General features: G+C 52.4%; 2 protein-coding genes across 2 annotated transcripts; one reads left to right on the top strand and one right to left on the bottom strand.

Annotated features, from left to right (window-relative positions):
- The first annotated feature begins 10,442 nt into the window (after positions 1-10,442).
- Positions 10,443-12,588, top strand: LOC138786523 (serine/arginine repetitive matrix protein 1-like). The gene is made up of 2 exons (XM_069963506.1): positions 10,443-10,581; positions 10,730-12,588. Exons 1-2 carry the CDS (start codon positions 10,443-10,445, stop codon positions 12,586-12,588), a joined length of 1,998 nt encoding a protein of 665 aa, XP_069819607.1.
- Positions 12,589-31,431: 18,843 nt separating this feature from the next.
- On the bottom strand, positions 31,432-70,282 carry LOC138772670 (sodium/potassium-transporting ATPase subunit beta-2-like). Its single transcript, XM_069953268.1, has 8 exons — positions 70,171-70,282; positions 54,400-54,528; positions 53,990-54,097; positions 53,709-53,914; positions 38,780-38,851; positions 38,671-38,697; positions 32,469-32,582; positions 31,432-32,110 (listed from the first exon to the last, which is right to left on the bottom strand). Exons 1-8 carry the CDS (start codon positions 70,280-70,282, stop codon positions 31,949-31,951), a joined length of 930 nt encoding a protein of 309 aa, XP_069809369.1. The 3' UTR covers positions 31,432-31,948.
- Between the last annotated feature and the right edge of the window lie 1,807 nt (positions 70,283-72,089).

Here is a 72,089-nt window from a genome sequence, read left to right as displayed (position 1 = left end):
AGGCCTCGTCACACCCCCCTTCTCCACATACGAGGCCTCGTCACACCCCCCTCCCCACATACGAGGCCTCGTCACACCCCCCTCCCCACATACGAGGCCTCGTCACACCCCCCTCCCCACATACGAGGCCTCGTCACACCCCCCTCCCCACATACGAGGCCTCGTCACACCCCCCTCCCCCATATGAGGCCTTGTCACACCCCCCTTCTCCACATACGAGGCCTCGTCACACCCCCCTCCCCACATACGAGGCCTCGTCACACCCCCCTCCCCACATATGAGGCCTCGTCACCCCCCCCTTCTCCACATACGAGGCCTCGTCACACCCCCCTCCCCCATATGAGGCCTTGTCACACCCCCCTTCTTCACATACGAGGCCTCGTCACACCCCCCTCCCCACATACGAGGCCTCGTCACACCCCCCTCCCCACATACGAGGCCTCGTCACACCCCCCTCCCCACATACGAGGCCTCGTCACACCCCCCTCCCCACATACGAGGCCTCGTCACACCCCCCTCCCCACATACGAGGCCTCGTCACACCCCCCCTCCCCACATACGAGGCCTCGTCACACCCCTCTTCTCCACATACGAGGCCTCGTCACACCCCTCTTCTCCACATACGAGGCCTCGTCACACCCCCCCTCCCCACATACGAGGCCTCGTCACACCCCCCTCCCCACATACGAGGCCTCGTCACACCCCCCCTCCCCACATACGAGGCCTCGTCACACACCCCCCTCCCCACATACGAGGCCTCGTCACCCCCCCCCTCCCCACATACGAGGCCTCGTCACACCCCCCTCCCCACATACAAGGCCTTGTCACACCCCCTTCTCCACATACGAGGCCTCGTCACACACCCCTTCTCCACATACAAGGCCTTGTCACACCCCCCTTCTCCACATACGAGGCCTCGTCACACCCCCCTCCCCACATACAAGGCCTCGTCACACCCCCCTCCCCACATACGAGGCCTCGTCACACACCCCCTCCCCACATACGAGGCCTCGTCACACCCCCCTCCCCACATACGAGGCCTCGTCACACCCCCCTCCCCACATACGAGGCCTCGTCACACACCCCTCCCCACATACGAGGCCTCGTCACACACCCCTTCTCCACATACGAGGCCTCGTCACACCCCCTTCTCCACATACGAGGCCTCGTCACACCCCGTTCTCCACATACGAGGCCTCGTCACATCCCCCTCCCCACATACGAGGCCTCGTCACACCCCCCTTCTTCACATACGAGGCCTCGTCACACCCCTCTTCTCCACATACGAGGCCTCGTCACACCCCTCTTCTCCACATACGAGGCCTCGTCACACCCCCCCTCCCCACATACGAGGCCTCGTCACAAACACCCCCCTCACCCACATACGAGGCCTCGTCACACCCCCCTCCCCACATACGAGGCCTCGTCACACCCCCCTCCCCACATACGAGGCCTCGTCACCCCCCCCCCCCCTCCCCACATACGAGGCCTCGTCACACCCCCCTCCCCACATACAAGGCCTGGTCACACCCCCTTCTCCACATACGAGGCCTCGTCACACACCCCCTTCCTCCACATACAAGGCCTTGTCACACCCCCCTTCTCCACATACGAGTGCCTCGTCACACCCCCCCTCCCCACATCCGAGGCCTCGTCACACCCCCCTCCCCACATACGAGGCCTCGTCACACCCCCCCTCCCCACATACGAGGCCTCGTCACACCCCCCTCCCCACATACGAGGCCTCGTCACACCCCCCTCCCCACATACGAGGCCTCGTCACACACCCCCTCCCCCACATACGAGGCCTCGTCACACACCCCTTCTCCACATACGAGGCCTCGTCACACCCCCTTCTCCACATACGAGGCCTCGTCACAACCCCGTTCTCCACATACGAGGCCTCGTCACATCCCCCTCCCCACATACGAGGCCTCGTCACACCCCCCTTCTTCACATACGAGGCCTCGTCACACCCCTCTTCTCCACATAAGAGGCCTCGTCACACACCCCTCCCCACATATGTGGAGGAGAGTATGACGAGGCCTCATATGTGGGGAGGGGTGTGTGACGAGGCCTCGTATGTGGGGAGGGGGGTGTGACGAGGTCTCGTATGTGGGTAGGGGGTGTGACGAGGCCTCGTATGTGGGGAGGGGGGTGTGACGAGGCCTCGTATGTGGGGAGGGGGGTGTGACAAGGCCTCGTATGTGGGGAGGGGGGTGTGACGAGGCCTCGTATGTCGGGAGGGGGGTGTGACGAGGCCTCATATGGGGGAGGGGGGGTTACGAGGCCTCCTATGTGGGGAGGGGGGTGTGACGAGGCCTCTTATGTGGACAAGGGTGTGTGACGAGGCCTCTTATGTGGAGAACGGGGTGTGACAAGACCTCGTATGTGGAGAAGGGGGGTGTGACAAGGCCTCTTATGTGGAGGAGAGTATGACGAGGCCTCATAAGAGGCCTCGTCACACCCCCTCCCCACATACGAGGCCTCGTCACACCCCCTTGTCCACATAAGAGGCCTCTTCACACCCCCTTGTCCACATAAGAGGCCTCGTCACACCCCCCCTCCCCACATATGAGGCCTCGTCACACCCCCCTTCTCCACATACAAGGCCTCGTCACACCCCCCTCCCCATATGAGGCCTCGTCACACCCCCCTCCCCACATATGAGGCCTCGTCACACCCCCCTTCTCCACATACAAGGCCTCGTCACACCCCCCTCCCCCATATGAGGCCTCGTCACACCTCCCTCCCCACATACAAGGCCTCGTCACACACCCCTTCACATACGAGGCCTCGTCACACCCCCCTCCCCACATACGAGGCCTTGTCATACTCTCCTCCACATACGAGGCCTCGTCACACCCCCCTCCCCACATACGAGGCCTCGTCACACCCCCCTCCCCACATACGAGGCCTCGTCACACCCCCCTCCCCACATACGAGGCCTCGTCACACCCCCCTCCCCACATACGAGGCCTCGTCATACTCTCCTCCACATACGAGGCCTCTTCACACACCCCTTCTCCACATACGAGGCCTCGTCACACCCCCCTCCCCACATACGAGGCCTTGTCATAGTCTCCTCCACATACGAGGCCTCGTCACACCCCCCTCCCCACATACGAGGCCTCGTCACACCCCCCTCCCCACATACGAGGCCTCGTCATACTCTCCTCCACAGACGAGGCCTCTTCACACACCCCTTCTCCACATACGAGGCCTCGTCACACCCCCCTCCCCACATACGAGGCCTTGTCATACTCTCCTCCACATACGAGGCCTCGTCACACCCCCCTCCCCACATACGAGGCCTCGTCACACCCCCCTCCCCACATACGAGGCTTTGTCACACCCCCCTCCCCACATACGAGGTCTCGTCACACCCCCCTCCCCACATACGAGGCCTCGTCACACCCCTTCTCTACATACAAGGTCTTGTCACACACCCCTCCCCACATACGAGGCCTCGTCACACCCCCCTCCCCACATACGAGGCCTCGTCATACTCTCCTCCACATACGAGGCCTCTTCACACCCCCCTCCCCACATACGAGGCCTCGTCACACCCCCCTCCCCACATACGAGGCCTCGTCATACTCTCCTCCACATACGAGGCCTCTTCACACACCCCTCCCCACATACGAGGCCTCGTCATACCCCCTTCTCCACATATGAGGCCTCGTCACACCCCCCTCCCCACATACGAGGCCTCGTCACACCCCCCTCCCCACATACGAGGCCTCGTCACACCCCCCTCCCCACATACGAGGCCTCGTCACACCCCCCTCCCCACATACGAGGCCTTGTCACACCCCGTTCTCTACATAAGTGGCCTTGTCACACCCCCTTGTCCACATAAGAGGCCTCGTCACACCCCCTTGTCCACATAAGAGGCCTCGTCACACCCCCTTCTCCACATATGAGGCCTCGTCACACCCCCCTCCCCACATACGAGGCCTCGTCACACCCCCCTTCCCCACATACGAGGCCTCGTCACACCCCCCTTCTTCACATACGAGGCCTCGTCACACCCCCCCTCCCCACATAAGAGGCCTCGTCACACCCCCTCTCCCCACATACAAGGCCTCGTCACACCCCCCTTCTTCACATACGAGGCCTCGTCACACCCCCTTCTCCACATACGAGGCCTCGTCACCCCCCCCTCCCCACATACGAGGCCTCGTCACACCCCCTTCTCCACATACGAGGCCTCGTCACACCCCCCCTCCCCACATACGAGGCCTCGTCACACCCCCCTTCTCCACATACGAGGCCTCGTCACACCCCCCTTCTTCACATACGAGGCCTCGTCACACCCCCTTCTCCACATACGAGGCCTCGTCACACCCCTCTCCCCACATACGAGGCCTCGTCACACCCCTCTCCCCACATACGAGGCCTCGTCACACCCCCTTCTCCACATACGAGGCCTCGTCACACCCCCCTCCCCACATAAGAGGCCTCGTCACACCCCCCTTCTCCACATACGAGGCCTCGTCACACCCCCCTTCTTCACATACGAGGCCTCGTCACACCCCCTTCTCCACATACGAGGCCTCGTCACACCCCCCTTCTCCACATACGAGGCCTTGTCACACCCCCTTCTCCACATACGAGGCCTCGTCACACCCCCTTCTCCACATACGAGGCCTCGTCATACTCTCCTCCACATACGAGGCCTCATCACACCCCCCTCCCCACATATGAGGCCTCGTCACACCCCCCTCCCCACATACGAGGCCTCGTCACACCCCCCTCCCCACATACGAGGCCTCGTCACACCCCCCTCCCCACATACGAGGCCTCGTCACACCCCCCTTCTACACATACGAGGCCTCGTCACACCCCCTTCTCCACATACGAGGCCTCGTCACACCCCCTTCTCCACATACGAGGCCTCGTCACACCCCCCTTCTACACATACGAGGCCTCGTCACACCCCCCTTCTTCACATACGAGGCCTCGTCACACCCCCCTTCTCCACATAAGAGGCCTCGTCATGTCCCCCACCCACATATAAAACCTCCTCATTAGTGTTGATTGAACTGCTCGAGAAAAGTTGAGTTCAAGTGGAACATCTCGATTTTCTCTAACTCAATCTCAAACAAACAGTAAAATGTTCAGTCCAGTTCAAGTTTGAGCGCCTTTCTGCCATCCAATCAGTGCTGTCTGCCTGCATACACTATTTAGCTTATTTAGGTAGTTAGTGGGGTGTTTAGCAGACTTGGGGACAAGCTCAGGGACTTGGATAGCATTTTCCTCTCCATAGACAGTAATACTTGGGTTTGGTAAAGCTGGGTGACCGCCATTATTTGCTAGTTCACACTTGGTGCCCAAAAGTCCATTTTCCAAGTCCGTTTTCATTGCTGAATAATAGAATTTTAAAAAAGTCTTCCCATCTGTCATACCAATCAATCAATCAATCAATCAATCGTACATAGGAGTTGCTAAGGGTGCGTTTACACAGACAGATTTATCTGACCGTTCAAATATACTGTGTGTTATTGTCATACAGATACATGTCCAGGAATAGAGTTCTCTCTGTTGCTAAATCTTTCTCAATGGTGAAAAGTGTAATTTTCACAGGGGTATCCCCTTAAAAATCATTTTTACATTAGTAAATAGCCCCCCCATAGCTTTCCATCTTTCCAATATCAAAGCTGGGTGACCTCCATTATACTGACTACAAGATGCTGGGAAAGCTGGGTGACCTCCATTATACTGACTACAAGATGCTGGGAAAGCTGGGTAACCTCTATTATACTGACTACTATACAAGATGCTAGGAAAGCTGGGTGACCTACATTATACTGACTACTAAACAAGATGTTAGGAAAGCTGGGTGACCTACATTATACTGACTACTAAACAAGATGTTAGGAAAGCTGGGTGACCTCCATTATACTGACTACTATAAAAGATGCTGGGAAAGCTGGGTGACCTCCATTATACTGACTACTAAACAAGATGTTAGGAAAGCTGGGTGACCTCCATTATACTGACTACTATAAAAGATGCTGGGAAAGCTGGGTGACCTCCATTATACTGACTACTATACAAGATGCTGGGAAAGCTGGGTGACCTCCATTATACTGACTACTACACAAGATGCTGGGAAAGCTGGGTGTCCTACATTATGCAAGATGCTGAGAAAGCTGGGTGACCTCCATTATACTGACTACTATACAAGATGCTAGGAAAGCTGAGTGACCTACAACTGGCAGTGATATAGTTACCATCCTTCCTGCTGTACAGCCTCTTTCTCCTCCTCAGGCTAATCTTTCACCCGCGGTCGGAACCGAGGGGCAGAGCTTGTCAGGATGGGGGTGGGGCTTACCAGGACATATTCCCAGGGCTTAAATTGGCCGGTAAAAACTGCGAGGGAAGGGGAGACTGTGGCAACACTTCATGGGTGTCCAGTGGCCCTGCATTTCGGGGCAAGCAAGTGCCGGGGTGGGCACCCTTGAGGCTCTGTGGGCCCTAGCACTTGACTAAGTAAGCCAGGTGCTGATGGCGGCCCTGACTATATGGCACTGTCACCCTCTCTGAAAGCAGCCCCCCTGACTGCCCCCCACCCTGTAACTCACCCGTGGCCGCCCACAGCCCCACCTGACTGACCCTTACGTCACCCATGGCTCCGAGGCACTCCTCTCAATAACCCCCTGACCCCCTGCCTTAACTCTGCTGCGTCACTACCTTACTTCCTCAACTCTGCTACCTCAGTTATCCATTAAAAGGAATAAAGTATTTTACCCTCTTAATTTTTTCCAGTCATTCTTAGAGCCAAATTTTCTTCACATGGCCGCACCAGAGCCGTGCAGAAGGATTGTAACAAAGGTCCCAAGAAGAATGTGAGCTTACCCAACGGCCCTGGAGGATAATGGTTCAGGAAACGCGTCGGGCCAGTGCAATATAAAGTGAAGCACTTCTGATACCTACTACGGGAGAAATAAAAGGGAAGTAAATAAACTCTTCACTTGTTTACATTGACTCAATTAGAGTGTACAAAATAATTGCTCACAAAAAGTAAGCTAAAGGGACAATAAACACAAAAATATTGTGCTAACATTAACTACGTGCAAATATAATTAAGTGCAATATAAAAAAGAAATATGCACATTGTGTTACAGAACATTTTTATGAACTTTGATATTTGTGGAGGAGAAAGTCTATACATATGCACAAGAGGAGGGTGATGGCTGCGTTGTACAATTCTCTTTCTTTTTGAATATTTTTTGAATTATCATGAAACCTTTTTAAAAGAGTAATAAAAGTTATATTTTAATAAATTTTCCTTCTTGGTCAATGAATAATACAATGAGGAGTACAGTCTTGCTGACCGAGTACCGTGTTGAGAGATACAAAGAACCAGAGTAGCAGAGAGGAGGATGTCGTGAGAGTCCCAACCCAAGTAGTACTGTGCTCTGCCGGGATGTTGGAGGATGAGGTAGAAGAATACTTAAGAAAAAGATGAGAATACTTGTGCCTGTGTATTGACCTTTGGGTCTTCGCACCACCTAATGCCCTACCAGTGTTGGGGGACCCGTCCTAGAGGGTGGCACAAGGCCTTGTTACCTGGGACGAGCAAAATGCTGAGGATTTCCTGCAGACAACTGCGCTGCGAGATAGAGTTCCTAGGCTCTTAGCAACTTGCTGTATCCGGATCGGTTTCTAGCTTACTGCTGTCTGTGGATACTGTCCTGCACTGTGACTCTCCTAGTCCACGACGTGGGTTAAGATGATCTCAGACTTGTCCTCTCCTGTAGGAGTTTAACACTGCATAGTGTTGTGTAGAGTAAACTGAGAAGAAACTGTTAGCTGTGTCTTGTCTTGGTCAGGGGATCTGACTAAGACTGAACTCTTGAGAGTAGGAGACCTGGCAGAGGGCCAGGGCCCAGAGCTTTTTAGCTTGTGTCCTTCATCTACAATGTCCAACACAAAAGACTCATACACTTTCTCTACCCACGTGACTTCCTTCCTCAGCGTATCTAAGGTGCGCTGTGAGTGGGTGAAGAGTGCTTTAGAAGAAGTAAAGAGAAAGATGATAGGAGAGAAGAAGAAAAGATAGGTTCACAGATTCATGTGACACACAAACAAACAATAACCCTTTACACACTTTAGCCGTGTAGCATCTAAGTACATATACCTAATACAGTGACATCTAGTGGTGAAACTTCATCACTACCTTCATCACCACTTGTGTACAATAAGTACAGGCTTTTACGAAGGGTGTAACCAATAGCAACACCAGTGGTGGGACACCACACCCCCTCTCCACATAGGAGGTCTTGTCATATCCACATGCCCACATAAGGCCTCGTCATTCCATGTGCCAACATACGAGGCCTAGTTAAATATCCCCGCCCCATATATAAGGCCTTGTCACATCCCCCTCCCTACATATGAGATCTGAGGCCTCTTCATCCCCCCCCCCCCCCCCGCCCACATATGAGGCCTGGCCATAGCCCTCCTTCCCACATATGGGGCCTCGTCATACCCTCCTTCCCACATATGGGGCCTCGTCATGCCCTCCTTCCAACATATGAGGCCTCGTCATACCCTCCTTCCCACATATGAGGCCTGGTCATACCCTCCTTCCCACATATGGGGCCTCGTCATACCCTCCTTCCCACATATGGGGCCTTGTCATACCCTCCTTCCCACATATGAGGCCTCGTCATACCCTCCTTCCCACATATGGGGCCTCGTCATACCCTCCTTCCCACATATGGGGCCTCGTCATACCCTCCTTCCCACATATGGGGCCTCGTTATACCCTCCTTCCCACATATGGGGCCTTGTCATACCCTCCTTCCCACATATGAGTCCTCGTCATCCCTCCTTCCCACATATGAGTCCTCGTCATCCCTCCTTCCCACATATGGGGCCTCGTCATACCCTCCTTCCCACATATGAGGCCTCGTCATACCCTCCTTCCCACATATGAGGCCTCGTCATCCCCTCCTTCCCACATATGAGGCCTGGTCATACCCTCCTTCCCACATATGAGGCCTGGTCATAGCCCTCCTTCCCACATATGGGGCCTCGTCATCCCCCCCCCCTGCCCACATATGGGGCCTCGTCATACCCTCCTTCCCACATATGGGGCCTCGTCATACCCTCCTTCCCACATATGGGGCCTCGTCATACCCTCCTTCCCACATATGGGGCCTCGTCATACCCTCCTTCCCACATATGAGGCCTCGTCATCCCCCCCCCTGCCCACATATGAGGCCTCGTCATACCCTCCTTCCCACATATGGGGCCTCGTCATACCCTCCTTCCCACATATGAGGCCTGGTCATACCCTCCTTCCCACATATGGGGCCTCGTCATACCCTCCTTCCCACATATGAGGCCTCATCATACCCTCCTTCCCACATATGGGGCCTCGTCATACCCTCCTTCCCACATATGGGGCCTCGTCATACCCTCCTTCCCACATATGAGGCCTCGTCATACCCTCCTTCCCACATATGAGGCCTGGTCATAGCCTCCTTCCCACATATGGGGCCTCGTCATACCCTCCTTCCCACATATGAGGCCTGGTCATACCCTCCTTCCCACATATGGGGCCTCGTCATCCCCCCCCCCTGCCCACATATGGGGCCTCGTCATACCCTCCTTCCCACATATGAGGCCTGGTCATAGCCTCCTTCCCACATATGAGGCCTCGTCATCCCCCCCTGCCCACATATGAGGCCTCGTCATACCCTCCTTCCCACATATGAGGCCTCGTCATCCCCCCCCCTGCCCACATATGAGGCCTCGTCATCCCCCCCCTGCCCACATATGGGGCCTCGTCATCCCCCCCCTGCCCACATATGAGGCCTCGTCATACCCTCCTTCCCACATATGAGGCCTCGTCATCCCCCCCCCCTGCCCACATATGAGGCCTCGTCATACCCTCCTTCCCACATATGAGGCCTCGTCATACCCTCCTTCCCACATATGAGGCCTCGTCATACCCTCCTTCCCACATATGAGGCCTCGTCATACCCTCCTTCCCACATATGAGGCCTCGTCATACCCTCCTTCCCACATATGAGGCCTCGTCATCCCCCCCCTGCCCACATATGAGGCCTCGTCATACCCTCCTTCCCACATATGAGGCCTGGTCATAGCCCTCCCCACATGAGGCCTCGTCATCCCCCCCTGCCCACATATGAGGCCTGGTCATAGCCCTCCCCACATGAGGCCTCGTCATCCCCCCCTGCCCACATATGAGGCCTCGTCAAATTCCCACAATGTGAATGGTGGACTATACACTAACAGCAATGACCCATTACGTATCTCTTCTCCTCCCCAGTCAGCCATATGTCCTGGGTGACCAGCAGGAGCAGTGATGCTAATCCGGCTCAGCTCTGCTCAGTAATCCCATAACCATCTGTAGTGCTGAAGATTAACCCCTGGGCTTCTACTCCAGCTCCGCAACCCTTATGTCTAACAGGACACGACATGATGTCGGGGACTTTCAAGCCAGCATATCCTTCATCTCTTTCTTTTGTGGCTGTGACATTTACAGCTCTGAGCTTGACTGTTCCTTCTCCTTCATTATAAGTGTATCCGTACCCCAAAGTAATACCAACATGTAGTGCCCAGCCCAGAAAATACCACCGTAGTATTTACCCGAGCAGCACCAGGATATAGTACTTACCTATATAGGGTCACTAGTCCCATCATAACCTAACCAACCAGCCCAGAAAGTGGAGTGCTGTTCTCCCAGTGCAGGGCCGTGCCCACGAGCAGCACCAGTGCAGGGCCGTGCCCACCGAGCAGCACCAGTGCAGGGCCGTGCCCACCGAGCAACGCCAGTGCAGGTCTGTGCCCACCGAGCAACGCCAGTGCAGGTCTGTGCCCACCGAGCAACGCCAGTGCAGGGCCGTGCCCACCGAGCAACGCCAGTGCAGGGCCGTGCCCACCGAGCAACGCCAGTGCAGGGCTGTGCCCACCGAGCAACGCCAGTGCAGGTCTGTGCCCACCGAGCAACGCCAGTGCAGGGCTGTGCCCACCGAGCAACGCCAGTGCAGGGCTGTGCCCACCGAGCAACGCCAGTGCAGGGCTGTGCCCACCGAGCAACACCAGTGCAGGGCTGTGCCCACCGAGCAACGCCAGTGCAGGGCTGTGCCCACCGAGCAGCGCCAGTGCAGGGCTGTGCCCACCGAGCAACGCCAGTGCAGGGCTGTACCCACCGAGCAACGCCAGTGCAGGGCTGTGCTCACCGAGCAACGCCAGTGCAGGGCTGTGCCCACCGAGCAATGCCAGTGCAGGTCCGTGCCCACCGAGCAACAACAGTGCAGGTCTGTGCCCACCGAGCAACGCCAGTGCAGAGCTGTACCCACCGAGCAACGCCAGTGCAGGGCTGTGCTCACCGAGCAACGCCAGTGCAGGGCCGTGCCCACCGAGCAACGCCAGTGCAGGTCTGTGCCCACCGAGCAACGCCAGTGCAGGGCTGTGCCCAGCGAGCAACGCCAGTGCAGGGCTGTGCCCACCGAGCAACGCCAGTGCAGGGCCGTGCCCACCGAGCAACGCCAGTGCAGGGCCGTGCCCACCGAGCAACGCCAGTGCAGGGCTGTGCCCACCGAGCAACGCCAGTGCAGGTCTGTGCCCACCGAGCAATGCCAGTGCAGGGCTGTGCCCACCGAGCAACGCCAGTGCAGGGCTGTGCCCACCGAGCAACGCCAGTGCAGGGCTGTGCCCACCGAGCAACACCAGTGCAGGGCTGTGCCCACCGAGCAATGCCAGTGCAGGGCTGTGCCCACCGAGCAGCGCCAGTGCAGGGCTGTGCCCACCGAGCAACGCCAGTGCAGGGCTGTACCCACCGAGCAACGCCAGTGCAGGGCTGTGCTCACCGAGCAACGCCAGTGCAGGGCTGTGCCCACCGAGCAACGCCAGTGCAGGTCCGTGCCCACCGAGCAACAACAGTGCAGGTCTGTGCCCACCGAGCAACGCCAGTGCAGAGCTGTACCCACCGAGCAACGCCAGTGCAGGGCTGTGCTCACCGAGCAACGCCAGTGCAGGGCCGTGCCCACCGAGCAACGCCAGTGCAGGTCTGTGCCCACCGAGCAACGCCAGTGCAGGTCTGTGCCCACCGAGCAACGCCAGTGCAGGTCTGTGCCCACCGAGCAACGCCAGTGCAGGTCTGTGCCCACCGAGCAACGCCAGTGCAGGTCTGTGCCCACCGAGCAACAACAGTGCAGGGCCGTGCCCACCGAGCAACGCCAGTGCAGGTCTGTGCCCACCGAGCAACAACAGTGCAGGTCTGTGCCCACCGAGCAACAACAGTGCAGGTCTGTGCCCATCGAGCAGCGCCAGTGCAGGTCTGTGCCCACCGAGCAACGCCAGTGCAGGGCTGTGCCCACCGAGCAACGCCAGTGCAGGGCTGTGCCCACCGAGCAGCGCCAGTGCAGGGCTGTGCCCACTGAGCAGCGCCAGTGCAGGGCTGTGCCCACCGAGCAACGCCAGTGCAGGGCTGTGCCCACCGAGCAACACCAGTGCAGGTCTGTGCCCACCGAGCAACGCCAGTGCAGGTCTGTGCCCACCGAGCAACGCCAGTGCAGAGCTGTACCCACCGAGCAGCACTAGAGCCGAGCTGTGCCCCACCAAGTGGCACCAGTGCCGAGCCGTACCCGCCAAGTGGCACCAGTGCAGAGCTGGGTAGTAATATACAGGAAAAAGTTATACCCTGCTGCACACTCCGTTCCATCCTAAGCCAACCACACTGGAGCCCAGAAAAGACCCCTATAGTGCCCACCTCCAACATTTACCATACACTTACTAAGGAGGCAGGGGGCAAGAGGAAGGAAGCAGGGGAGGAGATAGAGGGGGGGGGGGTAGAGAGGGAGAAGAGGGGAGTGAAGAAGTGGGGTGTAGTGTCCCGATCCCCATAGTATAGCTGCTGAATGGGATGAATATTGGGGGGGCAGCTAATCTGCACCTTTTTTTATATCTTTATTGTATTGGGGAACCATATAATCTTGTTGTCTATTCACTGACTGCAAGCATACACTCTGCTCTGTCTATGCAAATGTTACGTTCTTTTCTGCTTAGTTATGCAGCACTGAAGGAATAATTATTATTGGATATTCTGGGGCTGGGGGTGGTTTACTGTCTTTTGACCACTAGGTGTCTCTCTGCATGTTCTTTCATTGTAAAGCACCGTTAAAGGATGGATAAACCATTACTGGCCTATCCCTGCGGAGATTACACCAAAGTCCCACCTCTCTGCTGCAGCCTATGAGAGATCAGACTCCCTGTCTCCCCATGCTCTCTCTACCAATCAGCGAGGGCCCTAAAGTCTATATGTAGTGGCAGAGCGGGGCATGGGTGTGGTCTAGGCTAGTTCTGTAGTAGTCAGAGAAAAAGCTGGTTACTGCTGAGAGACTTTCCAGGCAACCAATGCCCCATGTTGGGCACCACAGAGAGTGTATTCAGATCCTGTTCCTGTATACTAGCCATACTGAGCTAATAAACCTCTGGTGAGGCCATCAAAGAGCCTTCAACCTCCTTTTCCCACTGAGGGGCTATCCTTCTTTCTATCATCAGGAGCTTAGATTAGTCAGCAGCCTGGAAAGAGCAACTAAAGCTCTGCTGCAACTTGCTAGAACCCAAACAGTTAGCTTTCCCTTAAGGGGGGCCTGTGTTCCTGGATGGTGTCGCTTGGTGCCCTCCAACAGCATTAGCTGGATCAGTTATAGCCGTGAGCAGTGTTCCCCTTAAGCTGCGTGGCACATTTATTAAAGTGAAGCCCCACGCACTGCTGCCAGCCACCCACTCAGCCCGGAATCTCTGGCAAAGCCCCATGTAGCGGCATCCTCTTCCAGACACAGATACAGTTAAGTAGTATGGCAGAGCAGGCGCAGTTATTGCCATTCATTCTCATAGACTCAAGCCTATGAGAAGCAGGTAAACAATTCCACTGTATTGGCCAGCAAAACGATATGGCGTTATCATGCTTGCCCAAGGATCCCTTCCCTACAGCCAGATTGTAGAGTTCCAAAATGTGCTTTGTGGGAGCAATGTGTCAGGTGAGTACTGTTTTTTGTTTTTGTTTTAATTATTATTGTCATTGGGCCTACATAGAGGAGGCCTATACTATATAGGGGGAGACTTCACAGAGGATGCCTATGCTTTCCTCTACGTCTGCGGCAGCACATATGGGTCCTCAGATCCCCTCGATCCCCTACCAGGACCGCCCACCTAGATCTACTTTACATAAAAAAAAAGAGATTAGAGAGCACCAATAGGAGGCCAGGATAGGCCTTAACCCTTTGAGGACCAGGCCCAAAATGACCCAGTGGACCGCGCAAATTTTGATCTTAGTGTTTCCGTTTTTCCCTCCTCCCCTTCTAAGAGCTCCAGCACTCTCAGTTTTCTATCTACACGGCCATGTAAGTGCTGGTTTGTTACAGGAATAGTTGTACTGTGTAATGGCGTCATTCATTTTACCATAACATGTATGATGGAACCCCAAGTATATTATGTATGATGGAACCCCAACTATATTATGTATGATGGAACCCCAACTATATTATGTATGATAGAACCCCAAGTATATTATGTATGATAGAACCCCAAGTATATTATGTATGATGGAACCCCAACTATATTATGTATGATGGAATTCCAAATATATTATGTATGACGGAACCCCAAATATATTATGTATGATGGAATTCCAAATATATTATGTATGACGGAACCCCAAATATATTATGTATGATGGAACCCCAACTATATTATGTATGATGGAATCCCAACTATATTATGTATGATGGAATTCCAAATATATTATGTATGACGGAACCCCAAATATATTATGTATGATGGAACCCCAACTATATTATGTATGATGGAATCCCAACTATATTATGTATGATGGAATCCCAAATATATTATTTATGAAGATATAAATTGGTGAAATCGTAAGAAAGAATGCAATATGGTAACGTTTGGGGGGTTCCTGTGTCTACGTAATGTACTATATGGTAAAAGCGACATGACACTATTATTCTATAGGTCTGAACACAACCATATGCAGGTTACACAGATTCTCTAATGTTATATATATTTTTTTAAATGAAATCCTTTTTTTTGGCAATTAATTATAAATAAAATGGGCCTATTGTGACGCTTATAACGGTTTTATTTTTTCACCTATGGGGCTGTATGGGGTGTCATTTTTTCCGCCATGATCTCTAGTTTTTATTAATACCATATTTGTGAAGATCGGACGTTTTGATCACTTTTTATTAATTTTTTTTATATATAAGGTAACATAAAATCGGTAATCCGCGCACTTTTTTCCCTCTTTTCGTGTACGCCGTTTACCGTTCGCAATGACGCTTGTTATATTTTAATAGATCGGACAATTACGCACGCTACGGTATATTATATGTTTATTTGTTTATTTATTTTTATATGTTTTATTTATATAATGGGAAAGGGGGGTGATTTAGACTTTTATTGGGGGAGGGGTTTTGGGGTAGTGTGTTAGTGTTTTTAACTTTTTTTTTTTTACACATTTGAAGTCCCTTTGGGGGACTTTTACATAGATTAGTTTGATTTCTACACTGATCATTGCTATGCCATAGGCCTAGCATTGATCAGTGTTATCGGCGCTCTGCTCATTGAGCCTGCCTGTGCAGGCTTAGTGTAGCAGATCGCCGATCGGACCGCATGGAGGCAGGTGAGAGACCTCCGGCAGTCCGTTTTACCGATCGGGACCCCCGCAGTCACACTGCGGGGGTCCCGATCGGTAAGTGACAGGGGACTCCCCCTGTCACTTACACTTAAACGCCGCGGTCGCGCCGCGATCGCGGCGTCTAAGGAGTTAATGACACGCGGCAGCGCGATCGCTGCAGCGTGTCATTGCCGGTGAGGTCCCGGCTGCTGATTGCAGCCGGCCCCTACCTGCTATGAAGCGCGCTCCGCTCCGGAGCGCGCTTCATAGCGGGAGAAACACCCAGGGCGTACAGTTACGCCCTAGGTCGTCTGGGGACAGAATTCCATGGCGTAACTATACGCCCTGGGTCGTCTAGGGGTTAAATATCGACACTTGGCATTCCATACTTGTGTTTTTTTCAGTCCTCCTTTCCCTTCAGGTGCTATGCACCACCAGGTAGCCCACCTCCAGTTTGTTCAGGTATGTGTCCTTTATTGTTTTCTTGTTGTTTTTAGGTAGAGCCGATACGGAGTCCTGGCAGTGAAGCTATGTTTTATAGGGAACTTTGAGTACTGATTTTTATTCATCATATGAGCTTCTGTCTTACAGGTGCGGAGTCCCAGTGCTTTTTATCAGCTCAGTGCGCTAATCTCCACATTAGCCAGTGCGGGGTCCTGGCAGAAGTGTTAAAAATTATGATTTTACCGGTGCGGGGTCCCGGTCTATATTGTTGCCTGTCCGGTGCGGGGTCCCGGCGGCAGTCAAATTATGCGCAGTTGCAGACGCTTGAGTTGGTGCGGGGTCCCAGCTATGATGTGTGTGCCGCTTTACATTCCGGTGCGATGTCCCGGTGTTGTCTATATGATAAGTACTCCTTATCCCTGTCTGATATTGCTGGTCGCGGTATAGCGCGCTGGTACCGGCGTTCTTACTCCTTACCCTTGTGCTTCCGGTCCGGCGCGTTGTTCCTCCTCCAGCAGTACTCTTCCGGTGGCTTCACCTCTCTCCATGCCAAGGGGCGAGCTTCCGGTGGTGACGCGCGTCCGTTCTCTAACGTCTGACGCACTTCCGGTTTGGGCTGCGTCCTCAAGCGTGTGACGCTTTTCCAGAAGTGACGTAACTTCCGGCCCAGAACCGCGTCCGAAGCCATGGATGCGCCAAAAACCCGGTAAGCACTACATATAAATATGTTTCTGTGCTAAACCACAAGTGTGTATGTTGCTGGTGGTCTTCTGGATATTGCGCAGCTGAAATTATCTGCAGTAAGGTAGGATCGAGAGAATGTTTTCTGTGCAGTAGCAGTGCTTGCTCACTATGGTGTCTGATTATGGCATCTGTATTACCTACACATTCAGAATGTGTTCTATTCGCCAGCAGCCTCTACCAGATGATCATTCCGGATATGTGTGTGATCCTTGTGTGGCTCGTTATAAACAACCTTCTCCTCCTGCTGCACCAACTCAGAAGATGTGTATCCTGTGCCTGCAACCTCTACCTCCACTACCTCCATGTGTGTGACTCCTGCACCCCCCAGAGGAATCTGCTGGTTCTGCAGCTGGGATTGTATCGGAGGCAAGGACGTTTTTTGACTGGTTTAAATCACATATGGAATCTGCTGTCACTGGTACATCCAGGGGCGGAACTACCGCCGTAGCAGCCTAGCATTGGGGGGCCCGTGGCCTGGGCCCCCGGAGCTTACTGCCTACAACACCCGGTGGCCGAGCGGGCCTCCCGGGTGTTCAGTGTTCTGATTGACAGCGCGAGAAGCCATAGGCTTCCCGCCCTGTCAATCACTCTTGTGACCGCAAGCAGCATTTGCTTGCAATCACAAGAGTGTTGCCCCCGACAGATCAGCAGCTTCCAGGCGAACATCACTGAGGTCAGTGTGCGTCGCGGCGGCTGGGACTTCCGGTACAGGAAGTGACGCGCACCCTTTACCCGAAGTCCCAGCCGCCGCGGCGCACACTGAGCTCAGTGGTGGCGCTGCCCGGGACTTCGCCTGGAAGCTGCTGATCTGTCGGGTCAGGGCCGATTCTGGGGTTTCTGCCGCCAGGCGGCCGACGGGGATCGTGTGGTTAGGTGAGTTGTGAGGTTTTTTATTTTTATCAGAGGGGAACACTGGAGGCTGTATATATATGGGGGATGCACAGCACTAGGGGCTGTATATATATATATATATATATATATATATATATAGGGGATGCACAGCACTAGGGGCTGTATATATATATATATATATATGGGGAATGCACAATACTGGGGGCTGTATATATATATGGGGGAGGCACAGCACTAGGGGCTGTATATATATATATATATGGGGGATGCACAATACTGGGGGCTGTATATATATATGGGGGAGGCACAGCACTGGGGGTTGTATGGAGAGGCACAGCACTGGGGGCTGTATATATATGGGGGAGGCACAGCACTGGGGGCTATATATGTGGGGGAGGCACAGCACTTGGGGCTGTATATATGGGGGAGGGACAGCACTGGGGGCTGTATATATATGGGGGAGGCACAGCACTGGGGGCTGTATATATAGAGGAGGGACAGCACTGGGGGCTATATATATGGGGTAGGCACAGCACTGCGGGCTATATATATATATATATATATATATATATATATATATATATATATATGGGATGCACAATACTGGGGGCTGTATATATATGGGGGAGGCACAGCACTGGGGGCTATATATATATGGGGGAGGCACAGCACTGGGGGCTATATATATATGGGGGAGGCACAGCACTGGGGGCTATATATATATATGGGGGAGGCACAGCACTGGGGGCTATATATATATGGGGGAGGGACAGCACTGGGGGCTATATATATGGGGGAGGGACAACACTGGGGGCTATATATATATAGGGGATGCACAGCACTAGGGGCTGTATGTATATATATATATATATATATATATATATATATATATATGGGGGATGCACAGCACTAGGGGCTGTATATATATATATATATATATATATATATATATATATATATATATATTATGGGGGATGCACAGCACTAGGGGCTGTATATATATATATATATATATATATTATGGGGGATGCACAGCACTAGGGGCTGTATATATATATATATATATATATATATATATATATATATATATATATAGGGGATGCACAGCACTAGGGGCTGTATCTATATATATATATATGGGGGATGCACAATACTGGGGGCTGTATATATATATATGGGGGAGGCACAGCACTGGGGGTTGTATGGAGAGGCACAGCACTGGGGGCTGTATATATGGGGGAGGGACAGCACTGGGGGCTGTATATATATGGGGGAGGCACAGCACTGGGGGCTGTATATATAGAGGAGGGACAGCACTGGGGGCTATATATATGGGGTAGGCACAGCACTGCGGGCTATATATATATATATATATATATATATATATATATATATATATAGGGGATGCACAATACTGGGGGCTGTATATATATGGGGGAGGGACAGCACTGGGGGCTATATATATGGGGTAGGCACAGCACTGCGGGCTATATATATATATATATATATATATATATATATATATATATAGGGGATGCACAATACTGGGGGCTGTATATATGGGGGAGGGACAGCACTGGGGGCTGTATATATAGAGGAGGGACAGCACTGGGGGCTATATATATGGGGTAGGCACAGCACTGCGGGCTATATATATATATATATATATATATATATATATATATAGGGGATGCACAATACTGGGGGCTGTATATATATGGGGGAGGCACAGCACTGGGGGCTATATATATGGGGGAGGCACAGCACTGGGGGCTATATGTATGGGGGAGGCACAGCACTGGGGGCAATATATATGGGGGAGGGACAACACTGGGGGCTATTGGGGGAGGGACAACACTGGGGGCTATATATATGGGGGAGGCACAACACTGGGGCTATATATATATGGGGGAGGCACAACACTGGGGGCTATTGGGGGAGGGACAACACTGGGGGCTATATATATATGGGGAGGCTCAACACTGGGGGCTGCATATATGGGGGAGGCACAACACTGGGGCTATATATATATATATGGGGAGGCACAACACTTGGGACTATATATATATATGGGGGAGGGACAACACTTGGGGCTATATATATGGGGGAGGGAAAACACTGGGGGCTATATATATGGGGAGGGACAACACTGGGGGCCATTTGTAAGGGGAACAACACAGGGGGCAATCTATAAGGAGGACGTCACAGAGGAGGCATCTATAAGGGTAACTACACTGCGGGATGTATATAATAGGGCAGGCGCAGAGGGGGGTACTTATTTTAGTGGACTAAACAGAGGGGTCATCTATAAGGGAATACACGGAGGGGGCCATATACTACAGGGCAGGGATAGGGAACCTTGGCTCTCAAGCTGTTTAAAAACTACAGCTTTAGCTTTGACTGTCTACACATGATGGGAGTTGTAGTTTTGCCACAGCTGGAGAGCCGAGGTTCCCTACCCCTGATATAGGGGACGCACAGAGGTTGTCATCTACTATAAACACAGAGGGGCTCTCTACTATAGTAGATGCACACAGGGCCATCTATGTGGAAGACTGAACAAGGGACTATCTATAAGGAGCCAGGGCTACCCACTGAAAGAGGGCTTATAGGGGCCAATACAGATGTGCAGTGTGTATAGAGATGAGGATGGTGCCAGAGCGAGGAGCCTAATATGTCTGTCTGGCAGATTCTGTGGATTTGTGGCTCGGAGAAGTTACCATAATGGCCCAGGACAGATGGAGAAGAAGATGAAAAGGGAAGAACTCTGATCAGAGAAGACGTCCCCTGTGAGTCACTAAATATATTTGCACTGTAATGTATATGTAGTACAGACCCCGTGTAGAGCTGGTTGTGTTGACGGCGTAGTGGTCGGTTGAGGGGGGGGCCCAATTAAAAGTTTGCTATGGGGCCCAGCCATTTCTAGTTACGCCCCTGGGTACATCATCTGCTGCAAAGAAGCCTAGGCTAGAACCTGCTTACTCCAGTCCTGCCGCATCCTTCTCCCTGTCTGATGTCTCTGACGCTGAGGGTATGTCTGATGATGATAATGATGAGGATGAAGATGTTTCTGAGGATTATTATCTTTTCAAGAAAGAATCAGCTGATAAATTAATGAGTAAAGTGAAAGGCTGCATGGAGTCTAAAAAGTCTGACAGTCAGGACCAAGACAAGGAAAGTTTGTTTTATTTTCCAAAGAAGAAATCTGCTGTTCTCCCCAGTCATCAGGTTCTAAAGACTGTTATGCAAAAAGAATGGGGAAGACCTGATAAAAGACTGGACTTGGGGTCTAGGTTCAAGGCTGTATACAAACTAGACCCAGCAGAGTCTGAGGCCTGGCAGGGCCCTAGTAAAGTGGACCCCGCTATTGCAAAAATTGCCAAGAAGTCTCTTTTTCCAGGTGAAGATGCAGCGGCTTTAAAAGATGCCATGGATAGGAAGGCCGAGACCTTTCTAAAAAGATCCCATGTGAATCTCACTTCTCTGAATAAAGCCGGTCTCGCCTCTGTGCCGGTGGCTAGAGCCTTGAGAATATGGCTTAGTCACCTCTCAGCGGATATAGAGGATGGGGTACATCGGCAAGATTTGATGGAACAAATGTCTACACTAAAACTGGCAGCAAATTTTTTGTGTGATTTTTCTTTGGACACTGTCAAAATTGCAGCTAAAAATATGGCATTGGCTAACTCCGCAAGAAGAGCCATCTGGCTTAGAACCTGGGCAGGAGATGTCTCGTCAAAGAATAATTTCTGTGCTCTGCCCTTTGAACCAGGGAGACTTTTTGGTTCAGAATTAGACAAGATGTTGGAAGAAAATAAGAAAGATAAAGCTCTGAACCTCCCTGCTACTTCCAGATACAGAGGTACTCGTAATTTTCGTTACCAAAGAGGAAGAGGATCTTTTCGCAGACGCCAACCCCAGGATAGATCAGACAGAAGGTTCCGTGGAAGATATCAGGACAAAAATAAGAAAAAGCAATCCGACACGGGATTTACAAAAACAGAATTCTGACGCCATGCCTACTGCCAGTGTGGGCGCCAGGCTCCTAAATCTTTTGGAAGCCTGGCAAGATGTTACCAGAGACTCCTGGGTGCTAAACATTGTGAGCCAAGGTTATCGTCTGGAATTTCTACGACTACCAAGAGAAAGATTTATGCCAAACCCAGCAGAAAGTCGCATATCATCCCTTCTTCTGGAATTTTTGAAAAAAGGAGCACTAGAACCAGTGCCACCAAGCGAAGAATTTACGGGAGTATACTCTCGGGGGTTTCCTGTCCCCAAACCCGACAACAAGTGGCGTCTTATAATAGATCTGCGCTTTTTAAATCAACATCTGCAAAAGACAAAATTCAGAATGGAAACCATAAGGTCAGTGATTGGCTTAGTTCAGCAAGGAGAGTATATGGCCTCACTCGATCTGAAGGACGCCTATTTACCTGTGCCAATTCACCCAGAATCCAGAAGATACCTCAGAGTAGCTCTACAGACAAAAGCAGGTTTTCTTCATTTCCAGTTCAGAGCCCTTCCCTTTGGCCTGTCTCCAGCCCCAAGAATCTTTACCAAGATAACTATAGTACTGGTGGCGGCCCTCAGACTTCAAGGGATAAAAATTGTACCATACCTCGACGATTGGCTGTTAATTGCTCCATCCCCAATCATCCTACAAGAACACCTTCAGACGGCCATGAATCTTCTTCAGACAGTGGGATTCATCATAAATCTCCAAAAATCAGAGCTCCATCCGACAAACAAGATACGATTTTTAGGTCTGCTCATAGATCTGTCAGTGATGAAGATCTTTCTGCCAGAAGACAAAGTAATTCGTATAAAATCTGCAATTACTCATCTAGTCCACAGTCCGCAGATTCCTATCCGGACAGCAATGAGCATTCTGGGTCTCCTCACAGCCTCGATAGGGGCAGTTCCATGGGCCAAGGCACATCTGAGGTGTCTGCAGAGAGAGATCCTTCGGGCCTGGGACAAGGACATCACCTTCCTCGATTCCAGAATATCAATCTCGATTTCCACTCGCAGGAATCTGATGTGGTGGACCTTGGAAGAGAAGTTATCGGTCGGCAGAAATATTCTGCTGCAGGATCAGGTGGTGGTGACGACAGACGCATCTCAGAAAGGTTGGGGCGCTCATTTTTAACACCTCTGGACGCAGGGGGTGTGGCCAATATCCATTGCAAAGATGTCATCGAATTTCAGAGAGATGAAAGCCATCCAGCTGGCACTCCGGCACTTCGAACCACATCTCAGAGGGAAAGCAGTTCTAATCCAAACCGACAATGCCACAGCAACTTATTACATCAACAAGCAGGGAGGCACTCGCAGCCCATGTTTACAGAATCTGTGTGCCCAGATCATGGAATGGGCCGAACCACTAGTGACCAACCTAGCAGCAGTCCACATAAAGGGGACCCTGAACCTCCAAGCAGATTTGTTGAGTCGCCAGAGCCCTTACCCAGGAGAATGGGAAGTAAACCCCAAATATTTCCATCTACTAACGGACAAGTGGGGGTGTCCAGAATGGGATGTCATGTCCACCAGGGACAACAGGAAAGTCAGCAAGTTCTGCTCTCTAAGGAGACAAGACTGTCCAGATGTGTTGGACGCGTTCACAATGTCCTGGAAAGACAAGTTTATATATGCATATCCTCCAGTTCCCATCCTGCCCAGGATTCTAGCGAAGATACTGGTGGAGAAACCAGAAGCCATCATAATTACTCCCTTCTGGCCCCGCAGAGCCTGGTTTTCCACACTGTATCATCTATCGGAGGGGCTAGTATGGAAGCTCCCGCAGTATCCGGATCTTCTGCTCCAGAGAGGTTTTCTACACCCCCAGCTGGACAGACTACATCTCTCAGCCTGGTACCTGAAGAAGAGAAACTGAAGCAGCTAGGTCTCTCAGACACTGTAATCTCTACACTGTTATCATCAAGGAAGAAGTCGACAAATTTTGTGTATACAAGGATGTGGAAAAAATTTTCTTTGTGGCTAACAGACAACAACCTCCAAATTTCAGTGTCTTCTATCCTACAGTTCCTGCAAGAAGGTTTTGAAAAGGGTCTGAAATCAAATACACTAAGAGTTCACATGACCGCTATCAATGCGCTCACAGATGGAGTCTATGCTAACAACCCTTTGATTACAAGATTCTTCAAAGGACTCAGGAATTTAAGACCTACAGTACGGCCTGCGGTCGCCTCTTGGGACTTAGGTCTGGTGCTCAACAGACTTACAGATGCTCCATTCGAGCCAATGGAGTCAATAGACTTAAAGTGGTTATCTTTCAAAGTACTGTTCCTTATTGCCGTAACATCGGCAAAACGTCTCGGAGAACTACAGGCATTGTCATGTCATGAGCCCTTCACAAAGTTCTTGCCTGATGGTGTGCGTCTCAGGACAGTCCCATCCTTTGTGCCTAAGGTACCGTCTACAGCAAACATAAACCGTGAACTGTTTCTTCCCGATTTCCATCCTAATCCTACATCTGAGGAAGAGGCACGACTGCACTTACTTGATGTGAAAAGGTCCTTGAAACATTATCTTGCTCGTGTTCAAGATTTCCGGAAGGATGAGAATCTGTTTGTGCTGTTCGCTGGGCCGAGGAGGGGTTGTAAAGCTTCCAAAGACTCTTTAGCTAGGTGGATTAGATGTACTATAACTGAAGCATATGTTGCAGATGGGAAAGAACCACCTCATCCTCTAAGGGCCCATTCCACCCGTCAGGGCCGGCGTTAGGGGGGGGGGCAAAGAGGGCAGTTGCCCAGGGCCCCCATCCCCCAGGGGCCCCCTGCCCCAGTTACAGTGAGTGTTAGGTGCAGGAGCGCACAGACAGCGTCCTGCAGCCTCTGTCAGTGATCTCTGGCTGCTATCAGGGGTCACACAGAGGCTGCAGGACGCTGGGCTCCGGAGTGTGTAGCTTCCCCCTCCCCCTCCCTTCTGTACCATGTGATTTCCTCTCTCCTCCTGGTGTGGAGCTGTCGGGACGATGGAGGAGAGGGCTGCAGGGTGAGGAGCACAGCCTCCTGCTGCTGCTGCCATGGACAAGGACAACTACACCCAGCATGCTGTTAGAGGGGGTAAGTATACTGTACATGTAGTGTGTGTATGAATGTAGGTGTATAATGGATGACTGTAGTGTGTGTTACATGTCCTGTGTGTAGTGTGTGTATGAATGCTATGTGTATAATGGATGACTGTAGTGTGTGTTACATGTCCTGTGTATGGTGTGTGGGCTGGATGGGTTGGATCTGTATAATGTGTTTATGGATGTGTTAGAGTGTGTGTGTGTATGTATATGTGTATATATATATATATATATATATATATATATATAAAAATATAATTAGTGTGTGTGTGTATGTATATGTGTGTATATATATATTAGTGTGTGTGCGTATAAGAAGCACTGCTGACTCCAAGTGTTGAGGTGAATAGACTGTATATAGGAGCTGCAGCCATTCTCTGGTGACCACTGAGGCCGGTGATTGGCTGCAGCTCCTATGTATAGTGTATGATGATGTCACTAAGGTAATACTGTGTATTTTATTGAGAAAAAAATAAGGTGGCGGTCACTGTATGGCGGTAATATTGGTCCGTATATAGTGTATATATAGTGTCATTATGCAGTGGTCAGTCTATGGTGGTAATATTGGTCTGTATATACTGCATATATAGAGTCATTATGCGGTGGTCACTCTATGGCGGTAATATTGGTCTGTATATAGTGTGTATAGAGAGTTATTACCACCATAGAGTGACCGCCACATAATGACTCTTTATATACACTATATACAGACCAATATTACCGCCATAGAGTGACCGCCACATAATGCATAATGACTCTATATACACACTATATACAAACCATTATTACCTGATATTCATTATCACATGATATTGGTCTGTATATAGTGTATATAGAGTCATTATGTGGTGATCACTCTATGGCAGTAATATTGGTCTGTATATAGTGTGTATATATAGAGTCATTATGCAGTGGTCAGTCTATGGTGGTAAAATTGGTCTGTATATAGTGTATATAGAGTTATTTCCGCCATAGAGTGACCGCCACATAATGACTCTATATATACACTATATACAGACCAATATTACCGCCATAGAGTGACCGCCACATGATATTGGTCTGTATATAGTGTGTATATAGAGTCATTATGGGGCGGTCACTCTATGGTGGTAATATTGGTCTGTATATGGTGTATATATGGAGTCATTATGTGGTGGTCATGGTGTGTGCTGGTCTGTATATAGAGTCATTATGTGGCGGTCAATCTATAGCGATAATATTGGTCTGTATATAGTGTGTATATAGAGTCATTATGCAGTGGTCACTCTATGACAGTAATATTAGTCTGTATATAGGATCATTATGTGGTGGTCACTCTATGGCAGTAATATTGATCTGTATATAGTGTATACAGAGTCATTATGCGGTGGTCAGTCTATGGCGGTAATATTGGTCTGTATATAGAGTCATTATGTGGTGGTCACTCTATAGCGGTAATATTGGTCTGTATATAGTGTATATAGAGTTATGTGGTGGTCACTCTATGGCAGTAATATTGGTCTGTATATAGAGTTATTATGTGGTGGTCACTCTATGGCAGTAATATTGGTCTGTATATAGTGTATATAGAGTCATTATGCGGTGGTCACTCTATGGCAGTAATATTGGTCTTTATATAGTGTATATAGAGTCATTATGCAGTGGTCACTCTATGGTGGTAATATTGGTCTGTATATAGTGTATATATAGAGTCATTATGCAGTGGTCACTCTATGACAGTAATATTAGTCTGTATATAGTGTATATAGAGTCATTATGCGGTGGTCAGTCTATGGCGGTAATATTGGTCTGTATATAGAGTCATTATGCGGTGGTCACTCTATGGCGGTAATATTGGTCTTTATATAGTGTATATAGAGTCATTAAGCAGTGGTCACTCTATGACAGTAATATTAGTCTGTATATAGGATCATTATGTGGCGGTCAATCTATAGCGGTAATATTGGTCTGTATATAGTGTGTATATAGAGTCATTATGCAGTGGTCACTCTATGGCAGTAATATTGGTCTGTATATAGTGTATACGGAGTCATTATGTGGCGGTCACTCTATGGCAGTAATATTGATCTGTATATAGTGTATATAGAGTCATTATGCGGTGGTCAGTCTATGGCGGTAATATTGGTCTGTATATAGAGTCATTATGCGGTGGTCAGTCTATGGCGGTAATATTGGTCTGTATATAGAGTCATTATGCGGTGGTCAGTCTATAGTAGTAATATTGGTCTGTATATAGTGTATATAGAATCATTATGTTGCGGTCATGGTGTGGTGCTAATATTGGCGTGTATATAGTGTCATTATGGGGCGGTCACTTTATGGTGGTAATATTGGCCTATACATAGTATGTTTTCATCAATAACGGTATGGAGGTAATATTTGGTCCTGATATAGTGATTTTTTTTTATTTTATTTTTTAAAACCATGCATATAGATAGTTTTTGTGTTTACACCACTAGCGGCGGTGCTGACATGTAGCGGCAGTCCCGGCATGTGGCGGCAGTCCTGACATGTAGCGGCGGTCCCGACATGTAGCGGCAGTCCCGGCATGTGGCGGCAGTCCTGACATGTAGCGGCGGTCCCGACATGTGGCGGCAGTCCCGGCATGTGGCGGCAGTCCCGGCATGTGGCGGCAGTCCTGACATGTAGCGGCAGTCCCGGCATGTGGCGGCAGTCCCGGCATGTGGCGGCAGTCCCGGCATGTGGCGGCAGTCCCGACATGTAGCGGCAGTCCCGGCATGTGGCGGCAGTCCCGGCATGTAGCGGCGGTCCCGACATGTGGCGGCAGTCCCGACATGTGGCGGCAGTCCCGGCATGTGGCGGCAGTCCCCGCATGTGGCGGCAGTCCCCGCATGTGGCGCCAGTCCCGGCATGTAACCTTCTGAATTGACTCAATGTGACTAAGGGCCATAATACACGGAGCGAAAATTGTCCTAACCTGGCCGATATCGCTCTGTGTATATAGAGACAACTGTAATCAGCTGATCATTGTCTTTTGGCAAGTGTAAAAATCATTGTCTGCTGATTGTGCGTATAACATAATAAAGCTGGTACTTACCTGATCACGTTCCCCGGTGTCCTCAGGCCTTGTCTGTTTGTTACGGCCAGTGATTGGCTGAACGGCCTGTCACCTCAGAGAGAGGACCAGAAGTGAGAGACTGGGGGATCCAACAGACAAGGCCTGAGGACACCGGGGAACGTGATCAGCTAGTATATATCTTCATTGTTCACTATATACAGCAAGGGCTGCACACACATCACTAATGAGATATATAGATATAAAATCTCATCTGGCCCCATCCTCCCCATACACAGGAATGTTCGGCACAGCTGAGCGTTTCTGTGTTCTCTATAGGAGGGGTAAGCCATAGCCAGACAGATCTAATGACGGCTTGTCTCTCTGAGAACAAAGAGGTTGGATGTTGATTTTCCATCAAGCTCAACCCCATATGTCCACTGATATCATGTCAGAGGACTGTACAAAGAGCCCCATTCACCTTACACTGATGGCCGAACCCACCATGAGCAGCAGGTACCACCAACAAGTGTATGGGAACCTTAAATTGCTGCTACAATATTTCAGCATTTGGGGCCCCACCTTCAACTTTGCCCAGGGCCACATTTAGTCTAAAACCGGCCCTGCCACCCGTGCCACAGCCACCTCATGGGCGGAAAGACAGCAAGTACCTCTGATGGCCATATGTAATGCTGCCTCCTGGACTTCATCTTCCACATTCTCCAGGCATTATAGATTGGACATTCAGGGCAGCCCAGCCTTCAGTACAGGTGTCTTGTCAGTAGCTGAAAGTTCTATGTGAATCCCTCCCTTGTTATCTATGGCATATCCCATATGTGCTGCCGCAGACGTAGAGGAAAGCAGTTATTTAGTTTACGTACCGTAATTATGCTTTCCTCGAGTCGTAGGCAGCACACTTACCCTCCCAATAAAATTTTACTTGCATTCATCTCTTTGTTGGACTCTATTTATTACACAAGTATAGAATGCCAAGTGTCGATATTTAAGGCCTATCCTGGCCTCCTATTGGTGCTCTCTAATCTCTTTTTTATGTAAGTAGATCTAGGTGGGCGGTCCTGGTAGGGGACCGAGGGGATCTGAGGAGCCATATGTGCTGCCTACGACTCGAGGAAAGCATAATTACGGTACGTAAACTAAATAAATGCTATATAGGGGGAGACTGCACAGAGAGGACTATATTGTATGGGAGGAGACTGCACAGGGAGGCCTGAACTATATGCGGGGCTGCACAGGGAGGACTATATTGTATGGGAGGAGACTGCACAGAGAGGACTATATTGTATGGGAGGAGACTGCACAGGGAGGCCTGAACTATATGCGGGGCTGCACAGGGAGGACTATATTGTATGGGAGGAGACTGCACAGAGAGGACTATATTGTATGGGAGGAGACTGCACAGGGAGGACTATATTGTATGGGAGGAGACTGCACAGGGAGGCCTGAACTATATGCGGGGCTGCACAAAGTGGAACTATACTATATAGGGGGGGTAGCACAGTGTACTATGAGGGCTGAACAGAAGGAGTCTATACTATATGGGGGCTGCCTGGTGATCGCTAGATCATCCGGGCAGCCCATAGAAGATAGCAGTGGTCTGCTGCCACCACTCCTATTCCATGGAGCGACGGCAGCAGATCGGTGCAATGTTACTTGTCTTTCAACATACTGATCAGCTGACATCGTTCATTTAGGCTGTTGTTTTCTACTACACAAGATGGTTATCGGCCGTACTGTGTAAAAGGGCCTTTAGAGGCAGGGGACAGAGATTGTTATTGGGGAGCACTGTGGTGGGCAGTGGTGTTATTGGGGTGCACTGTGGTGGGCAGTGGTATTATGGGGTGCACTGTGGTGGGCAGTGATTATTGGGGTGCACTGTTGTGGGCAGTGGTGTTATTGGGGTGCACTGTGGTGGGCAGTGGTATTATGGGGTGCACTGTGGTGGGCAGTGATATTATTGGGGAGCACTGTGGTGGGCAGTGATTATTGGGGTGCACTGTGGTGGGCAGTGATATTATTGGGGTGCACTGTGGTGGGCAGTGATATTATTGGGGTGCACTGTGGTGGGCAGTGGTATTATTGGGATGCACTGTGGAGAGTGGTGGTATTATGGGGAGCACTGTGGTGGGCAGTGATATTATGGGGAGCACTGTGGTGGGCAGTGGTATTATGGGGAGCACTGTGGTGGGCAGTGGTATTATGGGGAGCACTGTGGTGGGCAGTGATTATTGGGGTGCACTGTGGTGGGCAGTGGTATTATGGGGAGCACTGTGGTGGGCAGTGATATTATTGGGGTGCACTGTGGTGGGCAGTGATTATTGGGGTGCACTGTGGTGGGCAGTGGTGTTATTGGGGTGCATTGTGGTGGGCAGTGGTGTTATTGGGATGCACTGTGGAGAGTGGTGGTATTATGGGGAGCACTGTGGTGGGCAGTGATATTATGGGGAGCACTGTGGTGGGCAGTGGTATTATTGGGATGCACTGTGGAGAGTGGTGGTATTATGGGGAGCACTGTGGTGGGCAGTGGTATTATTGGGATGCACTGTGGAGAGTGGTGGTATTATTGGGAGCACTGTGGTGGGCAGTGGTGTTATTGGGGTGCACTGTGGTGGGCAGTGGTATTATGGGGAGCACTGTGGTGGGCAGTGATTATTGGGGTGCACTGTGGTGGGCAGTGATATTATTGGGGTGCACTGTGGTGGGCAGTGGTGTTATTGGGGTGCACTGTGGTGGGCAGTGGTATTATGGGGAGCACTGTGGTGGGCAGTGGTATTATTGGGATGCACTGTGGAGAGTGGTGGTATTATGGGGAGCACTGTGGTGGGCAGTGGTATTATGGGGAGCACTGTGGTGGGCAGTGATATTATTGGGGTGCACTGTGGTGGGCAGTGATTATTGGGGTGCACTGTGGTGGGCAGTGATATTATTGGGGTGCACTGTGGTGGGCAGTGGTGTTATTGGGATGCACTGTGGAGAGTGGTGGTATTATGGGGAGCACTGTGGTGGGCAGTGATATTATGGGGAGCACTGTGGTGGGCAGTGGTATTATTGGGATGCACTGTGGAGAGTGGTGGTATTATGGGGAGCACTGTGGTGGGCAGTGGTATTATTGGGATGCACTGTGGAGAGTGGTGGTATTATTGGGAGCACTGTGGTGGGCAGTGGTGTTATTGGGGTGCACTGTGGTGGGCAGTGGTATTATGGGGAGCACTGTGGTGGGCAGTGATTATTGGGGTGCACTGTGGTGGGCAGTGATATTATTGGGGTGCACTGTGGTGGGCAGTGGTGTTATTGGGGTGCACTGTGGTGGGCAGTGGTATTATGGGGAGCACTGTGGTGGGCAGTGGTATTATTGGGATGCACTGTGGAGAGTGGTGATATTATGGGGAGCACTGTGGTGGGCAGTGGTGTTAGGGGGGACACTCAATGCTATAGAGCTCTATGTAGGGGTCTTACGGCAGATATGGCAGTAACAGTATTCCTGTTGAGGAGTAGTCGGTGACTAATACTCTCTTTTATTGTGGAGATTGATGAGCGGTAAGAAAAGCAGAAGTGACCTTTAATTATCCATGACAAGCCTATAGGTGGTACATTGTAGAGTATATACAGGTTGGGGGGGTATACACAGATAAAGAGGGATTTCCTATAATTGATGAGCAGGGATCGCTGAGTAAGGATCAGGACTCTTGGCCACCGCCGCACCGGATCAGCTGAGGCTTCCATCAATTTAACGAAAGGAATAACAAGGGCAGTAACAAAATAATTTTTTTTTTCCTATGAGTAAGAGAAGTGATGTCACCTGGGAGGAAGTGATGTCACCTGGCAGGAAGTGATGTCACCTGGGAGGAAGAGATGTCACGTTTCCAGTTGGAAGGTCCTTTTACAACCACCAAAAGCTTTAATAAAATATAAGGGAAAAATTTTAAACCAAAATCCGCAAAAGAAAAGATTCCCCATGGACTGTGAGGTCTTCAGAGCAGATACTCCCATAGTACAAGACTGTGAGGGGAACACACCTGGGGTCTGGCCAATGTCTGTTAGGGGGCAGTGATGTCATATGGAGGAAGTGATGTCATATGGGAGGCAGACGGGTCTAGGTGTCGATCCTCAGGGTGAAGATAACCCGCCCCTGGAACTTGTCCCGTTCATCCTGATTGTTGATGTTAGCGGCGGTGACACGACACTCCACATTGTGTTCCACGTTGCGAGTCGCATTTAGGAACTTTACAGCCACAAATGGCTGCGTGTAGTTCTTCTGTAGGGGAAAAAAGAATTACAGCTCAGGCTCCTCCGTACAGCGCTCTACACCCTCAGCAAACACTATGGGGGAGATTCATCACATATGGTGTAAAGCAGAACTGGCGCAGTGGCCCCCGGCAACCAATCAGATTCCACTTTTCATTCCTCACAGACTCTTTGGAAAATGAAAGGTGAAATCTGATTGGTTGCCGGGGGCGACTGAGACAGTGTCACTATACTCCATGTCTGATAAATCTCCCCCATAGTGACCTATAGCTCCATAATAAGATATATATGTATATATATATTTGCACAGTGACCTATAGCTTAGGGTTATTCCACATATAATCGTACAATGATGGGAGGAAACTAACCTGAGCTCTGTTCCCATAATATGGGAAATACTTGAGGTCGATGGTCCCCAGATTGTTGTTGCTGAGGCCGGGGAAGTAAAGCTTACTCCCCAAGAGGGCATCATTCTCATCATTCTGAGGGAAGAGTTTGTGATATGAACAAAGACCATTCTGTACAGTATACCACGAGACATAGAGACCTAAACATACACAATATATACAGTACTCCTACACTGTATGGGAATGCGAGATATGCAAGGACTAAGATATCATATACATATATATATATATATATATATATATATATATATATATATATATATATATACACACACACCCTATACTTTATATATCACACACCTGACACATCCCCCATACATTATATATCACACACCTGACACATCCCCTATACATTATATATCACACACCTGACACATCCCCTATACATTATATATTATCACACACCTGACACATCCCCTATACATTATATATCACACACCTGACACATCCCCTATACATGATTTATCACACACCTGACACATCCCCTATACATTATATATCACACACCTGACACATCCCCTATACATTATATATTATCACACACCTGACACATCCCCTATACATTATATATCACACACCTGACACATCCCCTATACATTATATATTATCACACACCTGACACATCCCCTATACATTATATATCACACACCTGACACATCCCCTATACATTATATAATATCACACACCTGACACATCCCCTATACATTATATATTATCACACACCTGACACATCCCCTATACATTATATACTGTCACACACCTGACACATCCCCTAGACATGATATATCACACACCTGACACATCCCCTATACATTATATAATATTACACACCTGACACATCCCCTATACTTTATATATCACACACCTGACACATCCCCTATACATTATATAATATCACACACCTGACACATCCCCTATACATTACATATCACACACCTGACACATCCCCTATACATTATATAATATCACACACCTGACACATCCCCTATACATTACATATCACACACCTGACACATCCCCTATACATTATATAATATCACACACCTGACACATCCCCTATACATTATATATCACACACCTGACACATCCCCTATACATTATATATCACACACCTGACACATCCCCTATACATTATATATCACACACCTGACACATCCCCTATACATTATATATTATCACACACCTGACACATCCCCTATACATTATATATCACACACCTGACACATCCCCTATACATTATATATCACACACCTGACACATCCCCTATACATTATATATCACACACCTGACACACCCCCTATACATTATATAATATCACACACCTGACACATCCCCTATACATTATATATCACACACCTGACACATCCCCTATACATTATATATCACACAACTGACACATCCCCTATACTTTATATATCACACACCTGACACATCCCCTATACATTATATAATATCACACACCTGACACATCCCCTATACATTATATATCACACACCTGACACATCCCTTATACATTATATAATATCACACACCTGACATCCCCTATACATTATATATTATCACACACCTGACACATCCCCTATACATTATATATCACACACCTGACACATCCCCTATACATTATATAATATCACACACCTGACACATCCCCTATACATTATATAATATCACACACCTGACACATCCCCTATACATTATATATCACACACCTGACACATCCCCTATACATTATATAATATCACACACCTGACACATCCCCTATACATTATATAATATCACACACCTGACACATCCCCTATACATTATATATTACACACCTGACACATCCCCTATACATTATATATCACACACCTGACACATCCCCTATACATTATATATCACACACCTGACACATCCCCTATACATTATATATCACACACCTGACACATCCCCTATACATTATATATCACACACCTGACACATCCCCTATACATTATATATCACACACCTGACACATCCCCTATACTTTATATATCACACACCTGACACATCCCCTAAACATTATATATTATCACACACCTGACACATCCCCTATACATTATATATCACACACCTGACACATCCCCTATACATTATATATCACACACCTGACACATCCCCTATACTTTATATATCACACACCTGACACATCCCCTAAACATTATATATTATCACACACCTGACACATCCCCTATACATTATATATCACACACCTGACATCCCCTATACATTATATAATATCACACACCTGACACATCCCCTATACATTATATAATATCACACACCTGACACATCCCCTATACATTATATAATATCACACACCTGACACATCCCCTATACATTATATAATATCACACACCTGACACATCCCCTATACATTATATAATATCACACACCTGACACATCCCCTATACATTATATATCACACACCTGACACATCCCCTATACATTATATAATATCACACACCTGACACATCCCCTATACATTATATAATATCACACACCTGACACATCCCCTATACATTATATATCACACACCTGACACATCCCCTATACATTATATATCACACACCTGACACATCCCCCATACATTATATAATATCACACACCTGACACATCCCCTATACATTATATATCACACACCTGACACATCCCCTATACATTATATAATATTACACACCTGACACATCCCCTATACATTATATAATATCACACACCTGACACATCCCCTATACATTATATATTATCACACACCTGACACATCCCCTATACATGATTTATCACACACCTGACACATCCCCTATACATTATATATTATCACACACCTGACACATCCCCTATACATTATATATCACACACCTGACACATCCCCTATACATTATATATCACACACCTGACACATCCCCCATACATTATATAATATCACACACCTGACACATCCCCTATACATTATATATCACACACCTGACACATCCCCTATACATTATATAATATTACACACCTGACACATCCCCTATACATTATATAATATCACACACCTGACACATCCCCTATACATTATATATTATCACACACCTGACACATCCCCTATACATGATTTATCACACACCTGACACATCCCCTATACATTATATATTATCACACACCTGACACATCCCCTATACATTATATAATATCACACACCTGACACATCCCCTATACATTACATATCACACACCTGACACATCCCCTATACATTATATATCACACACCTGACACATCCCCTATACATTATATATCACACACCTGACACATCCCCTATACATGATTTATCACACACCTGACACATCCCCTATACATTATATATCACACACCTGACACATCCCCTATACATTATATATCACACACCTGACACATCCCCTATACATTATATATCACACACCTGACACATCCCCTATACATGATTTATCACACACCTGACACATCCCCTATACATTACATATCACACACCTGACACATCCCCTATACATTATATAATATCACACACCTGACACATCCCCTATACATTATATAATATTACACACCTGACACATCCCCTATACATTATATAATATCACACACCTGACACATCCCCTATACATTATATATCACACACCTGACACATCCCCTATACATTATATAATATCACACACCTGACACATCCCCTATACATTATATAATATTACACACCTGACACATCCCCTATACATTATATAATATCACACACCTGACACATCCCCTATACATTATATATCACACACCTGACACATCCCCTATACATTATATAATATCACACACCTGACACATCCCCTATACATTATATAATATCACACACCTGACACATCCTTTATACATTATATAATATCACACACCTGACACATCCCCTATACATTATATAATATCACACACCTGACACATCCCCTATACATTATATAATATCACACACCTGACACATCCCCTATACATTATATAATATTACACACCTGACACATCCCCTATACATTATATATCACACACCTGACACATCCCCTATACATTATATATCACACACCTGACACATCAACTATACATTATATAATATCACACACCTGACACATCCTTTATACATTATATAATATCACACACCTGACACATCCCCTATACATTATATATCACACACCTGACACATCCCCTATACATTATATATCACACACCTGACACATCCCCTATACATTATATAATATCACACACCTGACACATCCCCCATACATTATATATCACACACCTGACACATCCCCTATACATTATATACTGTCACACACCTGACACATCCCCTATACATTATATATCACACACCTGACACATCTCCTATACATTATATAATATCACACACCTGACACATCCCCTATACATTATATAATATTACACACCTGACACATCTCCTATACATTATATAATATCACACACCTGACACATCCCCCATACATTATATATCACACACCTGACACATCCCCTATACATTATATATCACACACCTGACACATCCCCTATACATTATATAAAATCACACACCTGACACATCCCCTATACATTATATATCACACACCTGACACATCCCCTATACATTATATACTGTCACACACCTGACACATCCCCTATACATTATATAATATCACACACCTGACACATCCCCTATACATTATATAATATCACACACCTGACACATCCCCTATACATTATATAATATTACACACCTGACACATCCCCTATACATTATATATCACACACCTGACACATCAACTATACATTATATAATATCACACACCTGACACATCCCCTATACATTATATATTATCACACACCTGACACATCCCTTATACATTATATATCACACACCTGACACATCAACTATACATTATATAATATCACACACCTGACACATCCCCTATACATTATATAATATCACACACCTGACACATCCCCTATACATTATATATCACACACCTGACACATCCCCTATACATTATATATCACACACCTGACACATCCCCTATACATTATATATCACACACCTGACACATCCCCTATACTTTATATATCATACACCTGACACACCCCGTATACATGATATATCACACACCTGACACATCCCCTATACATTATATATCACACACCTGACACATCCCCTATACATTATATAATATCACACACCTGACACATCCCCTATACATTATATAATATCACACACCTGACACATCCCCTATACATTATATATCACACACCTGACACATCCCCTATACATTATATATATCACACACCTGACACATCCCCTATACATTATATATCACACACCTGACACATCCCCTATACATTATATATCACACACCTGACACATCCCCTATACATGATATAATATCACACACCTGACACATCCCCTATACATGATATAATATCACACACCTGACACATCCCCTATACATTATATATCACACACCTGACATCCCCTATACATTATATATCACACACCTGACACATCCCCTATACATTATATATCACACATCTGACACATCCCCTATACATTACATATCACACACCTGACACATCCCCTATACATTATATATTATCACACACCTGACACATCCCCTATACATTATATATCACACACCTGACACATCCCCTATACATTATATATCACACACCTGACACATCCCCTATACATTATATAATATCACACACCTGACACACCCCGTATACATTATATATCACACACCTGACACATCCCCTATACATTATATAATATCACACACCTGACACATCCCCTATACATTATATAATATCACACACCTGACACACCCCGTATACATTATATATCACACACCTGACACATCCCGTATACATGATATAATATCTCTCATACACAAGTAATATAACATTCTACACAAGGCATATAGATTGTATAAGTGAGGCACTTAGTATAAAGCTTTTAGTAACCTATAATGGATGTCATCTCCCATCTGTCTGGCTTAGGTTGGAGTTAGTGGTGTATACAGGATTCAGCCTATATGTATATAGTTTCTCTAAGAGCCTACAAGCTGCCTGCAGGGATACCTATAGCTATATGGGCTCTCCTAGGAGTTCTACCTCTTACCGTCTCATTTACTGCACTTTTTAGCTTCTAAAGACAAGAAAGAAAGAAACTGAGACAAACGTAAAAAGAGACAGAAGGTGACCTCCACCCGAGACGTCTGCACACTCACCTTCCCCGCACAGCTGATGGTGATGGAGGTGTTAGAGATATCCTTAACCGGGGCAGGAAGGAAATGTATCACCTGCAGAAGGAAGAGAAGGTTACCTGCATGTCAGGCGGAGATTATGGAGGAGACATCACGGACAAGGGAGATAGGATGAGGGACAGGAGAGGTAGGATGAGGGACGGGAGACGGGGGGGAAGAGATAGGATGAGGGACAGGAGACAGGGAGGGAAGAGATAGGATGAGGGACAGGAGAGGTAGGATGAGGGACGGGAGACGGGGGGGGAAGAGATAGGATGAGGGACGGGAGAGATAGGATGAGGGACGGGAGACAGGGAGGAATAGATAGGATGAGGGACAGGAGACAGGGAGGGAAGAGATAGGATGAGGGACAGGAGACAGGGAGGAAGAGATAGGATGAGGGACAGGAGACAGGGAGGGAAGAGATAGGATGAGGGACAGGAGACAGGGAGGGAAGAGATAGGATGAGGGACAGGAGACAGGGAGGGAAGAGATAGGATGAGGGAGGGAAGAGATAGGATGAGGGACAGGAGACAGGGAGGGAAGAGATAGGATGAGGGAGGGAAGAGATAGGATGAGGGATGGGAGACAGGGAGGGAAGAGATAGGATGAGGGACAGGAGAGGTAGGATGAGGGACGGGAGACGGGGGGGGGGGAAGAGATAGGATGAGGGACGGGAGAGATAGGATGAGGGACGGGAGACAGGGAGGAAGAGATAGGATGAGGGACAGGAGACAGGGAGGGAAGAGATAGGATGAGGGACAGGAGACAGGGAGGGAAGAGATAGGATGAGGGAGGGAAGAGATAGGATGAGGGATGGGAGACAGGGAGGGAAGAGATAGGATGAGGGACAGGAGAGGTAGGATGAGGGACGGGAGACGGGGGGGGGGGGAAGAGATAGGATGAGGGACGGGAGAGATAGGATGAGGGACGGGAGACAGGGAGGAAGAGATAGGATGAGGGACAGGAGACAGGGAGGGAAGAGATAGGATGAGGGACAGGAGACAGGGAGGGAAGAGATAGGATGAGGGACAGGAGACAGGGAGGGAAGAGATAGGATGAAGGATGGGAGACCGGGGGAAGAGATAGGATGAGGGATGGGAGAGATAGGATGAGGGACAGGAGAGGGGGGGGGAAGAGATAGGATGAGGGACAGGAGACAGGGAGGGAAGAGATAGGATGAGGGACAGGAGAGGTAGGATGAGGGACAGGAGACGGGGGGGGGGAAGAGATAGGATGAGGGATGGGAGACGGAGGGAAGAGATAGGATGAGGGACAGGAGACAGGGAGGGAAGAGATAGGATGAGGGACAGGAGACGGGGGAAGAGATAGGATGAGGAACGGGAGACGGAGGGAAGAGATAGGATGAGGGATGGGAGACGGAGGGAAGTGATAGGATAAGGGACGGGAGACGGAGGGAAGATATAGGATGAGGGATGGGAGACGGAGGGAAGAGATAGGATGAGGGATGGGAGACGGAGGGAAGAGATAGGATGAGGGATGGGAGACGGAGGGAAGAGATAGGATGAGGGACAGGAGAGATAGGATGAGGGACAGGAGAGGGGGGGGGGAGAGATAGGATGAAAGACCGGAGACAGGGGGAAGAGATAGGATGAGGGATGGGAGACGGAGGGAAGAGATAGGATGAGGGATGGGAGACGGAGGGAAGAGATAGGATGAGGGACAGGAGAGATAGGATGAGGGACAGGAGACGGGGGGGAAGAGATAGGATGAGGGACAGGAGAGATAGGATGAGGGACAGGAGACGGGGGGGAAGAGATAGGATGAGGGATGGGAGACGGAGGGAAGAGATAGGATGAGGGATGGGAGACGGAGGGAAGAGATAGGATGAGGGATGGGAGACGGAGGGAAGAGATAGGATGAGGGATGGGAGACGGAGGGAAGAGATAGGATGAGGGACGGGAGACGGAGGGAAGAGATAGGATGAGGGATGGGAGACGGAGGGAAGAGATAGGATGAGGGATGGGAGACGGAGGGAAGAGATAGGATGAGGGACGGGAGACGGAGGGAAGAGATAGGATGAGGGACAGGAGACGGGGGGGAAGAGATAGGATGAGGGATGGGAGACGGAGGGAAGAGATAGGATGAGGGACAGGAGAGATAGGATGAGGGACAGGAGACAGGGGGGAAGAGATAGGATGAGGGACAGGAGAGATAGGATGAGGGACAGGAGAAATAGAATGAGGGACAGGAGAGATAGGATGAGGGACAGGAGACGGGGGGGAAGAGATAGGATGAGGGACAGGAGACGGGGGGGAAGAGATAGGATGAGGGATGGGAGACGGGGGGAAGAGATAGGATGAGGGATGGGAGACGGAGGGAAGAGATAGGATGAGGGATGGGAGACGGAGGGAAGAGATAGGATGAGGGATGGGAGACGGAGGGAAGAGATAGGATGAGGGACGGGAGACGGGGGGGAAGAGATAGGATGAGGGATGGGAGAGATAGGATGAGGGACAGGAGACGGGGGGAAGAGATAGGATGAGGGACGGGAGACGGAGGGAAGAGATAGGATGAGGGACGGGAGACGGGGGGAAGAGATAGTATGAGGGACGGGAGACGGGGGGAAGAGATAGGATGAGGGACGGGAGACGGGGGGAAGAGATAGGATGAGGGACAGGAGACGGGGGGGAAGAGATAGGATGAGGGATGGGAGACGGAGGGAAGAGATAGGATGAGGGACGGGAGACGGAGGGAAGAGATAGGATGAGGGACAGGAGACAGGGGGAAGAGATAGGAAGAGGGACAGGAGACGGGGGGGAAGAGATAGGATGAGGGACGGGAGAGATAAGATGAGGGACAGGAGACGGGGGGAAGAGATAGGATGAGGGACAGGAGACGGGGGAAGAGATAGGATGAGGGACGGGAGACAGGGGGGAAGAGATAGGATGAGGGACGGGAGACAGGGGGGAAGAGATAGGATGAGGGACGGGAGATAGGGGGGAAGAGATAGGATGAGGGACAGGAGAGATAGGATGAGGGACAGGAGACAGGGGCAAGAGATAGGATGAGGGACGGGAGACAGGGGGAAGAGATAGGATGAAGAACGGGAGACAGGGGGGAAGAGATAGGATGAGGGATGGGAGATGGGGAAAGAGGATGAGGGACAGAAGAGATAGGATGAGGGATGGGAGACAGGGGAAGAGATAGGATGAGGGACGGGAGACAGGGGGGAAGAGATAGGATGAGGGACAGGAGACTGAGGGAAGAGATAGGATGAGGGACAGGAGAGATAGGATGAGGGACAGGAGATAGGGGAAGAGATAGGATGAGGGATGGGAGACAGGGGGGAAGAGATAGGATGAGGGACAGGAGACGGGGGAAGAGATAGGATGAAGGGCGGGAGAGATAGGATGAGGGACAGGAGACACGGGGGGGGAGAGATAGGATGAGGCACAGGAGACGGGGGGGGGAAGAGATAGGATGAGGGGCGGGAGACAGGGGGAAGAGATAGGATGAGGGATGGGAGAGATAGGATGAGGGACAGGAGATGGGGGGAAGAGTTAGGATGAGGGATGGGAGACGGGGGGGAGAGATAGGATGAAGGACAGGAGACGGGGAGAAGAGTTAGGATGAGGGATGGGAGACAGGGGGAAGAGATAGGATGAGGGACAGGAGACGGGGAGAAGAGTTAGGATGAGGGATGGGAGACAGGGGGAAGAGATAGGATGAGGGACGGGAGACAGGGGGAAGAATTAGGATGAGGGACGGGAGACGGAGGGAAGAGATAGGATGAGGGACGGGAGACGGGAGGAAGAGATAGGATGAGGGACGGGAGACAGGGGGAAGAGATAGGATGAGGGGCGGGAGACATAGGATGAGGGACAGGAGACAGAGACAAGAGTTAGGATGAAGGACAGCAGACAGGGGGAAGAGATAGGATGAGGGATGGGAGACGGGGGGGAAGAGATAGGATGAGGGGCGGGAGACGGAGGGAAGAGATAGGATGAAGGACAGGAGACAGGGGGAAGAGATAGGATGAGGGATGGGAGACGGGGGGGGGAAGAGATAGGATGAGGGACGGGAGATGGAGGGAAGAGATAGGATGAGGGACAGGAGACGGAGGGAAGAGATAGGATGAGGGACAGGAGAGATAGGATGAAGGACAGGAGACGGGGGAAGAGTTAGGATGAGGGATGGGAGACAGGGGGAAGAGATAGGATGAAGGACAGGAGACAGGGGGAAGAGATAGGATGAGGGATGGGAGATGGGGGGAAGAGATAGGATGAGGAACGGGAGACAGGGGGAAGAGATAGGATGAAGGATGGGAGACGGGGAAGAGATAGGATGAGGGATGAGAGTTGGGGGGGAAGAGATAGGATGAGGGATGGGATACGGGGGGGAAGAGATAGGATGAGGGGCGGGAGAGATAGGATGAGGGGCGGCAGAGATAGGATGAGGGGCGGAAGAGACAGGATGAGGGACAGGAGACGGGGGGGGAAGAGATAGGATGAAGGACAGGAGATGGAAGGAAGAGATAGGATGAGGGACGGGAGACATTGGGAAGAGTTAGGATGAGGGATGTGGGACAGGGGGAATAGATAGGATGAGGGATGGGAGACAGGGGGAAGAGATAGGATGAGGGACGGGAGATGGGGGAAGAGATAAGATGAGGGACAGGAGACAGGGGGAAGAGATAGGAAGAGGGACAGGAGACGGGGGGGAAGAGATAGGATGAGGGACGGGAGAGATAAGATGAGGGACAGGAGACGGGGGGAAGAGATAGGATGAGGGACAGGAGACAGGGGCATGAGATAGGATGAGGGACGGGAGACAGGGGGAAGAGATAGGATGAAGAACGGGAGACGGGGGAAGAGATAGGATGAGGGATGGGAGATGGGGAAAGAGGATGAGGGACAGAAGAGATAGGATGAGGGACGGGAGACAGGGGAAGAGATAGGATGAGGGACGGGAGACAGGGGGAAGAGATAGGATGAATGACGGGAGACGGGGAAGAGATAGAATGAAGGATAGGAGACAGGGGGAAGAGATAGGATGAAGGATAGGAGACAGGGGGAAGAGATAGGATGAAGGACAGGAGAGATAGGATGAAGGATAGGAGACGGGGAAGAGATAGTATGAAGGACAGGAGAGATAGTATGAAGGATAGGAGACAGGGGGAAGAGATAGGATGAAGGACAGGAGAGATAGGATGAGGGACAGGAGACAGGGGGAAGAGATAGGATGAAGGACAGGAGAGATAGGATGAGGGACAGGAGACAGGGGGAAGAGATAGGATAAAGGACAGGAGACAGGGGGAAGAGATAGGATGAAGAACGGGAGATGGGGGTGTGAGAGGATGAAGGACAGGAGACAGGGAAGTGATAGGATGAAGAACAGGAGACGGAGAGGTAGGATGAAGGACAGGAGACAGGGGGGAGACAGATAGGATAAAAGACGGGAGATGGGGGTGTGAGAGATAGGATGAGGGATGGGAGACGTGAGGTGTAAAAGATAGAAGGAAGGGTGGTGTCCCACCACGGGTGTTGCTAGTATGTTACACCCCTCACAAAAGCCTGCACTTCAAGTAACTGTGGTAATGAAGTAGTACCTAGGTTTTGCCACAAGATGCCGCTATTGTATGTAACTGTACTTGTATTTTGCACAGCTGCAACTAACTAAATGGTTATTGTGATCTATACACCAATTAGAACCTTCTTTTCTTCTCTACCTATCCCTGAGGGCCTTTCTTTCTATGCTTTCGTCTCACAGGGGATATTACACCTCCTGTAGGAAGTTGTCACATGTGGAGAGGAAGTATACAGCCCCTCTTAGTAGTCAGTCTTAGTCTGGTTGTTGAGCAGAGAAGATGCAAAACAAGTTGGTCCCTGCTGTGGTCCATCTGGGCTCTGGCTTTGGCAGGTCCCCATTCCAGAACTAGTCCGCAGTCTTAATCAGTGTCCGCGGAGCAGTCTAGTCGGTGGTAATGAACAGACGCACATGGGAGACGCAGACACCAGTTTCTTGAAAGCAGCACTTCTACTATGCAGTGTTAAGCTACTCCAAGGAGAGGACAAATCAGAGAAACCCCAACCCATGCTGAGTACAAGTCTAAAAGCACAGGACAGTGTCCTGATAACAAGAGGAACTGATCCGGATAGAGCAAAGTTGCTACATGCCTACGTACTCTATCTCACAGCATGGGTGTAACTAGGAAACCTTGGCCACTCTGCTTAAACCAAGTAACAAGGTCTGGGGCTTGTGTCACCCTCATAGGATGGGTCACCCGACACTGGTGGGCAAAAGGTGGTAAAGGTCGAAACATGGGTACAATTAAAATTTCTAATTTCAAGCCTTCAGTATTAATACTTCTTCTAAAGTTCCGGCAGAGCACATTACTACTTGGGTTTGGACTCTCACAACCTACTCCTCTCCGCTACTCTGAACATGCAGTACCAACTCTACTACTCTAAGGGTCCTCAGTACAGCTTCTGAGTTGTAAAGTCTACAATCTGCTATCAGCTATTGTATAAAGCAGCGCTTCTCAAACTTTTTCTACTGGAGCCTCACCCAACAGACAAAATGATGCCTGGGCCTCACCAGACTGACCCAGAGGATGCTGGGGCCTCACCAGACTGACCCAGAGGATGCCGGGGCCTGACCAGACTGACCCAGAGGATGCTGGGACCTCACCAGACTGACCCAGAGGATGCTGGGACCTCACCAGACTGACCCAAAGGATGCTGGGACCTCACCAGACTGACCCAGAGGATGCTGGGGCCTGACCAGACTGACCCAGAGGATGCTGGGGCCTCACCAGACTGACCCAGAGGATGCTGGGACCTCACCAGACTGACCCAGAGGATGCTGGGGCCTCACCAGACTGACCCAAAGGATGCTGGGACCTCACCAGACTGACCCAGAGGATGCTGGGGCCTCACCAGACTGACCCAAAGGATGCTGGGACCTCACCAGACTGACCCAGAGGATGCTGGGGCCTCACCCAACAGACAAAATGATGCCTGGGCCTCACCAGACTGACCCAGAGGATGCTGGGACCTCACCAGACTGACCAGGAGGATGCCGGGGCCTCACCAGACTGACCCAGAGGATGCTGGGGCCTGACCAGACTGACCCAGAGGATGCTGGGGCCTCACCAGACTGACCCAGAGGATGCCGGGGCCTGACCAGACTGACCCAGAGGATGCTGGGACCTCACCAGACTGACCCAGAGGATGCTGGGACCTGACCAGACTGACCCAGAGGATGCTGGGGCCTCACCAGACTGACCCAGAGGATGCTGGGACCTCACCAGACTGACCCAGAGGATGCTGGGGCCTGACCAGACTGACCCAGAGGATGCTGGGGCCTCACCAGACTGACCCAGAGGATGCTGGGACCTGACCAGACTGACCCAGAGGATGCTGGGGGCCTGACCAGACTGACCCAGAGGATGCTGGGACCTGACCAGACTGACCAGGAGGATGCTGGGACCTCACCAGACTGACCCAGAGGATGCTGGGACCTCACCAGACTGACCCAGAGGATGCTGGGACCTCACCAGACTGACCAAGAGGATGCTGGGACCTCACCAGACTGACCCAGAGGATGCTGGGACCTGACCAGACTGACCAAGAGGATGCTGGGACCTCACCAGACTGACCCAGAGGATGCTGGGGCCTCACCAGACTGACCCAGAGGATGCTGGGGCCTCACCAGACTGACCCAGAGGATGCTGGGACCTGACCAGACTGACCCAGAGGATGCTGGGGCCTCACCAGACTGACCCAAAGGATGCTGGGACCTCACCAGACTGACCCAGAGGATGCTGGGGCCTGACCAGACTGACCCAGAGGATGCTGGGGCCTCACCAGACTGACCCAGAGGATGCTGGGACCTGACCAGACTGACCCAGAGGATGCTGGGGGCCTGACCAGACTGACCCAGAGGATGCTGGGACCTGACCAGACTGACCAGGAGGATGCTGGGACCTCACCAGACTGACCCAGAGGATGCTGGGACCTCACCAGACTGACCCAGAGGATGCTGGGACCTCACCAGACTGACCAAGAGGATGCTGGGACCTCACCAGACTGACCCAGAGGATGCTGGGACCTGACCAGACTGACCAAGAGGATGCTGGGACCTCACCAGACTGACCCAGAGGATGCTGGGGCCTCACCAGACTGACCCAGAGGATGCTGGGACCTCACCAGACTGACCCAGAGGATGCTGGGACCTCACCAGACTGACCCAGAGGATGCTGGGGCCTGACCAGACTGACCCAGAGGATGCTGGGGACTGACCAGACTGACCCAGAGGATGCTGGGACCTCACCAGACTGACCAGGAGGATGCTGGGGCCTCACCAGACTGACCAGGAGGATGCTGGGACCTGACCAGACTGACCCAGAGGATGCTGGGACCTGACCAGACTGACCCAGAGGATGCTGGGACCTCACCAGACTGACCCAGAGGATGCTGGGACCTCACCATCTATGATATTAGTCCATACAAATATAAAACCTATGGCTCAGTCTCCCCTCCATTTGTCTCCTAATCTCTGTATAACATAAATAAGTACAACACGAGTCTATAATGTTTCTATAGCAGAGATTGTTGCTGTCAGGGAAAGGATTCACCAGCTCACCAGCCACTAGGGGGCGCCTCACAGTTTGAGAAGCACTGCTATAAAGCATTCTATAAAGCGCTGGGGTCCTGGGTTCAAATCCCACCAAGGGCAACATCTGCAAAGAGTTTGTATGTTCTCTCTGTTTGCCTGGGTTTCCTCCGGGTACTCCGGTTTCCCCAAAACATACAGATAGGTGGAGTTAGATTGTGAGCCCTATTGGGGACAGGGAGCAATAATTGGCAAAACTATGTTAAGTGCTGCGGAATCTGTGTGCGATATACAAATAGAAAAACTAAGCATTGCTCAGGCCCCTAGATAGTAGATCCCACATCCTTGGGTTATCTCCCCTTTCTGTGGCTGTCGGTACCGATAGTCCAGGTGGGTCACAACCCCACACTGTCCACGGCTGCGGCAGCTTTATCACAGCAAAAAGGGAGGTAGTCGTCTGGGCAGCTCCCCGCCCGTGTCTACTTACCTCCAGTAACCAACCTCTCTGCCTGTCAATCATCCCCTCCGAGTGCGCTGACAGGCAGAGAGCGATGACAGGATCTCCCACAAGCTGAACAGCAGCTTTATGCAAATCGGGCTGATTAGTTCCCTTTAAAAGTGCCCAGATATTGTACATGCACAGAGTATTTCTAAGCATTGGTACCAAACAATACAGCCTTAAAGGGCTACTCCGGGCAAAATGTATTTGTAAATATGTTATTACAACAGGAAAGTTATACAAATCCCTAATAGCACTATATGTGCATTTCCCATAATCAGTGTATATTTCCCTCAATTTAGTAGGTCAGGCAGGCTCACTTCCTTATAAAACTTGTGACGTCACGTCTCAAGTGTAGCTTCCGGCAGGGGGCGCATGAAGAAGTATAGAATTAGAATAGACGTCTTCTCCCTCCCATCCCACTGCCTGTCTCCCTCCCCGCTCCTATTACACCTGCTGGCCGGTTCCAGGCAGCGGGGTGAGCCCTCCTTATCTGACGCTCACCCGGCTGCGGAGGACCCTCCTGCACCTCCCGTCCTGTGAGCCTGTCTCCCCCGTGCACATCATCTCTTACCCCGCCGCCCAGTGCCGGCGGGGTGAGCGCTCCTGCACCTCCCCCCTGCCCCACATATTTGAGTGGGACACTTTGCACCATAGTTTCCTGCTGGAGGAGCGCTCACCCAGCGCTCGGTCCCGGTCTAAGTCTGTCCCCCTCTGCACCTGTCCCTTTTGCCGCCCGGTCCTGTGCAGGTGGGTCCTGTGGAGGTGCAGGAGGGTCCTCCGCAGCGGGGTGAGCGTCAGATAAGGAGGGCTCACCCCGCTGCCTGGAACCGGCCAGCAGGTGTAATAGGAGCGGGGAGGGAGACAGGCAGTGGGATGGGAGGGAGAAGACGTCTATTCTAATTCTATACTTCTTCATGCGCCCCCTGCTGGAAGCTACACTTGAGACGTGACGTCACAAGTTTTTTAAGGAAGTGAGCCTGCCTGACCTACTAAATTGAGGGAAATATACACTGATTATGGGAAATGCACATATAGTGCTATTAGGGATTTGTATAACTTTCCTGTTGTAATAACATATTTACAAATACATTTTGCCCGGAGTAGCCCTTTAAAGGGGTCGACAATGCTGTCGGGGCTGCGTGGGAAACAACAGTGCGGTATACTTACCTGTCCTGCTCCGCTGAGCAATGTGTCCAAAAAAATAAAATCTGATTTTTACAACATTTTGGATGATTCTGGATTTAAATCTCGATTTGCTAAAATCTATTTGTACCTATCCCTACTCTTTCCTGCAGTAACCCCTCCCCACTCTAGAGGAGATGTGCCAGTGTCTGTATACTGTGACAGTTTAATGCCTGTATACAGGGAGGAGACCCAGACACTGCGCTACGACAGTATAAACAGACTATGTATATACTGGGGCATTCTCTTGCATGTACATGTTGCCAAAGCAAGTGCTGTAAATGTAAGTGTATATATCAAGTACTCTGCAGGTTGGCAGCTGCTGATATGGGTGCCAGTGGCCTGGAGAGTTGTTCCCCGAAGGACAGTATACAGGCACATAATGGGTGATATTATGGCAGTGTATAGTCTACAGGCACACAGCTAGTGATATGATGGAAGAATACAGTATACAGGCACAGCTGGTGATATGATGGAAGAATACAGTATACAGGCACAGCTGGTGATATGATGGAAGAATACAGTATACAGGCACAGCTGGTGATATGATGGAAGAATACAGTATACAGGCACAGCTGGTGATATGATGGAAGAATACAGTATACAGGCACAGCTGGTGATATGATGGAAGAATACAGTATACAGGCACAGCTGGTGATATGATGGAAGAATACAGTATACAGGCACAGCTGGTGATATAATGGCAGTATACGGGCACAGCTGGTGATATTATGGAAGAATACAGTATACAGGCACAGCTGGTGATATGATGGAAGAATACAGTATACAGGCACAGCTGGTGATATGATGGAAGAATACAGTATATGGGCACAGCTGGTGATATGATGGAAGAATACAGTATACAGGCACAGCTGGTGATATGATGGAAGAATACAGTATACAGGCACAGCTGGTGATATAATGGCAGTATACGGGCACAGCTGGTGATATTATGGCGGTATAGGGGCACAGCTGGTGAAATTATGGCAGTATACGGGCATAGCTGGTGATTTTATGGCAGTATACGGGCACAGCTGGTGATATAATGGCAGTATAGGGCAGAGCTGGTGATATTATGGCAGTATACGGGCACAGCTGTTGATATAATGGCAGTATAGGGCAGAGCTGGTGATATTATGGCAGTATACGGGCACAGCTGGTGATATGATGGAAGAATACAGTATACAGGCACAGCTGGTGATATGATGGAAGAATACAGTATACAGGCACAGCTGGTGATATAATGGCAGTATACGGGCATAGCTGGTGATTTTATGGCAGTATACGGGCACAGCTGTTGATATAATGGCAGTATAGGGCAGAGCTGGTGATATTATGGCAGTATACGGGCACAGCTGGTGATATTATGGCGGTATAGGGGCACAGCTGGTGAAATTATGGCAGTATACGGGCATAGCTGGTGATTTTATGGCAGTATACGGGCACAGCTGTTGATATAATGGCAGTATAGGGCAGAGCTGGTGATATTATGGCAGTATACGGGCACAGCTGGTGATATTATGGCGGTATAGGGGCACAGCTGGTGACATTAGGCAGTATACGGGCATAGCTGGTGATTTTATGGCAGTATACGGGCACAGCTGTTGATATAATGGCAGTATAGGGCAGAGCTGGTGATATTATGGCAGTATACGGGCACAGCTGGTGATATTATGGCAGTATATGGGCACAGCTGGTGATATGGCAGTATAGGGGCACAGCTGGTGATATAATGGCAGTATACGGGCACAACTGGTGATAATATGGCAGTATACGGGCACAGCTGGTGATATAATGGCAGTATACGGGCACAGCTGGTGATATTATGGCAGTATACGGGCACAGCTGGTGATATTATGGCGGTATAGGGGCACAGCTGGTGATATTATGGCAGTATACAGGCACAGCTGGTGATATTATGGCAGTATACGGGCACAGCTGGTGATATTATGGCAGTATACGGGCACAGCTGGTGATATTATGGCAGTATACGGGCACAGCTGGTGATGTTATGGCAGTATACGGGCACAGCTGGTGATATTATGGCAGTATACGGGCACAGCTGGTGATGTTATGGCAGTATACGGGCACAGCTGGTGATATTATGGCAGTATACGGGCACAGCTGGTAATATTATGGCAATATACAGGCACAGCTGGTGACATTAGGCAGTATACGGGCACAGCTGGTGATATAATGGCAGTATACGGGCACAGCTGGTGATATTATGGCAGTATACGGGCACAGCTGGTGATATAATGGCAGTATACAGGCACAGCTGGTGATATGGCAGTATAGGGGCACAGCTGGTGATATAATGGCAGTATACAGGCACAGCTGGTGATATAATGGCAGTATACGGGCACAACTGGTGATAATATGGCAGTATACGGGCACAGCTGGTGATATAATGGCAGTATACGGGCACAGCTGGTGATATTATGGCAGTATACGGGCACAGCTGGTGATATTATGGCAGTATACAGGCACAGCTGGTGATATTATGGCAGTATACGGGCACAGCTGGTGATATTATGGCAGTATACAGGCACAGCTGGTGATATTATGGCAGTATACGGGCACAGCTGGTGATATTATGGCAGTATACGGGCACAGCTGGTGATATTATGGCAGTATACGGGCACAGCTGGTGATGTTATGGCAGTATACGGGCACAGCTGGTGATATTATGGCAGTATACAGGCACAGCTGGTGATATTATGGCAGTATACGGGCACAGCTGGTGATATTATGGCGGTATAGGGGCACAGCTGGTGATATAATGGCAGTATACGGGCGCAGCTGGTGATATTATGGCAGTATACAGGCACAGCTGGTGATATTATGGCAGTATACGGGCACAGCTGGTGATATTATGGCAGTATACGGGCACAGCTGGTGATATTATGGCAGTATACGGGCACAGCTGGTGATATTATGGCAGTATACGGGCACAGCTGGTGATATTATGGCAGTATACAGGCACAGCTGGTGATATTATGGCAGTATACGGGCACAGCTGGTGATATTATGGCGGTATAGGGGCACAGCTGGTGATATAATGGCAGTATACGGGCGCAGCTGGTGATATTATGGCAGTATACAGGCACAGCTGGTGATATTATGGCAGTATACGGGCACAGCTGGTGATATTATGGCAGTATACGGGCACAGCTGGTGATATTATGGCAGTATACGGGCACAGCTGGTGATGTTATGGCAGTATACGGGCACAGCTGGTGATATTATGGCAATATACAGGCACAGCTGGTGACATTATGGCAGTATACGGGCACAGCTGGTGATATTATGGCAGTATACGGGCACAGCTGGTGATATAATGGCAGTATACAGGCACAGCTGGTGATATGGCAGTATACTGGCACAGCTGGTGATATAATGTCATTATTATGTCAATGATAAAAAATAAAAACTAACATCCACTCGCCTATCTGCTAATCCAATACACATATAACACATGCAGAAAGGTCACATAACACTAATGTATACACAACTTATACTGTTATACTTACCTTCCATGAAGAACAGGGTGCAGGGAGTAGGTGTGTAGGGAACAGGTATATAGGTGATGGAGATGTATTGGGCAGGCAGGGAGTAGGTATATAGAAGAGGGATATAAGGTATACACAGGGAGCAGGTATATAGGTGAGGGAGATATGGTGGACAGGTGAGACGGGGGGGTGGACAGGTGAGACGGGGGGGTGGACAGGTGAGACGGGGGGGTGGACAGGTGAGACGGGGGGGTGGACAGGTGAGACGGGGGGTGGACAGGTGAGACGGGGGGGTGGACAGGTGAGACGGGGGGTGGACAGGTGAGACGGGGGGGTGGACAGGTGAGACGGGGGGTGGACAGGTGAGACGGGGGGGGGGGGGTGGACAGGTGAGACGGGGGGGTGGACAGGTGAGACGGGGGGTGGACAGGTGAGACGGGGGGGTGGACAGGTGAGACGGGGGGTGGACAGGTGAGACGGGGGGGGTGGACAGGTGAGACGGGGGGGGTGGACAGGTGAGACGGGGGGTGGACAGGTGAGACGGGGGGGGGGTGGACAGGTGAGACGGGGGGTGGACAGGTGAGATGGGGGGTGGACAGGTGAGATGGGGGGGCGGACAGGTGAGATATAGGGGGGGTGGACAGGTGAGATATAGGGGGGGTGGACAGGTGAGACAGGGGGTGGACAGGTGAGACGGGGGGGTGGACAGGTGAGACGGGGGGGTGGACAGGTGAGACGGGGGGTGGACAGGTGAGATGGGGGTGGACAGGTGAGACGGGGGGTGGACAGGTGAGATGGGGGGTGGACAGGTGAGACGGGGGGGTGGACAGGTGAGACGGGGGGTGGACAGGTGAGACGGGGGGGTGGACAGGTGAGACAGGGGGGGTGGACAGGTGAGACGGGGGGGGGTGGACAGGTGAGACGGGGGGTGGACAGGTGAGACGGGGGGGGGTGGACAGGTGAGACGGGGGGGGTGGACAGGTGAGATGGGGGGTGGACAGGTGAGATGGGGGGTGGACAGGTGAGACGGGGGGGTGGACAGGTGAGACGGGGGGTGGACAGGTGAGACGGGGGGGTGGACAGGTGAGACGGGGGGTGGACAGGTGAGACGGGGGGTGGACAGGTTATGGTGAATCACCTTGTTCATCTTTATGAGCACACATGGTGTCCCACTGGAATATCCGTATGTTGGGTCGTTAATCCCAGAACATTCCCCCAGACTGTCCCGTAGAAACTGGCATGCTTTCTTTGGGTAATTTCTCACATCTCCTGTGTCTGCCTGTGTGAAGTACGACCCCGGGGGGCAGGCGGCGCCTCTCTCCTCCTGCACCGTCCTGTTATAGTCTGGACAGCAAAGAGGGTCTTATTATCACCATTTCCTTGGAGCATGGTGGAGTTGGGAAATCATTGGGCCAGTACCTTGAAGCAGGGAGTTGAGGCCGTCCACATACTTCTGCCAGCTGGAGTTGTGTGTATTCATGCTATATGATATCTCCAGTGCATCCAGCTTTGGGCGAATCATGAGCCCTGGGGAGAAGAGGAGAAGAGGAGAAGAGGAGAAGAGATAATACTAGGTGGGACCAGCGTATGAAGAGTCATCCTGCCCTGAGCTGGGGCGGCCATTGACCACCTCACATAGAGAACCCCATCTAGGACTGACGCCTTGCTGAGCCCAATATCTGCTGCTTTATATGGATGAAGATGATGAGGGACGTTAGTGTAAGGAGAACGGAACCATTCCACCTCAGTCCGGGGGGGGGGGCGCTCCTGAGACCCCACAACACAGACTCGGAAGATGGGACCTAGAGACAAAGGCTTCTCAGACTTACCGGGATTAGCCAGACGATCCGAATATGTTGGATTATACTCATCAATGGTCTGTAACATCACCCACATGCTTAGTGTGAACACAGCCGTAAGGAAGGCGTAAAACACCAAATAAAAGAGAAGAATCAAAGCTGAAAGAAACAAAGGGTTAAAGGCATAATAACTAATAATAAATAATAAATAATAATAATAAATAATAAATAATAATAAATAAACTAATAAATAATAATAATAATAAATAATAACTATATGTGTGCGAATGGGAAAGGCTGGGCCTGGATCGGCTGCCCACTCTGATAGCTGTCACTTATGTAAGACGTCCTTAGCCGCCACCCCAACATCTCCTCACCCCAGCGTCTCCTTACCCCAGCGTCTCCTTACCCCCAGCGTCTCCTTACCCCCAGCACCTCCTCATCCCAGCGTCTCCTTACCCCCAACATCACCTCACCCCAACATCTCCTCACCCCAGCGTCTACTTACCCCCAACATCACCTCACCCCAACATCTCCTCACCCCAGCGTCTCCTTACCCCAGCGTCTCCTTACCCCAGCGTCTCCTTACCCCCAACATCACCTCACCCCAACATCTCCTCACCGCAGCGTCTCCTCACCCCAGCGTCTCCTTACCCCCAGCGTCTCCTTACCCCCAGCATCTCCTCATCCCAGCGTCTCCTTACCCCCAGCGTCTCCTCACCCCCAGCATCTCCTCACCCCAGCGTCTCCTTACCCCCAGCATCTCCTCACCCCAGCATCTCCTTACCCCCAGCATCTCCTCACCCCAGCGTCTCCTTACCCCCAGCATCTCCTCACCCCAGCATCTCCTTACCCCCAGCATCTCCTCACCCCAGCGTCTCCTTACCCCCAGCATCTCCTCATCTCAGCGTCTCCTTACCCCCAGCATCTCCTCACCCCAGCGTCTCCTTACCCCCAGCGTCTCCTTACCCCCAGCATCTCCTCACCCCAGCGTCTCCTCACCCCAGTGTCTCCTTACCCCCAGCATCTCCTCACCCCAGCGTCTCCTTACCCCCAGCATCTCCTCACCCCAGCGTCTCCTTACCCCCAACATCTCCTCACCCCAGCGTCTCCTTACCTCCAACATTTCCTCACCCCAGCGTCTCCTTACCCCCAGCGTCTCCTTACCCCCAGCATCTCCTTACCCCCAGCATCTCCTCACCCCAGCGTCTCCTTACCCCCAGCGTCTCCTTACCCCCAACATCTCCTCACCCCAGCGTCTCCTTATTCCCAGCGTCTCCTTACCCCCAACATCTCCTCATCCCAGCGTCTCCTTACCCCCAACATCTCCTCATCCCAGCGTCTCCTTACCCCCAACATCACCTCACCCCAGCGTCTCCTTACCCCCAGCGTCTCCTTACCCCCAGCATCTCCTCACCCCAGCGTCTCCTTACCCCCAGCGTCTCCTTACCCCCAGCATCTCCTCACCCCAGCGTCTCCTTACCCCCAGCATCTCCTCATCCCAGCGTCTCCTTACCCCAGCATCTCCTCATCCCAGCGTCTCCTTACCCCCAGCATCTCCTCATCCCAGCGTCTCCTTACCCCCAGCATCTCCTCATACCAGCGTCTCCTTACCCCCAGCATCTCCTCATCCCAGCGTCTCCTTACCGCCAACATCACCTCATCCCAGCGTCTCCTTACCCCCAGCATCTCCTCATCCCAGCGTCTCCTTACCCCCAACATCACCTCATCCCAGCGTCTCCTTACCCCCAGCATCACCTCATCCCAGCGTCTCCTTACCCCCAGCATCTCCTCATCCCAGCGTCTCCTTACCCCCAACAACACCTCATCCTAGCGTCTCCTTACCCCCAGCATCTCCTCATCCCAGCGTCTCCTTACCCCCAGCATCTCCTCATACCAGCGTCTCCTTACCCCCAGCATCTCCTCATCCCAGCGTCTCCTTACCCCCAACATCTCCTCATCCCAGCGTCTCCTCATCCCAGCGTCTCCTTACCCCCAGCATCTCCTTACCTACAACATCACCTCACCCCAGCGTCTCCTTACCCCCAGCATCTCCTCACCCCAGCGTCTCCTTACCCCCAACATCACCTCACCCCCAGCATCTCCTCATCCCAGCGTCTCCTTACCCCCAGCGTCACCTCACCCCCAGCATCTCCTCATCCCAGCGTCTCCTTACCCCCAACATCACCTCACCCCAGCGTCTCCTCATCCCAGCGTCTCCTCATCCCAGCGTCTCCTTACCCCCAGCATCTCCTCACCCCAGCGTCTCCTTACCCCCAGCATCTCCTCATACCAGCGTCTCCTTACCCCCAACATCACCTCACCCCAGCGTCTCCTCATCCCAGCGTCTCCTTACCCCCAGCATCTCCTCACCCCAGCGTCTCCTTACCCCCAGCATCTCCTCATCCCAGCGTCTCCTTACCCCCAGCGTCTCCTTACCCCCAGCATCTCCTCATACCAGCGTCTCCTTACCCCCAACATCACCTCACCACAGCATCTCCTCATCCCAGCGTCTCCTTACCCCCAGCATCTCCTCATCACAGCATCTCCTTACCCCCAACATCACCTCACCCCAGCGTCTCCTTACCCCCAACATCTCCTCACCCCAGCGTCTCCTCATACCAGTGTGTCCTTACCCCCAACATCACCTCACCCTAGCGTCTCCTTACCCCCAGCGTCTCCTTACCCCCAGCATCTCCTCATACCAGCGTCTCCTTACCCCCAACATCTCCTCATCCCAGCATCTCCTCATCCCAGCGTCTGCTTACCCCCAACATCACCTCACCCCCAGCATCTCCTCATCCCCAGCATCTCCTCATCCCAGCGTCTCCTTACCCCCAGCATCTCCTCACCCCAGCGTCTCCTTACCCCCAGCATCTCCTCACCCCAGCGTCTCCTTACCCCCAGCATCTCCTCATCCCAGCGTCTCCTTACCCCCAGCATCTCCTCATCCCAGCGTCTCCTTACCCCCAGCATCTCCTCATCCCAGCGTCTCCTTACCCCCAGCATCTCCTCATCCCAGCGTCTCCTTACCCCCAGCATCTCCTCATCCCAGCGTCTCCTTACCCCCAGCATTTCCTCATCCCAGCATCTCCTTACCCCCAACATCACCTCACCCCAGCGTCTCCTTACCCCCAGCATCTCCTCACCCCAGCGTCTTCTTACCCCCAGCATCACCTCACCCCCAGCATCTCCTCATCCCAGTGTCTCCTTACCCCCAGCATCTCCTCATCACAGCGTCTCCTTAACCCCAACATCTCCTCATCCCAGTGTCTCCTTACCCCCAGCATCTCCTCATCACAGCGTCTCCTTAACCCCAACATCTCCTCATCCCAGCGTCTCCTTACCCCCAGCATCTCCTCACCCCAGTGTCTCCTTACCCCCAACATCACCTCACCCCCAGCATCTCCTCATCCCAGCGTCTCCTTACCCCTAGCGTTTCCTTACCCCCAGCATCTCCTCATCACAGCGTCTCCTTACCCCCAACATCTCCTCATCCCAGCGTCTCCTTACCCCCAGCGTCTCCTCATCCTAGCGTCTCCTTACCCCCAGCATCTCCTCATCACAGCGTCTCCTTACCCCCAACATCACCTCATGCCAGCGTCTCCTTACCCCCAGCGTCTCCTTACCCCCAGCATCTCCTCATCCCCATCATCTCCTCATCCCAGCGTCTCCTTACCCCCAGCATCTCCTCACCCCAGCGTCTCCTTACCCCCAGCATCTCCTCATACCATCGTCTCCTTACCCCCAACATCACCTCACCCCCAGCATCTCCTCATCCCAGCGTCTCCTTACCCCCAGCATCTCCTCACCCCAGCGTCTCCTTACCTCCAGCATCTCCTCATCCCAGCGTCTCCTTACCCCCAGCATCTCCTCATCCCAGCATCTCCTTACCCCCAGCATCTCCTCATCCCAGCGTCTCCTTACCCCAGCGTCTCCTTACCCCCAACATCACCTCACCCCAACATCTCCTCACCCCAGCGTCTCCTTACCCCAGCGTCTCCTTACCCCAGCGTCTCCTTACCCCCAACATCACCTCACCCCAACATCTCCTCACCCCAGCGTCTCCTCCCCCCAGCGTCTCCTTACCCCCAGCGTCTCCTTACCCCCAGCATCTCCTCATCACAGCGTCTCCTTACCCCAGCGTCTCCTTACCCCAGCATCTCCTTACCCCCAGCGTCTCCTTACCCCAGCGTTTCCTTACCCCCAACATCACCTCACCCCAGCGTCTCCTTACCCCCAACATCACCTCATCCCAGCGTCTCCTTACCCCCAGCATCTCCTCATCCCAGCGTCTCCTTACCCCCAACAACACCTCACCCCAGCGTCTCCTTACCCCCAGCATCTCCTCATACCAGCGTCTCCTTACCCCCAGCATCTCCTTACCCCCAGCATCTCCTCACCCCAGCGTCTCCTTACCCCCAGCATCTCCTCATCTCAGCGTCTCCTTACCCCCAGCGTCTCCTCACCCCCAGCATCTCCTCACCCCAGCGTCTCCTTACCCCCAGCATCTCCTCACCCCAGCATCTCCTTACCCCCAGCATCTCCTCACCCCAGCGTCTCCTTACCCCCAGCATCTCCTCATCTCAGCATCTCCTTACCCCCAGCGTCTCCTCACCCCCAGCATCTCCTCACCCCAGCGTCTCCTTACCCCCAGCATCTCCTCACCCCAGCGTCTCCTTACCCCCAGCGTCTCCTTACCCCCAGCATCTCCTCACCCCAGCGTCTCCTTACCCCCAGCGTCTCCTTACCCCCAGCATCTCCTCACCCCAGCGTCTCCTTACCCCCAGCATCTCCTCACCCCAGCGTCTCCTTACCCCCAGCGTCTCCTTACCCCCAACATCTCCTCACCCCAGCGTCTCCTTACCTCCAACATTTCCTCACCCCAGCGTCTCCTTACCCCCAGCGTCTCCTTACCCCCAGCATCTCCTTACCCCCAGCATCTCCTCACCCCAGCGTCTCCTTACCCCCAGCGTCTCCTTACCCCCAACATCTCCTCACCCCAGCGTCTCCTTACCCCCAGCGTCTCCTTACCCCCAACATCTCCTCACCCCAGCGTCTCCTTACCCCCAGCGTCTCCTTACCCCCAACATCTCCTCATCCCAGCGTCTCCTTACCCCCAACATCTCCTCATCCCAGCGTCTCCTTACCCCCAACATCACCTCACCCCAGCGTCTCCTTACCCCCAGCGTCTCCTTACCCTCAGCATCTCCTCACCTTAGCGTCTCCTTACCCCCAGCATCTCCTCACCCCAGCGTCTCCTTACCCCCAGCGTCTCCTTACCCCCAGCATCTCCTCACCCCAGCGTCTCCTTACCCCCAGCATCTCCTCATCCCAGCGTCTCCTTACCCCCAGCATCTCCTCATCCCAGCGTCTCCTTACCCCCAGCATCTCCTCATACCAGCGTCTCCTTACCCCCAGCATCTCCTCATCCCAGCGTCTCCTTACCCCCAACATCACCTCATCCCAGCGTCTCCTCATCCCAGCATCTCCTCATCCCAGCGTCTCCTTACCCCCAACATCACCTCATCCCAGCGTCTCCTTACCCCCAGCATCACCTCATTCCAGCGTCTCCTTACCCCCAGCATCTCCTCATCCCAGCGTCTCCTTACCCCCAACAACACCTCATCCTAGCGTCTCCTTACCCCCAGCATCTCCTCATCCCAGCGTCTCCTTACCCCCAGCATCTCCTCATACCAGCGTCTCCTTACCCCCAGCATCTCCTCATCCCAGCATCTCCTTACCCCCAGCATCTCCTCACCCCAGCGTCTCCTTACCCCCAACATCTCCTCATCCCAGCGTCTCCTCATCCCAGCGTCTCCTTACCCCCAGCATCTCCTTACCTACAACATCACCTCACCCCAGCGTCTCCTTACCCCCAGCATCTCCTCATCCCAGCGTCTCCTTACCCCCAACATCTCCTCATCCCAGCGTCTCCTCATCCCAGCGTCTCCTTACCCCCAACATCACCTCATCCCAGCGTCTCCTTACCCCCAGCATCTCCTCATCCCAGCGTCTCCTTACCCCCAACATCACCTCATCCCAGCGTCTCCTTACCCCCAGCATCACCTCATTCCAGCGTCTCCTTACCCCCAGCATCTCCTCATCCCAGCGTCTCCTTACCCCCAACAACACCTCATCCTAGCGTCTCCTTACCCCCAGCATCTCCTCATCCCAGCGTCTCCTTACCCCCAGCATCTCCTCATACCAGCGTCTCCTTACCCCCAGCATCTCCTCATCCCAGCATCTCCTTACCCCCAACATCACCTCACACCCAGCATCTCCTCATCCCAGCGTCTCCTTACCCCCAACATCTCCTCATCCCAGCGTCTCCTCATCCCAGCGTCTCCTTACCCCCAGCATCTCCTTACCTACAACATCACCTCACCCCAGCGTCTCCTTACCCCCAGCATCTCCTCATCCCAGCGTCTCCTTACCCCCAACATCTCCTCATCCCAGCGTCTCCTCATCCCAGCGTCTCCTTACCCCCAGCATCTCCTTACCTACAACATCACCTCACCCCAGCGTCTCCTTACCCCCAGCATCTCCTCACCCCAGCGTCTCCTTACCCCCAACATCACCTCACCCCAGCGTCTCCTCATCCCAACGTCTCCTCATCCCAGCGTCTCCTTACCCCCAGCATCTCCTCACCCCAGCGTCTCCTTATCCCCAGCATCTCCTCACCCCCAGCATCTCCTCATCCCAGCGTCTCCTTACCCCCAGCGTCACCTCACCCCCAGCATCTCCTCATCCCAGCGTCTCCTTACCCCCAACATCACCTCACCCCAGCGTCTCCTCATCCCAACGTCTCCTCATCCCAGCGTCTCCTTACCCCCAGCATCTCCTCACCCCAGCGTCTCCTTATCCCCAGCATCTCCTCATACCAGCGTCTCCTTACCCCCAACATCACCTCACCCCAGCGTCTCCTCATCCCAGCGTCTCCTTACCCCAGCATCTCCTCACCCCAGCGTCTCCTTACCCCCAGCATCTCCTCATCCCAGCGTCTCCTTACCCCCAGCGTCTCCTTACCCCCAGCATCTCCTCATACCAGCGTCTCCTTACCCCCAACATCACCTCACCACAGCATCTCCTCATACCAGCGTCTCCTTACCCCCAGCGTCTCCTCATCCCAGCATCTCCTCATCCCAGCGTCTCCTTACCCCCAGCGTCTCCTTACCCCCAGCATCTCCTCATCACAGCATCTCCTTACCCCCAAAATCACCTCACCCCAGCGTCTCCTCATACCAGCGTGTCCTTACCCCCAACATCACCTCACCCTAGCGTCTCCTTACCCCCAGCATCTCCTCATACCAGCGTCTCCTTACCCCCAGCATCTCCTCATCCCAGCTTCTCCTTACCCCCAACATCTCCTCATCCCAGCATCTCCTCATCCCAGCGTCTGCTTACCCCCAGCATCTCCTCACCCCAGCGTCTCCTTACCCCCAGCGTCTCCTCACCCCCAGCATCTCCTCACCCCAGCGTCTCCTTACCCCCAGCATCTCCTTACCCCCAGCATCTCCTCACCCCAGCGTCTCCTTACCCCCAGCATCTCCTCATCCCAGCGTCTCCTTACCCCCAGCATCTCCTCATCCCAGCGTCTCCTTACCCCCAGCATCTCCTCATACCAGCGTCTCCTTACCCCCAGCATCTCCTCATCCCAGCGTCTCCTTACCCCCAACATCACCTCATCCCAGCGTCTCCTTACCCCCAACATCACCTCATCCCAGCGTCTCCTTACCCCCAGCATCTCCTCATCCCAGCGTCTCCTTACCCCCAGCATCTCCTCATACCAGCGTCTCCTTACCCCCAGCATCTCCTCATCCCAGCGTCTCCTTACCCCCAACATCTCCTCATCCCAGCGTCTCCTCATCCCAGCGTCTCCTTACCCCCAGCATCTCCTTACCTACAACATCACCTCACCCCAGCGTCTCCTTACCCCCAGCATCTCCTCATCCCAGCGTCTCCTTACCCCCAACATCTCCTCATCCCAGCGTCTCCTCATCCCAGCGTCTCCTTACCCCCAGCATCTCCTTACCTACAACATCACCTCACCCCAGCGTCTCCTTACCCCCAGCATCTCCTCACCCCAGCGTCTCCTTACCCCCAACATCACCTCACCCCCAGCATCTCCTCATCCCAGCGTCTCCTTACCCCCAGCGTCACCTCACCCCCAGCATCTCCTCATCCCAGCGTCTCCTTACCCCCAACATCACCTCACCCCAGCGTCTCCTCATCCCAGCATCTCCTCACCCCAGCGTCTCCTTACCCCCAGCGTCTCCTCATACCAGCGTCTCCTTACCCCCAACATCACCTCACCCCAGCGTCTCCTCACCCCAGCGTCTCCTTACCCCCAGCATCTCCTCACCCCAGCGTCTCCTTACCCCCAGCATCTCCTCATCCCAGCATCTCCTTACCCCCAGCGTCTCCTTACCCCCAGCATCTCCTCATACCAGCGTCTCCTTACCCCCAACATCACCTCACCACAGCATCTCCTCATACCAGCGTCTCCTTACCCCCAGCGTCTCCTCATCCCATCATCTCCTCATCCCAGCGTCTCCTTACCCCCAGCGTCTCCTTACCCCCAGCATCTCCTCACCCCAGCGTCTCCTTACCCCCAGCATCTCCTCATACCAGCGTCTCCTTACCCCCAACATCACCTCACCCCCAGCATCTCCTCATCCCAGCGTCTCCTTACCCCCAGCATCTCCTCACCCCAGCATCTCCTTACCCCCAGCATCTCCTCATCCCAGCGTCTCCTTACCCCCAGCATCTCCTCATCCCAGCATCTCCTTACCCCCAGCATCTCCTCATCCCAGCGTCTCCTTACCCCCAACATCACCTCACCCCAACATCTCCTTATCCCAGTGTCTCCTTACCCCCAGCGTCTCCTTACCCCCAGCATCTCCTCATTCCAGCGTCTCCTTACCCCCAGCATCTCCTCATCCCAGCGTCTCCTTACCCCCAGCATCTCCTCATCCCAGCGTCTCCTTTCCCCCAACATCTCCTCATCCCAGCGTCTCCTTACCCCCAACATCACCTCACCCCAACATCTCCTCATCCCAGCGTCTCCTTACCCCCAACATCACCTCATCCCAGCGTCTCCTTACCCCCAGCATCTCCTCATCACAGCGTCTCCTTACCCCCAACATCTCCTCATCCCAGTGTCTCCTTACCCCCAACATCACCTCACCCCCAGCATCTCCTCATCCCAGCGTCTCCTTACCCCTAGCGTTTCCTTACCCCCAGCATCTCCTCATCACAGCGTCTCCTTACCCCCAACATCTCCTCATCCCAGCGTCTCCTTACCCCCAGCGTCTCCTCATCCCAGCATCTCCTCATCCCAGCGTCTCCTTACCCCCAGCATCTCCTCATCACAGCGTCTCCTTACCCCCAACATCACCTCATGCCAACGTCTCCTTACCCCCAGCATCTCCTCATACCAGCGTCTCCTTACCCCCAGCGTCTCCTTACCCCCAGCATCTCCTCATCCCCATCATCTCCTCATCCCAGCGTCTCCTTACCCCCAGCATCTCCTCACCCTAGCGTCTCCTTACCCCCAGCATCTCCTCATTCCAGCGTCTCCTTACCCCCAGCATCTCCTCATCCCAGCGTCTCCTTACTCCCAACATCACCTCATCCCAGCGTCTCCTTACCCCCAGCATCTCCTCATCCCAGCGTCTCCTTACCCCCAACATCACTTCACCCCAGCGTCTCCTTACCCCCACCATCTCCTTACCCCCCACCATCTCCTCACCCCCCACCATCTCCTCACCCCCAGGCATCTCCTCACCCCCCACCATCTCCTCACCCCCCACCATCTCCTCACCCCCCACCATCTCCTCACCTCCCAGCATCTCCTCACCCCCCACCATCTCCTCACCCCCCACCATCTCCTCACCCCCACCATCTCCTCACCCCCACCATCTCCTCCACCCCCCACCATCTCCTCATCCCCCACCATCTCCTCACCCCCAGGCATCTCCTCACCCCCCACCATCTCCTCACCCCCCACCATCTCCTCACCCCCAGGCATCTCCTCCCCCCCCCCCCACCATCTCCTCACCCCCCACCATCTCCTCACCCCCCAGGCATCTCCTCCCCCCCCCCCCCACCATCTCCTCACCCCCAGGCATCTCCTCACCCCCCACCATCTCCTCACCCCCAGGCATCTCCTCACCCCCAGGCATCTCCTCACCCCCCACCATCTCCTCACCCCCAGGCATCTCCTCCCCCCCCCCCCATCTCCTCACCCCCCACCATCTCCTCACCCCCCCACCATCTCCTCACCCCCCACCATCTCCTCACCCCCACCATCTCCTCACCCCCCACCATCTCCTCACCCCCACCATCTCCTCACCCCCCACCATCTCCTCACCCCCCACCATCTCCTCACCCCCAGGCATCTCCTCACCCCCCACCATCTCCTCACCCCCCACCATCTCCTCACCCCCAGGCATCTCCTCACCCCCCACCATCTCCTCACCCCCAGGCATCTCCTCACCCCTCACCATCTCCTCATCCCCCACCATCTCCTCACCCCCAGGCATCTCCTCACCCCCCACCATCTCCTCACCCCCCACCATCTCCTCACCCCCCACCATCTCCACACCCCCAGGCATCTCCTCACCCCCCCACCATCTCCTCACCCCCAGGCATCTCCTCACCCCCCCACCATCTCCTCACCCCCCACCATCTCCTCACCCCCCACCATCTCCACACCCCCAGGCATCTCCTCACCCCCCACCATCTCCTCACCCCCCACCATCTCCTCACCCCCCACCATCTCCTCACCCCCAGGCATCTCCTCACCCCCAGGCATCTCCTCACCCCCCACCATCTCCTCACCCCCCACCATCTCCTCACCCCCAGGCATCTACTCACCCCCACCATCTCCTCACCCCCAGGCATCTCCTCACCCCCCACCATCTCCTCACCCCCCACCATCTCCTTACCCCCAGGCATCTCCTCACCCCCCACCATCTCCTCACCCCCAGGCATCTCCCCCCCCCCACCATCTCCTCACCCCCCACCATCTCCTCACCCCCCACCATCTCCTCACCCCATTACCATCTCCTCACCCCCAGGCATTTCCTCACCCCCACCATCTCCTCACCCCCAGGCATCTCCTCCCCCCCCCCCCCCATCTCCTCACCCCCCCACCATCTCCTCACCCCCAGGCATCTCCTCCCCCCCCACCATCTCCTCACCCCCAGGCATCTCCTCACCCCCAGGCATCTCCTCACCCCCCACCATCTCCTCACCCCCCACCATCTCCTCACCCCCAGGCATCTTCTCCCCCCCCCCCCCCCATCTCCTCACCCCCCCCCCCACCATCTCCTCCCCCCCCCCACCATCTCCTCACCCCCCACCATCTCCTCACCCCCCACCATCTCCTCACCCCCCACCATCTCCTCACCCCCACCATCTCCTCACCCCCCACCATCTCCTCACCCCCCACCATCTCCTCACCCCCACCATCTCCTCACCCCCCACCATCTCCTCACCCCCCACCATCTCCTCACCCCCACCATCTCCTCACCCCCACCATCTCCTCACCCCCAGGCATCTCCTCCCCCCCCCACCATCTCCTCACCCCCCACCATCTCCTCACCCCCAGGCATCTCCTCACCCCCACCATCTCCTCACCCCCAGGCATCTCCTCACCCCCACCATCTCCTCACCCCCAGGCATCTACTCACCCCCCACCATCTCCTCACCCCCAGGCATCTCCTCACCCCCCACCATCTCCTCACCCCCCACCATCTCCTCACCCCCCACCATCTCCTTACCCCCAGGCATCTCCTCCCCCCTCCACCATCTTCTCACTTCCCACCATCTCCTCACCCCCCACCATCTCCTCACCCCCCACCATCTCCTCATCCCCCACCATCTCCTTACCCCCACCATCTCCTCACCCCCCACCATCTCCTCACCCCCCACCATCTCCTCACCCCCCACCATCTCATCACCCCCCACCATCTCCTCACCCCCAGGCATCTCCTCACCCCCCACCATCTCCTCACCCCCCACCATCTCCTCACCCCCCACCATCTCCTCACCCCCAGGCATCTCCTCACCCCCAGGCATCTCCTCACCCCCCACCATCTCCTCACCCCCCACCATCTCCTCACCCCCAGGCATCTCCTCACCCCCCAGCATCTCCTCACCCCCCACCATCTCCTCACCCCCCACCATCTCCTCACCCCCCAGCATCTACTCACCCCCCTCATCTGTCTTGTCATCAGTGTCTTTTCACCCCCAAAATTTCATCCCAATGTCTCCTCACCCCCCACCATCTTCTCACCCCCAGGCATCTCCTCACCCCCAGCGTCACCCCTTTCCCAAAATCTACCCCTCAATGCGTTCTTACATCCAATGTCTCCTACCACCCAGTGTCTCCTCTCCCCCCAAATCTCCTCACCCCCCAGCATCTCTTTACCCTTAACATTTCCTCTCCTCATAACAGCATCTTCTCATCCCCAAAATCTCATTCCAGCGTCTCCTCACCCCCAGCATCTCGTCATCCCTCACCTCATCCCCAAAATCTCCCCCCCACAACATCTCCTCACCCTCCAGTGTATCCACACCCCCAGCATCTTCTCACCCAAAAATCCCAGCGTCTCCTCACCTCCCCGAGACTCTCACCCCCCAAATCTCCTCACCCCCAGCGTCTCATCAGAACATCTTCTTCTTCTTCCAGTTGCAGCACCAGCGCATGTCCACAGCTTTGCCCCCCCCCCAGTATCTTCTAATTCCAGCTGCACCCTGTAATCCCGACTGTCCCAGCATCTCCTTATGCAAACTTGTGCAGAATCTCTGTACTCATTGCCTCACTATCTTTTTACCCCAGTTACCCCAACTTTTCTTACCCCAGCTGCCCCCAGCATCTCCTTACCCCAGCTGCCCCAGCATCTCCTTACCCCAGCTGCCCCCAGCCTCTCTTACCCCAGTTACCCCAGCCTCTCTTACCCCAGCTGCCCCCAGCCTCTCTTACCCCAGCTGCCCCAGCTTCTCTTACCCCAGCTGCCCCCAGCCTCTCTTACCCCAGCTGCCCCAGCCTCTCTTACCCCAGCTGCCCCAGCTTCTCTTACCCCAGCTGCCCCCAGCATCTCCTTACCCCAGCTGCCCCAGCCTCTCTTACCCCAGTTACCCCAGCCTCTCTTACCCCAGCTGCCCCCAGCATCTCCTTACCCCAGCTGCCCCAGCCTCTCTTACCCCAGCTGCCCCAGCGTCTCTTACCCCAGTTACCCCAGCCTCTCTTACCCCAGTTACCCCAGCCTCTCTTACCCCAGTTACCCCAGCCTCTCTTACCCCAGCTGCCCCAGCATCTCTTACCCCAGCTGCCCCCAGCATCTCCTTACCCCAGCTGCCCCAGCCTCTCTTACCCCAGTTACCCCAGCCTCTCTTACCCCAGCTGCCGCCAGCCTCTCTTACCCCAGCTGCCCCCAGCCTCTCTTACCCCAGCTGCCCCCAGCATCTCCTTACCCCAGCTGCCCCAGCATCTCCTTACCCCAGCTGCCCCCAGCCTCTCTTACCCCAGCTGCCCCCAGCATCTCCTTACCCCAGCTGCCCCAGCCTCTCTTACCCCAGCTGCCCCAGCTTCTCTTACCCCAGTTACCCCAGCCTCTCTTACCCCAGTTACCCCAGCCTCTCTTACCCCAGTTACCCCAGCCTCTCTTACCCCAGCTGCCCCAGCATCTCTTACCCCAGCTGCCCCCAGCATCTCCTTACCCCAGCTGCCCCAGCCTCTCTTACCCCAGTTACCCCAGCCTCTCTTACCCCAGCTGCCCCCAGCCTCTCTTACCCCAGCTGCCCCCAGCCTCTCTTACCCCAGCTGCCCCCAGCATCTCCTTACCCCAGCTGCCCCAGCATCTCCTTACCCCAGCTGCCCCAGCCTCTCTTACCCCAGCTGCCCCGGCCTCTCTTACCCCAGCTGCCCCCCAGCGTCTCCTTACCCCAGCTGCCCCCCGCCTCTCTTACCCCAGCTGCCCCAGCCTCTCTTACCCCAGTTACCCCAGCATCTCTTACCCCAGTTACCCCAGCCTCTCTTACCCCAGCTGCCCCAGCCTCTCTTACCCCAGCTGCCCCAGCATCTCCTTACCCCAGCTGCCCCCAGCCTCTCTTACCCCAGCTGCCCCAGCATCTCCCTACCCCAGCTGCCCCCAGCCTCTCTTACCCCAGCTGCCCCGGCCTCTCTTACCCCAGCTGCCCCCAGCATCTCCTTACCCCAGCTGCCCCCAGCCTCTCTTACCCCAGCTGCCCCAGCCTCTCTTACCCCAGTTACCCCAGCATCTCTTACCCCAGTTACCCCAGCCTCTCTTACCCCAGCTGCCCCAGCCTCTCTTACCCCAGCTGCCCCAGCATCTCTTACCCCAGCTGCCCCCAGCCTCTCTTACCCCAGCTGCCCCCAGCCTCTCTTACCCCAGCTGCCCCCAGCATCTCCTTACCCCAGCTGCCCCAGCATCTCCTTACCCCAGCTGCCCCCAGCATCTCCTTACCTCAGCTGCCCCAGCATCTCCTTACCCCAGCTGCCCCAGCATCTCCTTACCCCAGCTGCCCCCAGCCTCTCTTACCCCAGTTACCCCAGCCTCTCTTACCCCAGCTGCCCCCAGCTTCTCTTACCCCAGCTGCCCCAGCATCTCCTTACCCCAGCTGCCCCCAGCCTCTCTTACCCCAGTTACCCCAGCCTCTCTTACCCCAGCTGCTCCCAGCATCTCCTTACCCCAGCTGCCCCCGGCCTCTCTTACCCCAGCTGCCCCAGCATCTCCTTACCCCAGCTGCCCCCAGCCTCTCTTACCCCAGTTACCCCAGCCTCTCTTACCCCAGCTGCCCCCAGCTTCTCTTACCCCAGCTGCCCCCAGCATCTCCTTACCCCAGCTGCCCCAGCCTCTCTTACCCCAGTTACCCCAGCCTCTCTTACCCCAGCTGCCCCCAGCATCTCCTTACCCCAGCTGCCCCCAGCCTCTCTTACCCCAGCTGCCCCAGCCTCTCTTACCCCAGTTACCCCAGCTTCTCTTACCCCAGTTACCCCAGCCTCTCTTACCCCAGCTGCCCCCAGCCTCTCTTACCCCAGCTGCCCCCAGCCTCTCTTACCCCAGTTACCCCAGCCTCTCTTACCCCAGTTACCCCAGCCTCTCTTACCCCAGCTGCCCCCAGCATCTCCTTACCCCAGCTGCCCCCAGCCTCTCTTACCCCAGCTGCCCCAGCCTCTCTTACCCCAGTTACCCCAGCCTCTCTTACCCCAGTTACCCCAGCCTCTCTTACCCCAGCTGCCCCCAGCATCTCCTTACCCCAGCTGCCCCAGCCTCTCTTACCCCAGTTACCCCAGCCTCTCTTACCCCAGTTACCCCAGCCTCTCTTACCCCAGCTGCCCCCAGCATCTCCTTACCCCAGCTGCCCCCAGCCTCTCTTACCCCAGTTACCCCAGCCTCTCTTACCCCAGTTACCCCAGCCTCTCTTACCCCAGCTGCCCCAGCCTCTCTTACCCCAGTTACCCCAGCTTCTCTTACCCCAGTTACCCCAGCTTCTCTTACCCCAGCTGCCCCCAGCCTCTCTTACCCCAGCTGCCCCCAGCCTCTCTTACCCCAGCTGCCCCAGCCTCTCTTACCCCAGTTACCCCAGCCTCTCTTACCCCAGTTACCCCAGCCTCTCTTACCCCAGTTACCCCAGCCTCTCTTACCCCAGTTACCCCAGCCTCTCTTACCCCAGCTGCCCCCAGCATCTCCTTACCCCAGCTGCCCCAGCCTCTCTTACCCCAGTTACCCCAGCCTCTCTTACCCCAGTTACCCCAGCCTCTCTTACCCCAGCTGCTGCCTGTCCGGCCCATAAACTCCCGCGTCCTGGGGTTCCATATAAATTCCTTCCATTCATTCATGACTTGGCCGCAGGACTTCTTCTGGGTGATATCCGCCATGTTCCTGATCCTCTTATCCCAGTGTCCCAGGTCACTAATCCGCAGATTTGGAGCAGCAGCGAATTTATGTGCTAATGCCCCTCCCCCTTATGAATATTAAGTACGCCCCCTCCCCCCACTCAGATTGTAACCACTTAATAAGATCTAAAGATGCTGCTGCTTGTCTGTAAACTCCTAGATGCAATGCACACGATAGGATTAGATAGACGAGCAGCAGACCGTATCACACAATTGGCTTAGATACACCAGCATGGCAGGTAGTATGACAGAATTAGGTGCATGCTTGGCAGACAATATCCTCTCATATAATAGATTTAGATACACCAGCATGGCAGACATCATCACATCTGCCCCAGGGCCGTTTTAATACATTGGTGCCCCCCCCCCCCTTCCTTATCGGCACATTGTATAATGTACTGAATTTGCCCCCACACTCTATCAGGAGCCCCAATACATACAGTAGTTACCGTATAACACTCCTACCACCATACAGTGATTACATATTACATAAAAACACCAATGATACCATTACATAATACCGCCACATCATGACCCCTAACACTACAACCCTATAACAGAGTGCAGTTACATCCAGTGACTCACCGGGGGCGTCTTCTCCGATCAGAGTCTGTCACCTTTTCTTTTTCTCTCCATCCAGCCTGGGCCACCTTGAAGTCTTCTCCTGGCTGTGAATCTTCTCTCTAGAATCTGCCAGACAAATATTTAAGGCTCCAACACATACAGTAGTTAGGTCCCTTGTACCCCTATACAGTAGTTACACCCCTCTGTACCCCTACATAGTTACACCCCTCTGTGCCTCTATAGTTTTAAGGTGTCCCTGTAGTATATAGACCTCCTCCAGTTATATACAGCCCTCCTCCGCACTCCTGCGCTCCCCCATTAGTATATAGCCCTCCTGTGCGCTCCCCCATTAGTATATAGCCCTCCTGTGCACTCTCCCCAGTAGTATATAGCCCCCCTGTGCTCTCCCACTATAGTATATAGCCCCCTGTGCTCTCCAATAGTATATAGCCCCCTATGCTCTCCCACAATAGTATATAGCCCCCCTGTGCTCTCCCCCAAAAGTATATAGCCCCCCTGTGCTCTCCAATAGTATATAGCTCCCCTGTGCTCTCCAATAGTATATAGCCCCCTGTGCTCTCCCACAATAGTATATAGCCCCCCTGTGCTCTCCCACAATAGTATATAGCCCCCCTGTGCTCTCCCCCAATAGTATATAGCCCCCCTGTGCTCTCCCACAATAGTATATAGCCCCCTATGCTCTCCCACAATAGTATATAGCCCCCTGTGCTCTCCCACAACAGTATATAGCCCTGTGTGCTCTCCCCCCAATAGTATATAGCCCCCCTGTGCTCTCCCCAATAGTATAAAGCCCCCCTGTGCTCTCCCCAATAGTATATAGCCCCCCTGTGCTCTCCCCCATAGTATATAGACCCCTGTGCTCCCCAATAGTATATAGCTCCCCTGTGCTCCCCCATAGTATATAGCTCCCCTGTGCTCCCCAATAGTATATAGCCCCCTGTGCTCCCCAATAGTATATAGCTCCCCTGTGCTCCCCAATAGTATATAGCCCCCCTGTGGTCTCCCCCATAGTATATAGACCCCTGTGCTCCCCAATAGTATATAGACCCCTGTGCTCCCCAATAGTATATAGCTCCCCTGTGCTCCCCAATAGTATATAGCCCCCTGTGCTCCCCAATAGTATATAGACCCCTGTGCTCCCCCATAGTATATAGCCCCCTGTGCTCCCCAATAGTATATAGCTCCCCTGTGCTCCCCAATAGTA

This window comes from Dendropsophus ebraccatus, chromosome 1, assembly GCF_027789765.1.
Source record: "Dendropsophus ebraccatus isolate aDenEbr1 chromosome 1, aDenEbr1.pat, whole genome shotgun sequence".
Classification (NCBI taxonomy): domain Eukaryota; kingdom Metazoa; phylum Chordata; class Amphibia; order Anura; family Hylidae; genus Dendropsophus; species Dendropsophus ebraccatus.
Note: the sequence above shows the minus strand (reverse complement) of the source record. Positions and strands in the feature narration are given on the sequence as shown.

Coding starts and splice junctions, on each gene's coding strand:
- LOC138772670 (XM_069953268.1), bottom strand. CDS start 70,282: ATGGCGGATATCACCCAGAAGAAGTCCTGCGGCCAAGTCATGAATGAA. Junction 54,529..70,170: donor CCGGACAGGCAGCAGCTGGG/GTAAGAGAGGCT, acceptor TGTTTCTTTCAG/CTTTGATTCTTCTCTTTTAT. Junction 32,583..38,670: donor AAAGTGCAGTAAATGAGACG/GTAAGAGGTAGA, acceptor CTCTTCCCTCAG/AATGATGAGAATGATGCCCT.
- LOC138786523 (XM_069963506.1), top strand. CDS start 10,443: ATGTCTAACAGGACACGACATGATGTCGGGGACTTTCAAGCCAGCATA. Junction 10,582..10,729: donor AAGTGTATCCGTACCCCAAA/GTAATACCAACA, acceptor CTGTTCTCCCAG/TGCAGGGCCGTGCCCACGAG.